Source organism: Medicago truncatula, chromosome 2 (assembly GCF_003473485.1).
Source record: "Medicago truncatula cultivar Jemalong A17 chromosome 2, MtrunA17r5.0-ANR, whole genome shotgun sequence".
NCBI classification, from domain to species: Eukaryota; Viridiplantae; Streptophyta; class Magnoliopsida; order Fabales; family Fabaceae; genus Medicago; species Medicago truncatula.
Window position 1 is genome coordinate 15,980,286 of NC_053043.1, and position 60,948 is coordinate 16,041,233.

The 60,948-nt window shown below is 30.3% G+C and overlaps 4 protein-coding genes across 5 annotated transcripts; 3 read left to right on the forward strand and 1 right to left on the reverse strand.

Annotated features, from left to right (window-relative positions):
- The first annotated feature begins 13,885 nt into the window (after positions 1 to 13,885).
- LOC11439650 (plasma membrane ATPase 4) lies at positions 13,886 to 21,777 on the forward strand. Its single transcript, XM_003594906.4, has 17 exons — positions 13,886 to 13,974; positions 14,073 to 14,163; positions 16,149 to 16,268; positions 16,427 to 16,663; positions 17,296 to 18,057; positions 18,148 to 18,273; positions 18,352 to 18,456; positions 18,542 to 18,686; positions 18,851 to 19,015; positions 19,226 to 19,464; positions 19,551 to 19,583; positions 19,679 to 19,760; positions 19,871 to 20,031; positions 20,145 to 20,318; positions 20,533 to 20,715; positions 20,981 to 21,165; positions 21,396 to 21,777. Exons 2-17 carry the CDS (start codon positions 14,101 to 14,103, stop codon positions 21,490 to 21,492), a joined length of 2,877 nt encoding a protein of 958 aa, XP_003594954.1. The 5' UTR covers positions 13,886 to 13,974; positions 14,073 to 14,100; the 3' UTR covers positions 21,493 to 21,777.
- Positions 21,778 to 32,810: 11,033 nt separating this feature from the next.
- Positions 32,811 to 33,826, forward strand: LOC11440582 (transcription factor bHLH146). Its single transcript, XM_003594908.4, has one exon. The coding sequence runs from the start codon at positions 33,113 to 33,115 to the stop codon at positions 33,650 to 33,652; it is 540 nt and encodes a 179-aa protein (XP_003594956.1). The 5' UTR covers positions 32,811 to 33,112; the 3' UTR covers positions 33,653 to 33,826.
- Positions 33,827 to 38,654: 4,828 nt separating this feature from the next.
- On the reverse strand, positions 38,655 to 40,678 carry LOC11437666 (nifU-like protein 3, chloroplastic). The gene is given in 5 exon segments (XM_003594909.4): positions 38,655 to 38,814; positions 38,817 to 38,856; positions 39,206 to 39,504; positions 39,959 to 40,079; positions 40,295 to 40,678. Coding segments are annotated over 5 exon segments (597 nt in total). The 5' UTR covers positions 40,412 to 40,678; the 3' UTR covers positions 38,655 to 38,794.
- Positions 40,679 to 57,243: 16,565 nt separating this feature from the next.
- On the forward strand, positions 57,244 to 60,733 carry LOC11445388 (uncharacterized). 2 transcript variants are annotated; one of them, XM_003594915.4, is made up of 3 exons: positions 57,244 to 57,766; positions 59,351 to 59,595; positions 59,993 to 60,733. In XM_003594915.4, the coding sequence occupies exons 2-3, from the start codon at positions 59,353 to 59,355 to the stop codon at positions 60,509 to 60,511; spliced, it is 762 nt and encodes a 253-aa protein (XP_003594963.1). In that variant the 5' UTR covers positions 57,244 to 57,766; positions 59,351 to 59,352; the 3' UTR covers positions 60,512 to 60,733. The 2 variants fall into 2 exon arrangements, with proteins under 2 accessions (XP_003594963.1, XP_039686410.1); XM_039830476.1 differs by lacking the exon at positions 57,244 to 57,766 and adding an exon at positions 58,046 to 59,282.
- The last annotated feature ends 215 nt before the right edge of the window (positions 60,734 to 60,948 follow it).

Sequence of the window (60,948 nt, forward strand, 5' to 3'; positions counted from 1 at the left end):
ATTTTAATTATTTTTAAATAACAGGTAATTCATATGAAAGTTTATACAATCTTTCTTTAAACTGCACAAGTAATCTAAATTTTAACTTGTTGACAGTAAATTATCAAAGAGAATTATAGAAATTAATTTCTTTTAACCTATTTTGTATTTAATTGTAAGAAACTCGTTGATAATTGATTGAAGATATCTTTTTCTTCTAGACGTAGGTTATTGTTGGGTCGAATTTGGTAACCATATCTTGATGAGTTTGTTTCTCTACTTTTTTTTTGGCTTAATGCATCCCCCGGTCCCTTAACTTATTTTATTTTTTCAGTTTGGTCTCTTAACTATAAAGTGTCTCAATTTGGTCCCTTGTGTATTCTTCTGTTACCTATTTCGGTCCTCTCTGTTAGTATTTAAATGTCTAATATTTTTTATTTGATTTCAACCGTTTGATTGCAAGTCCATCGTATACAACACCGAACCACCGACATCTAATCTTTTTTGTTTTTCTTCATCTTCTTCTCTCATCTTCTTCATCTTCATCAACATTCATAAAATAAAATTAATTTTTTTATTTTTTTATTTCTGAGTTTTAATGGTTGAAGATTGTTTAAGGTATATGTAGATGTTGAAGATGATGAAGAAATGAAAGGAAGAAGATGAAGAAATGGGAAAAAATTGGTTGTTGGCGGTTCACTATACAATACAATAGACATGTATGATCTAACTGTTCTCATTTATAAACAAAAGATCAAAGGGTTAAAATTAAAAATCTATTAAGATCTATGGTGGACCACCTATAATGTTGGTTCACCTTAGACATTTAGGGTTAAAAACTAACGAAGTGGACCAAAATAGGTAACAGCAGAAGAGTTATGAGACCAAATTGAAACATTTTATAGTTAAAGGAGCAAACTAAGAAAATAAAATAAGTTAAGGGACCGGGGGATGTATTAAGCCTTTTTTTTTTTTTTTTATCTTTGTTCTTGCTTTGCATAGTTACCAGTTCTATTCTTTTTGTTGCTCGATACTATTTTAGATTTGGTTTCTTTTGTCTCTTGCTCCACACATCTAAGTTTTTTGGTGTGATTTGAGTCTGAATTCACAACAATTGATGATAAATACCGCATGGATTAGTCTACACGTCTTAGGAAAACTTTACGTCAACAAGGCCAAAGAAGACCAAAACAACGTTCATAAGAAGTTCCAAAAGACAGTAATGAGTCGCTCGAACTCACCATTAACATCATACACAACAAGAACAATCAGATGCAAATTTGTCTCAACAGTAGGGGTGTACAAATGGCCGATTCCGTCAGATTATGGTTGAAAACTATCAATCCATTCAAAACCGCGGTTGATACATCCTCAACCATTCCCGTCTGTTTAGTGATTCGATCTCGTCGGGTTACAGTTATTTCAAGTGACGATTTACTCGGTTGGTTTGTTTCGGTTGTCAAGATGCGCGAAGCAGAGGAACAAACATATTTTACTGTTGTTGTTCTACTGTATGGAGAAGAAAGATGACTGTTTTGGTGTGTGAGAGAGTTAAAGAGAAGAAGGGAAAATAGTATGAGTAGTTGAGGTGAGTAAAGAAATAAAAGAAAGATGCGACACGCGAGTGGGTTAAATAATGATTCAACAAAAGACATGGATATTAAATTATTAATTACTCCCTCTGTCCCTTAATGTAGACATCTATTGTCTTTTTCACATTTCTTAAGAAAAGTTGTGAGTGTAATTAATGTGTCTGTTTTTTGTGTTAATATTATGAAATTGTCCTTTGTTTATATGTGTATTAAATTTGAATTTTCATATTTCAAGACAAAATAGTAGTATTAATTAGGGGTATGTTTAGGAAAAATAATAATAAATGCATCTAGTAATTTGAAAAGGAGTTTACATTTAGGGAGAAAAATAAAATCAAATGGGGCTTAGATATAGGGACGGAGGGACGGAGGGAGTAGTAGTTTGCTAAAAAAAATACTATTAATAATACTTCTCTGCCACTTGTGCTCGTAGAAACGGAGAAAGATGGGACACATGAGTGTCAAAAAATTGCTACAATGACCTATAAAAGCTATCTACTTTGGCAGGTTACATATATCTATCGGTCGCTATCGGACTCCATTTGATCAAAATCTTAAATCCGATTTCGACTCATTCATATACATCTCAAACCATGCTGCCTTACCTGTGTATCCATCCAACCCGTTTTACCCGCCCGTTGCGGTTTACAATGGACTAGGTAGTCCAGTTTCGACCAAACTTTGATTATTTGTCAAGCCCTACTCAACAAATATCAAAATTCAAGAGAAGTTGAATTACGTGAATTAGAGCATTTCAATAAATACTGGACAAATGATGATTTATCCGATGAGTAATAATTTCTAATTATGATTTTCAATATTATGACTACATTTTCATCAAACCCACATGTATTGTACCATTTCAACTATCCATGTATATAATTGTTCTACCTTGGTTTTTATATTTCATCATCCATCCGTTTATACCATTGTAGGTGTCGTTAACATTATTAAATTTTTCTATTGTATGATAGTCTTAACTTTAATGTTGTGTGGTCTCGTGTATTGCTGATGAATAATTTTTCACTTAAAAAATCAAAGGATACTCGCTTGTACAATTGGAGTCTGATGTAGTATTTTTGCATCAAACAATTGTAAGTATTTATATCGTCTCCTCAGGGACTAGTGCGATATCGCGGACCGTTCGACACCAAATACCATTCCAAGTTAAAAAGATAATTGGTTGTTTGTTTTAGTAACTCAATTGCAAACGATAAAATTGAGATTAATAGGGCGTGAAACTTGTTAGGATTAGAGTTCCTTGATCAAGCGTCACACTTAACCTAATGATCACACATGGATTCTAGCTTTTCTTTGATATTATCACGTATCCCTCGACAACACTATTCGTGTCCAAACAATATTGTGAAATCAATTGTATCATTCAATCGTCGATGTCTCAAACTATTGAATGATTCAAGAGTCGATCTTATCGTTCAATCGATGATTTCTCAATCTATAGAATGATAAGAAAGCTTTAGGTTTGGATACACAAAGTGATTATCAAAACATCGATTCCATGTCTAGAACCTATGTTTTGATAGATGGTTATTCTAAACCTAGATTCAAAAGTATTTCTCAATCACAATTAAATCAAAGATAAAGATTAAAGTGCAAGAATAACATCAATATCAAATCAAATGCTAGAACCATATATTTATAGATCAAAAGATTACATGTTAAGCTAAGATCAAGTACCTCTAATCCCAACAAAGGAGATTTAGCTACTCATTGTCATGGAAGCCTTGCAAGAATGAATTGAAGGAGAAAGATTCATTTACAACTTGTGATTTCTCAACAAAGAATGAAGAATCCACTCTCTATCACTCTCACTCTATGAAGAACAAGCTCTATCTCTCTCTCTAAGAATATTACAAGTGAAAAGTATGAAAAACTCAGAGAAAAACTAAGTATGTCAATGAAATGGTTGAGTGGGCTATTTATAGAATTCTGATTCTGCATCTACTCGCCTCGCGAGCTCCTTCATTCGCCAGGGCGAGTTGAGGTTCCTTCGCCATTGGGTTTGTGCCACGTCAGCTGTGAGAGGCTAAACCGCCCTAACTCGCCTCGCGAGTAAAATCATTCACCATGGCGAGTGGGCTCGCCTTCCACTCGCCATTGCGAGTTGGTGGCGTGTAATCTCTGTTGGCTATTGGAATTGCTCGCCTTCTACTGGCCATGGCGAGTTGGGGGCGAGTAACCTTCATTTTTCAGCCTTTTTGTACTTTTCTTCATTTTTGCTCTTTGCTTGATGTCTTGAGTTCAAATCCTGCACAAATGGGTGAAGTAAGATAAATAAAGCGTAAAAGGGCAATAATCACTTATCTCTCGGCTTTTCCCTTAATAACTTGCATAATAAGTAACAAAAGTGCCTAAAATATATCACTTAAAATACAACTTTCTAGCACTTATCAGAGTCATCTGATTCAAGCTATTGGATAATTGAAAATATTTGTTGAACACTACAAAATTTTAATAAATCGCTTCAATGAAGTACCAAAAGTTAATGGATACATAAAAACATACTCATTACATTAAATTAAATAAAAGAGTGAAGATCATCATTGAACATATCATAACATTGACACCCACAAACTAGGATAAACATATTAAATATAACATAACTAAATATAACTCCATATCAGCTACTCACTTTCACTCGATACATACAACAACATCGATTCAGTTTCTTCTCTTGATCTCCAACGAAATATTTCTTCAACATCAAGATCTTTACAAAGAGCCCTAGGATCTTAATTTGTTTTCTTGTTATCGTCATCATCAACAATAGACATGTAAGGAACAACATAAGCAATATCCATGACCCTCATTCAAACATATTCACTCTTTAAGAGTTCACCAAGAATACACAACATTCACAACATATTCACCAATCACCAACTACATAGATTCACATATGTTCGCATAGTCAAGTACATGTTGTTCACACTTCATCATCATCACCAAAATAACAATCAACATAAGAATACACATAGTCATGTATATACCTTCACATAAATTTATATAATAAAAAACATGATACTCAAATATACACATAGGCATGCAATGTTCTAGACACGATTCTATATGCAAGCGGTACCATTTTTAGACGTCGAAGTTATTTACCAATTGATCCCACCACTTTGGATACTAAATATCCTATTCACCACTTTAGATGCTAAAACATCCTATTTACCACTTTGTATACTAAATATCCATACATGATTCATACATCAAATATATACTCGATAACGCAGAACATCACTTATTTTATCATTACATGATTCACTCCCTCATATAATATAAACACAACAAAGCATCATCAAATCAATACATCCATACATCAATAATTCATCATCAAAACAATCATCTCCATATAATTAACATCACCACTTTATATACATGTATTCAATCACTATTTATACATATATACATACACATCATTACTTATCATCATCAATAATCATCATAAAAAATCATTATCACCATGATCATCTTGAAACATTTACTACATCAAAGAAGCAACATCTCTTCATTTAGCAAAAATAACATTTTAGACGATTAATCATTTACACATAGTAAATCAATGTATCATGCATATATCAACCACCAATTCAACTATTATTCATCAACTTATCATTATCACATAGACATTCATAAGTTATTATATCATGATTAATCATTTAGTCTATTTTTCCAAAGTCCGTTTATTTTTCCAAAGTTCGTCTATTTTCACATATTTCACAAACTAATTTACATGTTCACATACATCCATATCAATTCTATATGCTTTCTCTATGTTCATTATCACAATAGTTCAAACATAACAACATCATTTCATCAAAATCAAGTGCTCAACATCATGCGTAAATCAAGTACCCACTTCTTTGAGTTATACATTATCTTCACGTCATTGCATATCACAAATTCACGATTACATACCAGTTTATTCATTCTAAAGACTTCCTTAAACTCAATATTAATTTTGAGGATGTTTCATGGTTCATTGAAAAAGTTATGATAAAGTTTCATGAAAAATGTCACATGACCGATGTGTAGTAATTTGACCATAACTCAAGTTCTAAAAATGATAATTAAGTAAAACCAAGTCCACAGTAAATCTAACATCCATATCTACAACTTTCATGTTTACCATGAGACCTATTTCAAAACGGAAAATGGTGAACTATCCGATTTTTCCAGGTGGTTTGATAGAAATCGGAAGCCAATTTTTGTCGAGCCAAAAGTAGGAAAAACAGTCGATTTTGGCAATTTGGGGCCCGATTTCGAGCTAACCGACAACATCAAAATCAGTTTCAAAAATGTGTTTTTCACCATATAATCACTTTAAAATTACCTAACTCAATTACAACACACCCAAATCAATTTAAAACATTGTCCATCATCATAACACTTGTAATAAACACTTTCACCGCTTCAAATCATCAATTACACTTTCAAAATCATAATTCATACTCACTTCTCCAAAAAATCCAAGAATAACACATAATCACAACTTAACAATGAACTTATCATTGTAATCTCAAACAAACAGAACTTAATCTCATACCCAATATCATAGTAAGTAGGTAGAACATACATTTAGCATTATTCATCAACCACATCATGAATTTCTCATAATTAAGCTAAAATCACAGAAACACTTATTCTATATAACCAAACATGAGTTTTAGCACAACAACATTTCATAACTTTTATCATATTCAAAATTAGCTTAATGAATGGAGCACAAAAATTAACATGAATCAACATCAATTTCATGAAATCATAAAAATGAACATGACCCAAAACCACACAATTGCTCATAATCTCTAGATGGTGAAGATAAACTTCCCTCTTACCTGAAACTCCCAAAAGCTAGCCTCTAAGCTTCAATCGTCCCATCTACTTTGATCTTCAAGTTCTTGGGTCTCTTTCTCCATTCTTCTCTCTCAATTTTCTCTATATTCTCACTTTACCTCTTTCTAGTGAACTTACCAAATAAATCCCAAAACTAGGGTTATGACTATCCTCTAGCCTTATATACACATCCTATTGGGCTTAACTCACTTAGCATCTATTGAGCTCAATTATTCTTACTAACAAATAACTCTCCTCTTTCTAATTCAATCAATCATCTTTTTTTTTTTTTTTTTAACCTTATACCTCTATTCTAGTAATTCTACCAAGTTACTACTAACCTCAATAATAATCTTACACGCCCAAATTACTAAAATACCCATCATTCTAAAATTACCAAAATACCATTTATCTTAAAATGACCAAAATACCCTTATCTTCTCTCTCTCTCTCTCTCTCTCTCTATATATATATATATATATATATATATATATATATTAAAATATAATTAACCCAACAATCCAAACTCATCAACAACTAAATAAATAATCCTAACAAAAATCAGGGTATTATAGAGGGGTTGGAGAATTTAGAGTGTATTTGCAAATTGATACTATGAGAGAGAGGGGGGGGGGGGGGGGGGGGGGGGGGGGGGAGGGAGGGAAGAGTTGATTTAGCCACAAATGATGGACTTGAATCGAATAATATGCAATGATCAGATACTAGAGAGGTTAGATGATTTGATTCAAAAACTTCAAGGATAAATTTGAATCGAATCACACCGTAAGAAAATCAAAGATTCTCGAGACAAGTGATGATTCAATCCATAAATGTTTGACAACATTTTGAATCGAATAAAAAACTCTAAAACACGATTTTGAAAATTCTTGACTCCAAAGAAATTTCCAAACTCAATACAAACACTTGTCAACAAAGGACAATATTGTAGGTGACCTGAGATCTTGAATTGAATTAGGTGCTTTCACAATTAATCTATTTTAACAAAAGCAAAGAAACATAAAATATCATTTTAATAAAACATCATCAAAATCTAAACTAAATGATTGAAGGAGCAACGAGAGAGACCTATTTAAAACACAATGATTCTTATAATCTTGATGGTAAAATTCTACTTGAAGAATTAAAAGTCATTCAAAAGATTTTAAATATTGAATCAAAATCAAGTTTTATGGTATATATAAAAATTATTTGAACACATTTAATTGTTTTCATAATGCTTGCATAGCTTATAGAATAATCTTAATTATCCCTATTACAATGAAGTCTATTGAGAGAAGTTTTTTAAATTGAAATTGTTAAAATTTTATTTGATATCTACATATCACAAGACAAATTAAATATTATTGCATTTATTTCAATTGAAAAAGATTGATTTTTCAGCAAAAAAATATAAAAACAATATTCAGATAATCTATGAGCCATCATCATTATCTTAGTTTGCAAAATATGAGGGACTTCCCTATTTCATCCCATTCTGAAGTCTTTGCAAGAAGCATGCCTAGTCGTCATTCATCTTCTACAATTATACTATTTCCTTTTCTTATTCTAGGGTTTGAAAAACAAGCATGCTAATTTTTTTGGAGGAGCATGCGTAGTTATTCTTCCACAGTTTATTATTTTTCTAGAAAAAAGTATATATATTACCACTTGAAACTTGCATGCACCCAACTTTGTGAAAGAGACTTCAGTGACATTTGCATATGTCAATTCTTTCCAAAAAATAAAAAAGAGGTAAGAATATTAGAATTAAAAGTTGTGAAAATACACTGGTCGTTTATCTATATGTAGATAGCTTATTTTATAATTCTGTTATTGTATATATATGTCATGGTTTACTTACAATATAAATAATCTATTATTGATGGATGACTTCACAAATGGCAAATTTAGACTTTGTATGATGCATGAGTATGATTATTTTTGGGTGCTTTATATGATCACGATAATTAGAAGGCATGTCTTATCAATGAACAAACTGCTAAATTATTATATAATGCGTTGACTGAATTATTCAATTTTAATAATTCAAATATAGATAGACCTCAGAAAAATAATTCAAATATAGATAAATAAATAATTCTAAAGAGTTAATAAATATTAAGAAGTTCCAACGAAAGTCGAGTCCAATAGAAGTCAGAGTTCTACGATATGATAAACCAATGTTTCAAACCCAAGAGGGTAAGGTATCACAAATTTATTCTCTGTAATACCGCAAATATGATTACCTTCGATGGAAGAAACCTATAGAAAAAATATTAACAAATAATTTATGATAGATAAAGCCTCTCAAAAAACTCATGATGATAGATAAATATTTTATAAATGGAACTTATATTTCGAACGAGAGAAATATACTCCCTCCGTCCTAATTTATAAGCAAAAAACACTAATTCACATTTATTAAGAAAACTAATACTTAGTGATTTGAGGTATAATTTTTTGTGTTCTCCTTGAATGCAATTTGCATTTAATTTTACATTGGAAAAGATGATTTATTTGAAAAAACATAATAATAGCATAAAATTTGGTCTTTTTTACTTATATTTTGAGACAAAGAATATGAAATTTTTTTGCTTATATTTTAGGACGGAGGGAGTATGTGTCAATATAGGTTGTTCCGGTTGGGAAGGATTAAGTTCAATTTTCTTGAGGACTTGAATTTGAATCTTATTATTGATCTAAGAATACCAGCGCTAAGTAATAATATATAAATAAACCTATTGGTCTTCTATGAGCCACAAGACTTTTTCTTAATTTGGGTAAGCCCAAAACTTAACTCGTCTATACTTTGAGAAAATTATAATACTCTTTCCGTCTCAAAATATCTATATTTTCACGCATATTAAGAAAATATTATAATGAAAAAGAAAAAAAATATATATAACGAGTTTACCCAATTATCCATATTAAAAAGTTGTGTAACTATTACATTAACAAAACTGACAACCTTTGTTTCTAAAACATATTCATTTTACTCCAACCGTCCCGAATTAGCTGAACCATTTTTTCTTTTCACACATATTAAGACAAATATATAAATGAAGGAGAGAGAAAAATAGTTTTAAGTACTTTTGTTAAGTATTGGGGCATTCTCCACAATAAATGCAAAGTGAAATATATTGAATTAGAAGTTGTGAAAGTAATGTTAATTAGAGTTATAAAGGGAAAAAAGTAATTAATATTGTATTGAAAAGTGAAATGACTCAATTATAATTTTTTTACTAAATTATATGTCATTTTACAATATTAAACCTTATACACCTTCCGATCACTATTATAAGTAAAAATCAACAATTCAAATTCATTCATTAAATAATGTATGTTGTCTATAATAAATATCATATACATCATTAATTGAATGAATCTAAAATATAGATTTTTGCTTATAATAATGACCTGGAGGTGTATTGACGTAGAGAAACCAAAGTTGGGGTCCACACACCATCCATTATTGTTTAGGAAAACCTATAATTGTGTTGCTATAAGGTGTGCTTTATGACAAGTTTCTCTTGTGGGACCCATCTGAAAGTCAATCCCTCATTTTTATTTTAATATACTAAGAATATTTGTATTGATTATGTTGTGCTTTTGTTTAAGAATCTAAAAATGTGATACTAAATTAATTTTAAAATTGACAACATGTCACACAATATTAAACTGTAAAAATGTATTTATAGTTATTTAAAAGAAATATTTTTGTGTGTCAAATACTTATAGGTTAAGCTTTACGACATTTTTTTTTTTGACAAAAGCTTTAGAAGATGCTTTTTTTTAAGGAAGCTTTAGAAGATACTTGTCAACAAAGTAATTCAAACGAATATACTTTGCGACCATACTTAATTACTTATTACTGTTAATGATTCTTTTTTTTTTTTGGCCAAGAATTTCTTTTGATGTGATTTTTTGGTCAACAATTATTATTAATGATTCTGCGAATAAAATAACTACTTGACGAAAAAAATAAAAAAAATAACTAGTATTATTATTGTTAGTTACCATCCTCAAATCACCACCGTCACGTTGGCCCTTCAACCACAAACATTGAACCCACATATTTTAACCTTTAATGTCAACAATTCTAAATTACTGGATACATTTTAAAAGATAAAAAATGTAATCATATAATTGTTCATATTATTTATAATCATCATAGAAACGAATACACATTTAATTTAAAATCTAATTTTACATTTACTTAGAAGGTTAAATTATATATTAACTTAGTGAACTTTGAATCCATACAATTTTTTAAATTTTATTTAACCTTTTTTAAAGGTGGCTAGAATCGGGTATTCAAATTTCAACTCCTACATATGACAATTTATTATCTCTACTAATCGAGGAATGCTCAAGAGAACAATTATAATTTAACATTATTCAGTGTTTTAAGTGTCATGCTAACTAATGCTCGAGGGAAACTAATAAAAAATGTTAAAACTTTCATTGTAAACAATAATTTTTTGTCTTTTAAAAAATTAAATGTATCAATTTTCATCACTTTCTAATACAATATTTCTATATTAATTATCTTAACTAATGTCTCAGTAGCACTCTTCAAAAATTTCCATGCTTTAATCTTCTTATCTTCATTATTGAAGACTTTTTTTTTTCCCAAGTTATTGAAGACTCTTTAGTAAATATCTACCCCTACTCTCAATGAAGATTCAAACTCCCATTACTTTTTTTTAATTAATCTAATGACTAAAAATTATCTCTTAAAATGAATAAATGAGATATCTGGAGTCCGAGCTCGGTTGAACTAAGCTCACATGATCAAACTCTTGTTATTGTAACAGTTAAAAATCTAACGTCTTCTAGTAAATTACATACCCCCTCTTATCTCAATTATAAACAATTTTTCACTTTTTAAATTCATTAAATAAATGATGTATGTAATCTGCAATATAGACCAATTACATAATTTATTTAATGAATCTAAAATGTCAAAAGTTGATTATAATTGAGACCGAAAAGAGGATTCAACCATTTCTTATTCGTGATAAATTAACCTGATGAATGGAACAATATCAAATATTTTGAATGCCCTGAGTAACAACTTTTCCATAACCAACAAAAATTGTTCTTTTATGAAAGCAAAACAAAATTAAACTCATTATTTAAAAAAGTGCACATTATGCAGCAATCAAATGACGAAATAAAATTAAGGGGTCTCACTACTAAATTAATATTTTACATGTTAATCAGTGTCAGCAAGTCAATTAAGTAGTGGAGTTGAGAACAGAGGTAGGTAGGTTAACATGATCCATATTGGTCACCTCAACATGGCCAGTAGTACACAATGCCCAATGGATTAACGGGTTAACATGACTGACTATTCTTATAATTTAAAGTGTTTTTAGTAAATACAGAATTCGATCATTATTATAATAAAAAATTAACATTTTAAATTTATTTATCGGATGATGTACGTGATCTATAATAAAGATTATATACATAATTAATTGAACGAATCTAAAATATAGATTTTTACGTGTAATAGTGACCGAATGATGTAATTATAGATTTTTTTTTTTTGACACAAATTATGAATTAGAATTAACACTGCAAAAAAGCGCGTGTTTTTTGACGACTAAAAAATGTATGTTCCGGCGGTTTTAGCCGACACTGCATAATTCTGGCGTAATTTGATTGGCTTTTTTTAGAAATTCCGGCGGTTTTATAAAAACTTTATTTTCTATTAAATGTAATTTTCTCAATCATTACCAAGTTTCACCTTTTCTTTAATTTGATTGACTTTTTTTTAGAAATTTTCACTTATTTTATTAAATATTGTACTATAAACATGGATAACTTTTCCTAAAATAAAAAAAAAAAACATGAGTGAAGACCCTTTAAAAAATTGTAAGATCCAATTTGATCCTTACAAAAAACAAAAACAATTTATAGTATTTTTTGAGAAAAATAAACCGGAACAACTTAGTCCCTACCATCTTTATTTGATGTTTGGTTCATGGAGGAAAAATGGAGGAAATGTCAATTTAAAAATGTAAAAAAAGAAGATGATTGTAACTTAAATATTACTAGCCGGATAAAATTCACAATCAACTTGCAACTTAAATATTTTAAATTATGTGGCATGTACATGACACATGACTGTAACTTAATTATTCATATTTATCTAAGTATGTCGTCTAATAGACCTAAAAGACTTTTTTAATAGCGTATGGTCCGATCTTTTAAACTAAATAGACTTTTAAAAAAGTCTAGACTTTCTCTATTTAATAAAAAAGTCTAGTCTGACTTGACCTGACCTGTCGTAGACCCAATGATCCATGTAGGCCGCTTATTCCCATCCCTACTCGTAATGTATATGCATAATGATAAAGATAATTGTAATTTTTTATTCATCTTTTTACCAACAAAATAATATTTCTAATATATTAAATTCAAATTTGTTTATTTGATTGTTAGAGAATATATTTTATATTTTTGTTGATTTTTTTCTATATTTTTTAATTTCTCACTGATTCTAATAAAATGATTATTTTAATTTACTTCTATAATATATCTAATTTTTGCTTGATAACATTTATGTCATTTTATAAATATACATATTTTCCTTAAAAAAAAAATACATATTTCTTTCCTTTCATTTTCTCTATTCCTTAAAAAAAAAAATATATACATATTTCTTTCCTTTCATTTTCTCTAGTATCAATTTATTTTTCTTAGAGACTAAAATGAGTATTAATAAAAAACTTATTTGATTAATCATTTTAAAAAATAAAAATAAAAAATATATTTTATAATGAAAATCTGAAAACATTTAGTAACAAACAAAATTATTTTGTCATAAAAAAACAAAAGTATTATTTTAAGATTATATTATCACCTCTGAAAATAATTTTAAAAAATACCAAAATTAATTTTCACTACTAAAAGAGAAAAATATTTTTCAAATGTTTATCTTGAAGGAATATTTTTTTTGACTCCCTTTAAATAATTCAATAGAAAAGCCTTTAGTTCATAATTATTTTGAATATTTTATAATATTTAATATAAAATTTATATTACTTAATAGAAAAGACTTGGTCTCCATATAAAATTAAAAGCCTTTAATTTTTTCAAATTGAATTTCAATAAAAAAACCTTTAATTAATTACTATGAAACAAAAACAAATTCTAATTTGTTTTTTTAATCTAATAAACAATTTTTAACCAAAAACATAGTATTATTTTATGAATATTTTAAACTAAAGACATAATTAACATTAAACTATGGCCAGTAAAAACCGATAAGTTACTGGGAATTGAGAAAAGATACATGGAGAGTAGCCGGGAGAGAATAGTCTAAATTCATTTAATTTATTTTTTGGTCAAGTAAATTCATTGAATTTATTATTTCATATTATTTTATTTGAATGTTATTAAAATATATATATTCAAAAAGTCTTGTTTCATTTGATATTGCAAACACTTTTTTCACTTTGAAGAGAGTATATAAACAAGTGGCATAGAGGTGTGTGAGATCATAAACAACACAACATAACCCTCTTGAACCGTAATTTCTATCCTATCATCCATTTTCATTTCTTTAGTCCTTTTTTTCTGCAAACTGACTCTTTGTTTTTACATTTTCTCCACATTTATATATTGCAGTGCATTTTTCTTCTCTTTTTGGCACAACATGGCTGCTGGTGATAAGGGTTCAATCTCATTGGATCAGATCAAGAATGAGACTGTTGATTTGGTATATTTCCTCTAACCCTTTCATGTTTGAATGTTCATTTGTCACTTAGAAACATACATATCTTACATTAAGGTTTTCTTTCATATCCTTTAAATATGGCCAACATATATAGGTTCTTTGACTTGAATCAAAAAATGTTGTTTGATTTTGTTAATTTTATGCAAAGTTACTTATATCATGTTTGGTATCAAAGTTATAGCTATTTTCCTTACTTCAAAACCCAGAAAGAAGCTGGGTTTTCTCTTAACTCTATTATTAATTTATTTTTTGTTATTTTTTTAAAGCCACATGTGTGAAAATTGTTAGTTTTTTTTATAGAGGGTGAGCATCTGACTTGAATTTTGATCTCCTTTAGTTCCCATAATAACATTATTATTATTATTATTATTATTATTATTATTATTATTATTATTATTATTATTATTATTATTATCATTTCTTGAACCACATGAGAAGGGTCTCAAATTTTTTTCAATATATATATAATTTTTTTTTCTTCTATTTAATAGTTTCATTGGCTAGAAAATGAAAGACCCCAAGTTGTCAACATGGCAGTTATAAATTAGTATACGGGGAAGGTAACATGCATAGAGTGGGATGGAGAAGTCATATACACATATACATTTAGTTTTTTTTTTTTCTTAAAAGGAGAGAACAATGATCGTTTAATAATGATTACAAATGAAACATATTAATTAATTTGTTTTTTATTTTTCTTCCGTATATGTTTGGTATCACTCTGAATTAAATAAAATTGAGTATGTCATATAATTTTGTTAAAGCTACAAAAAGTATAGATTTTGAAAAATCACGATGAGATTTTGTCGTATTCTATGTGATACCAAACAAACATTAAATGAACTTCTTTCATATGGAGGATTCAAATTTGCATGTGAGTTAACAGTTCAAGAAATAGAGGTCAAGGTATCTCAAAATTGGCCCCCCTATATGGTGTATATTGTACATGTTTCTCAAGTAATCTCCACCATGTGTGCCTTGTTTGGTGAGAGGGAATATTAAGTACTTTTCCGTGGTACTTCGGCCTTTTTGGTCATTCATATTCATAAATACTTATGATGTTGTTCATGTGTGAATCTTGGCCCTTGAGATTAACCGTTTTCATTCACATTCAACGGTCCTGACACCAAAAAGGTTGACGGTGGACCCCACTTTTCAACTTCTTTTGTGAATTTGTTGTGGTTTCATCAAATACACTTTTTTTTGAGATTGGAGTTCGAATCCCAAACCTTGCATATTTTTATGTATTGTTTATATCAACTGAACTAAGTTTATGATGATTCAAATACACTCTTTTTTCAAAACTTCTTAAGGCCATAATTTATGTAATAATCAAATATTGTGTAGCAATATCTATATCTAGCTTCATATCTTTTTTATTTAAAATAATTTAGATGAGATAAATTCTTGGGGTTCATTAAAACTGAAAAATGTAATATAAGATAAGTATAATACTATGGTAATAAAACAAATAGACAAAAGAGTGCTTATCCAAAAAAAAAAAGACAAAGGAGTATTATTTTTTCTTTTTTCGAGGCCAATCACAGAGAGAATTTTGGTAGTCAAAATTAAAATTAGTCAAAAAAAAAAATTTGCAGTAAAAAAAAATTTTGATAGTCAAAATTAAAATTTCCATACTGCAGTAATTAATTTTTTTACTATTTTATTTTGTGTTTTTATTTGCATGATGTAAATAACTGTTATTTTGTGATCAAAATACAAAATATTTTTTGTCAATATCTCTTCATGTTTTATCATAACCATTTTCATATTATTGTACTTTTGTGTGTAACCATTTGATTATTAATCATGTCTGCATATTGAAATATGTATCTTGTTGATTCATAATAATCTGCATACTAACTTACTAAGGGTTGCTATATGCAAGAAAATTCTGTAAGATATGATATTATGTGACTCAATTTGATAAACAATATAGTTCACTAACATGATGACTATGTTTATAGGAACGAATTCCAATCGAGGAAGTGTTCGAGCAGTTGAAATGTACCAGAGAAGGTTTGTCCTCCACAGAAGGAGAAAACAGGATTCAAATATTTGGTCCAAACAAGCTAGAAGAGAAGAAGGTTCTTTCCTTTATCATCATATAATAATATTGATAGTAACGGTACTGTGATCATCATGTCGTGTCTATTGTGACATGTCAGTGTTTTTGTCGTGTCAGATGTCTGTGTCGGTATACATAGATTATGGTTGTAACGGTGTTATAATTTTAATGATGTAGGAGAGTAAGTTTCTCAAGTTTCTTGGGTTTATGTGGAATCCATTATCATGGGTGATGGAAGCTGCAGCTTTAATGGCAATTGCTCTTGCGAACGGAGAAGGACAGCCTCCAGATTGGCAAGATTTTGTGGGAATTATTTGCTTGTTGGTTATCAACTCTACTATCAGTTTCATTGAAGAAAATAATGCCGGTAACGCTGCTGCTGCTCTTATGGCAGGTCTTGCTCCTAAGACAAAGGTAATAATAAATCAAAATTTTTGTCTATGTTCTGCATCATGAAGTTCTCTATGAGGGTGTCAGATCAATGATAATAGTTTAATCTTTGTAATATCAAGATACAAAATTTAAATCTCTCAAATAGTTGTAAAATGATCACTTTAATTAGTAGAACACTAAAATGTTTATGACATGTATATAAGGTGTTTTCAGCTTGTTTACATAAGCTCTCCAGGATAGCTTATGAAAGTGGCTTATAGCTTATATGAAAACAAGTCGACTTTATTTTACATTTTGTTACAAAAATAACTTATACACAAACACTTGTATGATAAGCACTTAATTAAAATGTTTATCCAAGCAGGGTCTAATTTCTTTTTAACTCTAAAAGGATTGTTTACTTACAACAATATGAAATATAAGAGTAGGTTTGGTTTAAGAAAACACGTCGTTTTTAGTTTTTGTTACGAATCTATCACCTTGTTTTCATTGTTTTCTGTACAAATATTTGAAAATAGGAAACATAATGAAAACAAGGTGACCACTTTGTATTTAAAGATAACAACAGAAAATGAAAACAAAATCGTTTTCTCGAACCAAACAAGCCCTAACTCTCTACCTATTTTTAAGCTATTTTTTTCACTACATTTCAGGTTCTTAGAGATGGTAAATGGAGTGAGCAAGAGGCTGCAATTTTAGTCCCAGGAGACATCATTAGCATCAAACTCGGTGACATCATACCAGCTGATGCTCGTCTTCTAGAAGGCGATCCTTTAATGGTTGACCAAGCAGCATTAACTGGAGAATCACTTCCTGTAACAAGACATCCAGGACAAGAGGTTTTCTCTGGCTCAACTTGCAAACAAGGAGAAATCGAAGCCGTTGTTATAGCCACCGGTGTCCACACATTCTTTGGAAAAGCAGCACACTTAGTGGACAGTACAAACAATGTTGGACATTTCCAAACGGTTCTCAGAGCAATTGGAAACTTTTGTATTTGTTCCATTGCAGTTGGTATGTTGGCTGAGATCATAGTCATGTATCCGATCCAACACCGCAAATATCGTGAAGGAATCGACAACCTTTTAGTCCTTTTGATCGGAGGAATTCCTATTGCTATGCCAACTGTTTTGTCTGTGACAATGGCTATTGGTTCTCATAAACTTGCTCAACAAGGTGCTATTACAAAGAGAATGACTGCCATTGAAGAAATGGCTGGTATGGATGTTCTTTGCAGTGACAAGACAGGAACACTCACACTTAACAAATTGAGTGTTGATAGGAACTTGATTGAGGTGTTTGTAAAGGGTGTTGATAAGGAACATGTGATGCTTCTTGCTGCTAGGGCTGCAAGGACCGAAAATCAGGATGCTATTGATGCTGCTATTGTTGGAATGCTTGCTGACCCTAAAGAGGTATCAACTCCTTTTTAAAACTATGCTTAGTTGATTATTAATATTATGATGGCTTGAATTTGATTTTTGATATGTTGATGGCTTGCGCAGGCGAGGGCCGGGATAAGAGAGGTGCATTTCTTGCCATTCAATCCTGTTGATAAGAGAACTGCTTTGACTTATGTTGATAATAATGATGGAAGTTGGCATAGGGCTAGCAAAGGTGCTCCTGAACAGGTAATCTTTAATAATTTCTGAGATTCATAGTTACTTACTTAATTGATGCTAATAGTACTTTAATATATGTGAAAACAGATCATGAATCTGTGCAACCTCAGGGAAGATGAAAAGAAGAAGGTTCATGCTATCATTGAAAAGTTCGCAGAAAGAGGGCTACGTTCACTTGGTGTTGCTAGACAGGTTTGTTTTTTTTGGATTCATAATTGAAATTTGTATTGAAAATATTCATTTCGTTAACATAATCTTTTCTTGTACTTCTTTGCAGAAAGTTCCTGAGAAAACAAAAGAAAGTGCTGGTGCTCCATGGCAATTTGTTGGTTTGTTGTCAGTGTTTGATCCTCCTAGGCATGACAGTGCTGAAACCATTAGAAGAGCTCTTAATCTTGGTGTAAATGTTAAGATGATTACAGGTAACTAAACAAAGGACTACATTTCTGTTAAAATGACTTATTAACATTTCTGCATCGGCCACATTTGACTGGGATTTTCTGTAATATAAAGGATCGCAACTGTTACTGGCTTGCCGCGACTGCTATTTAAAAAACATTATCTTGACTTTTATTTTTCTTTCTAGGTGATCAACTTGCAATAGCTAAGGAGACTGGTAGGAGACTTGGTATGGGAACCAATATGTATCCATCTTCTACCTTGTTGGGTCAAGATAAAGATGCAAATGTTGCTGCACTTCCAGTTGAAGAGCTGATTGAGAAGGCAGACGGATTTGCCGGAGTTTTTCCAGGTTCATATTCTTTTAGCAACTAACTATTCTGAAAAAATTTCCTTTTTGCTTATCCTAATGCTCTTCGAAAAGGTGTAGTTCCTATGAAGCATTGACACATACACGAAAACCAGACAAGACACTTTCACTGACACATTTATTCTAAAGTGTCGGTGCAACATAGATACTTAATTATATCCTTAATATCTCCGATTGTTTAATACTATACAGAACATAAGTATGAAATTGTGAAGAAATTACAAGAGAGGAAGCACATTGTTGGAATGACTGGAGATGGTGTGAATGATGCTCCTGCATTGAAAAAAGCCGATATTGGAATTGCTGTTGCTGATGCTACTGATGCTGCAAGAGGTGCTTCTGATATAGTCTTAACAGAACCTGGTTTGAGTGTTATCATCAGTGCTGTCTTAACAAGTAGAGCTATCTTCCAAAGAATGAAGAACTATACGGTTCGTTACATTACATGTTCCTTTTTTCCACTCATCATGTTGAATTAATAGTATTATCATTTGACACCATTTTCTTTGTATTTCAGATTTATGCAGTGTCTATCACTATCCGTATAGTGGTAAGTAAATAGTGTTGATGTGATTATATGTGATAGTTTATAACAAGATATGATATGAATGCTAATGAGTATGAATTTTCTATTTCTGAATGCAGTTTGGCTTCATGTTTATTGCACTGATATGGAAGTTTGATTTCTCTCCATTCATGGTTTTGATTATTGCCATTTTAAATGATGGTATATTTCTTAACTTCTGTTTCTGTAAAATATACTTAGAAATCTCTTTATAGAAGCTATGATGTATGAAAATGATGTGATTTTAAATAATAACTTTCATATATCTTTAGGAACAATCATGACAATTTCAAAGGACAGAGTTAAGCCATCTCCAATGCCTGATAGCTGGAAACTGAGAGAAATATTTGCAACTGGTGTCATGCTTGGAGGTTACTTGGCAATGATGACTGTGATATTCTTCTGGGTGGTGAAAGACACTAAATTCTTCCCTGTAAGAAATTAAACACTTTACCTTGCATTGCATTGAATTTATCTCTCAAATACCTTGTTCATGTTTTGGCGCAATTATCTTGACGCACAAGTTTCCCTTGATTGTCATTGCAGGAAAGATTTGGAGTTAGACATATTCATGACAGTCCTGATGAACTGACAGCTGCTTTGTATCTACAAGTTAGTATTGTTAGTCAGGCTTTGATCTTTGTAACTCGTTCGCGCAGCTGGTCTTATGTGGAACGCCCCGGGATGCTGTTAATGGGTGCTTTCGTCATTGCTCAACTGGTAAAGATCCAAGCAACTTAAATGTGTCTATATACGGTGTTACTTGTTTCTTTCGGTGCATTTGGACAAACAACTTAATCACGCTAATTTCATAAACTCTTTCAAACAATTAGCTAAGCAGTTATGTCATATGAAAACAACTTATGATATGTTCATCGGTATAACTGCGTATATGCGAATTGGACTTGTTTTGAGGTTTTGTTTTTCTTTTCAGATTGCTACATTAATAGCAGTATATGCCAACTGGGGATTTGCAAGAATCCAAGGAATTGGTTGGGGATGGGCAGGAGTCATCTGGCTTTACAGTATCATTTTCTATATTCCTCTTGACATTATCAAGTTTGCAATTCGCTATGGCTTGAGCGGCAAAGCTTGGACAAATCTTCTTGAAAACAAGGTAATTCCCAAATTTCTAGCAGTTTACTTTTCATGTTTTCGGTTTTCATTTTCACTTCAACTAATTGACATAAACTAATATAGATCGAATATTTTCATCACAATTTTCTTTTGCATTTTTTCGTTGTTTCTGAAAATGTATTCTTCATATCTTGACTTCCATCTTTTCTCTATCACAATTGTTAACTACACAAGTCTTTTATCACCTTGTTAACGATTTTTATACATATGCTCGATGTTGATGAGGTTTTCTATGTGTGTTTTAGACTGCCTTTACCAATAAAAAGGACTACGGAAAAGAGGAGAGGGAAGCTCAATGGGCACATGCTCAAAGGACCCTTCATGGACTTTCAGCACCAGAAGAAACTTCTAGTCTCTTCAATGACAAGAACACTTATAGAGAATTGTCTGAGATTGCTGAGCAGGCTAAGCGACGCGCTGAAGTTGCTAGGTAAGCAATAACAACATACCTAGATTACGAGATTTTCACGATGATTATTACTTTCTATCGTCTCGTACATAAGCAACAAAAATAGTTAATATCGTTTAATTTTCATGACGTAATATAACATTGAATGCAAAGATATAGTATTTTAGGAATATTTGTACCAAATTTTTCATCATTTGTTGAATGAACTAATACTTGAAATTTAACTTTTTCTGAATTTTCACTCTTTACAGGCTTCGTGAACTTCATACCCTTAAAGGACATGTTGAATCTGTTGTGAAGCTGAAAGGACTGGACATAGAGACTATGCAACAACATTACACTGTGTAATATAAGCAACACAGACAAATGTTGTTGTAGATAGTTAAGGAAAGAAAAGATAAATTGCCATTAGGTAGGGAGAGAAATTCTGTGATATATCTCTCCCAGTGTTTTACTTTATTAATGCATTTCTAGTAAACTTTTGATGCTTGAGACAAAGAAGTTTTAGTTTCAATCAAATATTATATGCTTCTCTATGCTTTTGAGTCCACCAATTTCTCAATTTGTGGTTTTCATTTTTATTTTATGCAAACATTATTGGGAAACTTGTGTGAATAAGCATTATGAAAATTTTCAACATGGTAGCAACTCATTTTCATGTTATTTTTGTCTTTTGGGAACACTATGACAAGCAAATACTTTTTTTGGTCTAAATAAAAAAAAAATACACACCACTTTTTTTTTCTCGACCGATAAAGAATTGATTCATACCTCACATGGTCATGGATTCATCATCGCTTCCCGCGTAAGGATATAATTTGTAGGTAATCTATGAATGTTTATTCTGAGTTTTTATGCCTGTCCGATGAGCCTCCAGGACCAAACTCGCAAAAACTTTTTTTCTTAAAAAAAGAGCATAAGAAAGTAATCTTTAATCAAGTACCTCTTTTGAGCTTTGATGTTTGTCTTAGCTAGCCTCTGAGTCTCAACTTGCATACAATTATACTTTTTTTTTTTCTACAAATAAGAGTACAAGAAAGAAATATAATGAGTTTTGATGTTTGTCCTCTCAAGCAAGTTTAATCCCAACTCAAATAAACTTTTTTTATTCATGAATAAGAGATTTTTGGATTTTCTATTGCTATTGTTTAGAGATGTAAGTTTAGGAGGTTCCATTGCCACATTCTTGCAATATACTTGAAGCTCAAGGTGCTAGTTTTCATTCATAAAAATTGTATACATGCGTTACTACTTGAGATGTAATAGGTGATAGCCACACAATACAATGTGGTAAGATATTTTTGAGATAACTAAAACTTCCATTTTAAAAAGAACTAACTGTAAGCTCATTCAACAATACTTTTGATCAAGTAAGTCTCACATATTATGAATAAAATGAATGTTTGAAGCTCCAAACACTTTCTGACATGCATAATTGACATGCATAAACCCTTTCCCTATTTCCATTATTACAATAATTATAATTATTAATAAAGTTAAAAATCCATTAAAAAAATTTAATAAAATTCAAAAGAGATACTTCTAGATGTATTTGCAATTTTAATACAACAAGAGATTAATATGACAACAAAGTGAACATTTAGAGATTAAATGGTGGTTTGGTCGTCTCTAAATTATAATAATTGTTACTAAGTACTTAATTGATAATACTTTGTCTTCTAATTTTTAAGTGATAAATATCAAAATTTACAATTTGACAAGAAATAATGCAATTAAATTTTATATTGTTAATAAAAAATAAATAAATAAACATTGTTGATACTATGAAGATTGTAATGACTAGATTGTGTATAGAACAACTGCAAACAATTGTAGAGTATGTATTTAACTTTAAGTACAATACAATTTTCTGAATATACAATACATATACCACCGGTGCATCAGTTGCAATGATATTTACCTATTTATGTTTTCTTTTCATTTGTTTCTCTTTCATTTTTTGTTTCACGTATGGGTTGGATTAAAAGACTATGAATCTTTGATGATTCCTTAATTTCTTCCTTTGTGAAAGTTATTGATACTTTATAGTTGATTTTGATGTTATCAATCTTAATATACAACGATATTAAAATTGGGAACAAATCTTTGCAAAGTTTGAAAATTTTCCTAATTACATAATTAGACCAAGGGTCAAATGCACTCAAACAAACATTACTCGTTTTTAAATGTAGAAGGATTACCATTAAGAATGGTGTACACGTAAATTAATTAGGATTTATTTTAGTGGACCTTGACAAGTTATAGACAAACCTTTTATTATGGCACACAAAGTATGATAAGTGCTTTGTGTCGATGAATCTTCAAACAAAAATTTGTTGGTAAATTCCACTAGAAAGAATCACAGGATAGTGATAAAAATCTAAATTCAACTCTTCAAATTTTTGATATAACCTTAACGGATATTAATTCTGGCACAAAGGAAAATTAAGTGACCGGATGATGTGCATGCCACTCATGATGATCATAATGGAGGTTTTTTTTTAAGGGTGACCATAATGGAGGGTTATTGGTCGATTTAGGTGTTTTCTACTCCATCCGTCTCAAATTAGGTGTTTTCTCTGCTATTTTTATTTGTCTCAAATTATTTGTCCCTTTTATAATATCAATACAACATTTATTACTCTTTTCCACTAACATATCCATATTTTTTGTATTTCAAACATTTAACTACTCCACTAACTATATAATTAATAAAGGTATTATAATACCATTTTGTATTAAAGACGACAAAGACCAAAAGCAAAATGTCTAGAACTTACAAGGTTTGTTTTGCAATAAAAAAAAGGTAAGTTTTGGAAACAAAAAAGATAAGTTTTGCATTGGAAACAACATTTTTTACACTTTTAAGTATTTTGATTACACAAGTTTCAAGAAATTCTTATTATATTTGTTTCTTTAACTAGTGTCTCGGAGACACAAGTTAACATTTTCCAATAAAATAAAAGTGTTGATAAATAAATAATTAATATAGTTGGAAGTAACAGAATAGTCTTATAAAAAATGGAATTTTTTTTTCCTTAAAAGAGTCTTATAATTAGAGACAAATGTAGTAGTATATATTTATTTATCTGTAAAAAAGACTATAATGTATAATTATTAATTTAAAAACTAAAATTAAGTAGTTTAAAGACGATTATCAAAACCAAAATCAAAAAATGAAATTTGTACGGGACCAAAACCAAAAAACGTGCACTATCACCAATTGATTTCCCCCCTTTTGGTCTTCTTCTTTATCTCTCTCTCTTCTTCTTCTTCTTCTTCTTCTTCATCTTCATCACCATATTCATAAACTTGTCCAGAAAAAAATAAATATCGAGAAAAACTCAAAATAATTTTTTATTAATTAACTGTTATAACCACTAGAAAATTAAAAAGCTCAACTCAACAATACGTCTTCGTTCTCTAACATCAATGTATTCTTCAAACTCATTCTCTCTCTAGTCTCTATTTTGTAAACTTACCAAATGATTTCATAACCCTAATTTGTGACAACTACTAATCTTATATACTCTCACCGATTGAGCTTAGTTCACTTACTCCTATTGAGAATGATTTCATAACCCTAATTTGTGACAACTACTAGTCTTATATACTCTCACCGATTGAACTTAGTTCACTTACTCCTATTGAACTTAGTCATTATTCTTACTAATAAAGTAACACTACTCATTCCAATTTAATTAATTCTCCCCCTTTGGTATTTACCTCTATTCTATTAATTCTCCAAAGTTACTACTAACCTCATAAAATAATCTTCCACCTCTAAATTACGAAAATGTCCTTCACTCCAAAATTACCAAATACCCTTAATTTCTCCATTTCTAATAAAAACCAACTAATTCAATAATTCAAACACACCAAACAAACAAATAATTAATTAAACAATTAAAATAATCACAAATAATTAAAATAATACTAATCTAAAAATTGAAATGTTACAATTCTTACCGTGTGACTCATAATTCACTTTGCTAAATAAGTGTCATCTGCCACGTCATCAATTGTCACGTCGCTCTCCATGTCAGCAAAACGTTTAAAATTTATGGGGTTTGTTTTGTAACAAAAAAATGCTCTAAGAGCAAGCTTTTAAATTTAATTTTTGAACCAATATAACCAGCTTAAAAGATCTATTATAATCTGCTTAAAATTTCTTTTCTGCTTGGTGAAACTCACTTCATGTAAAAAAGCATACACAATGAAAATGAAAATTTGTATGAACAATTAATTTTTGGGGATTCATGATTAGCATCCTTATTAGTAGAAAGAGTAAACCCAAAGATACATATACCCCACTGCAAGAAAAAGAAGTATATGTAACCTGACTGGTAACATGGGTGTGGGACATCAGTTAGCATACACAAACAGTTAGGATCCGATGACCGAAGATAGCCAGGTGATTGTGGAGCCATGACAATTTGTCAAATCTTAGATATATTCAAGAAAGATGAGATTCTATTGCACATGTGAAGTCATTACCAAATCAAAAGTGAGGAAACCAATATTTGTTAATACCTTCATTATATTTAATTGTCACATTTGTTGGAAAAATTATGGCAAATTTTTATCTATTCATCAACAAAACAAGACGAAGTTCAATCATAAAATAAGTAAAGTGTAATCAAGAATTATTCAACACATATTTATCCATCAACAAGACGAAATTCAATCATAAAATAAGTAAAGTGTAATCAAGAATTATTCAACACATAAATCAAACTTAGATTTTTTTTAAATAATTTTTCTTTCGACGAAGCTTATTAATCGTTTTTTAGTCAAGTAGTCTAACAGCTAAATCATTTTTTGTCAAGTAGCCTAGCATAAGTGAGGTGTCCCGGGTTCTAACGCTGACCCTTATATATAATATGCATTATCTCTTATCAAATGAGTTAAGTTTACGGGGACGCAAAGCTTTTTAAATCATTTAAGCATAGTTGTTTGATTTAATCATTGTGTATTTGTAGCTATAGATTTTGTTCATATTTATGTTCATGACTGACTTGGAAATTGGAAATAAGCTACCAATCTCATTCAATGAAGTATATTCATGGAATCATATATTACTTTTAAAATGATTAAGAGTATTACATAAAAAGGATAGTGTTATATTTAAATCAACAAAAATTATTATTTGTTTTAATATTAATAAAATAACTCAAAACAACAACTAAAATAAAACACAAGTGAAAAAAGAATAAAAAATCTATTCAACATGAAATATTAATCTCAACGTGATTAGAAGATATCTCATTTACAGAAAAGAATAAAGGAGTAAAATAGTTAAAAAAAAAATGATGTTAACCCTCAGGTTTTCAGAAGAAATTGTTTTTGATAATTTAAAATTCAATCGTTAGATATATATAGCCTCGTCAATGGTCATAATTGTTTCATCAGAAAATCAAATTTGATGTTATTATTTTTTTTTTTTTTGTGATTCTCATTAATCACTTTATTGATTGATTTAGTTTAAAAATTTTCTCAGCCTAATAACAACAAAGTATGGTTTTGTTGTTTTCTCAAATATTTTTCTATCCACCCACAAAAAAGTAGTGTCCGTACAGACAGTTTTGTGATCTAGAAAGTTAGATGGCGTGGAGCAATATGTGCCTATAATATGGTGATTGGCTATTAAGAGATTGCTTGAATTTAATTGAGCTACAATTTGCTGTAACTGTTCCCACTAAATATGTCAACCTGATGAATTTGCACGTGATGTCACCTTTGAAACTTTACTCTAAATTTAAGCTAAAGTACAAAACTCAACTACGTGAGTAATGTCCCCATGTGTTGTCCTTCAAAATCCAACCATATCTTCTAGTTCTAATCAAATCTTAAAATCACAAAAATGTATTTGCTGAGGTAATTAGATTCATAGTGGAGTCATTAGATTTTGAGGGTATGTATATTCCATTTTTAGTTATTAGATTATATTTGAAGAGATACTCTATCTACATCATATAATTAACGACGAATCACATGAGATATGTCTGTTGGTCTTATATCCCTTCAATGTTTTTTTAGAATCTATCTCGTTTTTAATTATCCAATTTATTTATTTATTTATTTTATTTTTGTTGTGTGTTGACTTGATAAAGAGATGATAAATAGTCAGATTTTTATTTTTAGAATAAATAGTCAAATATACTACTAATAATTATATTTTCTCAAATTCATATGCTAGCACTAGATTAAAGAAAAAAACTAGAAATTCATTTGGGTTGAAATTTGATTTGGTACGGAAAATAAGTGAAGATGCATGAATAGTCAAAGAAAGTAAAGATGCAATCAAAGTCTTTTAAGACCCAATTTGAAATTTTTTATTCCAAGACTTTATATAGTCTTAATTGTGTCAGTCATCACTTTGAGGGTTTCAATTTTCTCCACCCTAATAATGTATGTATGATTTTATTACTATTTGTGTTCTCTATTATTATTGAGATGTCATAAGAAATTTTCTCCACACTCACATGTTAGCACATAAGTGACCGTTTCATGTTAAATCAAACAATCTAAATTCAACCTAAATTATAATATCAAACGAAAAATATATATTTTTTGAGTCGTCTATTCTTAATCTAACAGCCATCGATATCTCAATTACCTGAATGCAGGATTCCTCGACAACGAATTTAACGTGCCATTGTAGGCAATTCCATCAACCTACCTGATATTTTCAATAACCCAGATTTATTAGGTCAGTGTGACTCGTCGTCAATGTGATTTTCTATATTGTACTATATTTCAAACTTTCAGTTAATGTTAATTAATGCATGATTTCTTTTCCTACCAAGGCTAAGTTTAGTCTAGTTTATAAACTTTGACATAGCAATAGGTGTACTATAGCTAACAAAATTCACTGTGGATTATGTCATGCCCTAGATATAGAGATTTAATATATTCATGTATAATAATTTTTGGCATTTCTGATTCTGTATCAGGTAGAATAAAACCACTAATATTGATTATAAACTGTGAGAATGAGTAATGTCCTTTATACTAATAATCTGAATTCTTGGCACATGGATAGTACATAATTGTCCAAAAGGGTGGTTGGCATTTACAGTTTTGCATCAGATATTGGAAATTAACTACCAGTAGTACCAGCAGGTCCAGAATCCTCTTTGAAAGCAAAAGGACTCTCAGCTAACTTTCCTTTTGATCTTCTTGCTCTATATGTTGTGTGGTGGGGGGTGGGGAATTTTTTTATATATTTTTTTAAATCGAGTGTCAGATACGTGCAACTATAAAGATTAATATTTTGAGTAGGATAAACTACAATGGATGATAAAGTTCTGCATCTAAAATTATTTTAATTTAGTTCAAGTGTTAAGTTTTGAATCTTGTAATTTAGTTAAAGTGTTGGAATTTTCTTAAAATTGAATCTCATTTTAAAATAATGTCTTATGACCGATCCGAAACAATCCACTGTAGGATTGATTTGGGTTTGACATAAAAGCTATCGATTTTTTACTCAATCTAAAGACTTGAATCAATTCGTGAACACATTTAATTAATCGTTTTATAAATATAAATATTAAAAAAAAAAACTTTAATCATGACTATCTTAAATGTCACCACACTTGAATTGTTGACTCAGTGTGGTAAAAGCTTAACTTTGTAAAATGAATATTAATATCATTTTAATTTATAAAAGTTTTTCTTTCTCCATTTTTAAAATGATTGATAATGTAAAAATGTGTTTTTAGTGACAATTTCAATTTCAAAAATAATTTTTTTTAATAACTATTACTATTGTTATTATTTTAGTTTCCTTTTTAAAGTAAACAATTCATTAATCAGGTGGGGCTAAAATAGGAGGACTGATTGTATATTACCAAACATGAAGGTCAACAAATTTAATTAAATAAGTGATCAAGCTAGCTGATGATAGTCTTTTTGTTTATCACTTTTTCTCAATGAAGACAAGTTTTTGACTTTGGTTGCACACCTCCAAGGTTTATAGTTGTAAGGTCAATTTGATTTGGACTTTGTTTATCCTTTCAAAGACCTAACTTTCTTAATGTGTGCAATTCATGAGACTAGGTAGCTTTCACATGATATATCTTATCAATATATCCAATTTGTGCATAAGAAAGAGGATTAAAGTCTATGGATGATTTTTGACTTTTTTCTAGGTTGGTTTTTCTTTGTAAATTGAAGTTAATGGTACAATTTTGGGTTGAAAATTTTGTAGTCCTTATATACATTTTTATTTCCTTTTAGTCCTTAGGAGTATTTTTATTTGATATTAATCCCTAAAACATAAGAATGTTTGCTTGTGGTACTCTTGATTTTGATTTAGTCCTTATAATAAAATCGATTTTAGTATTTAGAGAAAAATTGATTTGCAATAAAATCGATTTCAGTATAAAGCAACATTCTTATATAAACTTTTATTTAACTTATTCTTAATCAAAGTGTGATTAATTACTTACACTTGAATTTCAATAGATTGAATGTCCGTGTAAATAATCACCATAGAAATGAACTCTTAATTGAAAATTGTTATAAATAAATGTTAATCAACATAAAAATGGTATCCTAATTGTTTGATTTTGTAATTATCATAATCTCTAATCTATTCCGCTTCAAGAACATATTTCATTTTGGATGAGTACAATTTAAAAACTTTTCTTTGATGTAACATAGATAGTTACAAAAAATGTGTTCCTCCTTATTGTGAGTTATATTCGCGGGATGGTAAATTCGGTATAAAACTTCACATCGTTTTTAAGAGGGAAACAATACGGTACTTATGTAACTCGTAGTTCGATCAAGACATATAAATAAAGTCTAATAAAATATTATTTTATACAAGAATTAAGCTAAAATTCTCTGAACGATTCGTACTTTAGTGTAGATTATTAATCACTTAAATCTAATCACTTGATTATACAAAAATTAAACTAGAATTATCTTAAATAATTCGTATTTTAGTGTAGTTTATTAACCATTTAAATTCAATAACTTGATTATATGATACCTATACCGGTGATGTATGTTTTTTTTAATAATACATGACAATTTTTTAAAATAACATTCATAATTCATGAAATCCATATATAGCCTTTTTTTTTTTTTTGTTGATTCATATATAGTCATTTAACACAATAGAAAAAAGGTCAATAGAAAACTTATAGACAAAAGACTCGTATTTCCTTAACAAAAAATCACATATCCATTGACAAAGATTGAGTCTAACAGACGAGTTTAGAGCCTCAAAACATGGGATTGACTCACACTTAAGGGGAAGTGTTGTTGTGTACAAGTGTGAGTTATATGTTCCACATCGGATAAAAGAGTAAAGGTTGAACACCTTATAAGTAAGAGGACCCATAAACCCATTGCCTTAAGGTTTTGGGTAAGAGTGTGGCGTCTCTCTTGCTTGTGCGGTTGTTTTAGCCTCGATGTGGACGTTCCTCCGAGCTCCACTCGTGACCTAACACTTTGAAGCCCAAATACTTTAAAATAGATGACGTTCCATATTTCTTGCGTATCTTGCACCGATACCTTCCTGATACGTATCAGGAGAGTATCCGAAGATTTTTTTTAATTTTTTTAAATGATTATCCAATACTTTTCAGATACATCTGGGATACGAGGGATATGCGGTGGAAAACCGATATATACGGGCTACCTGATGTTTCTATTATATTTGGTATATATGTAATTGACTAAGTAATGATGTTCTCTACTTAGGATATATCATATATGTAATTGATTAGTTGTCGCTTTCTTTATTATCAATATTACTTACATTTATATTTCTATTGTTGCCGCATCTTATTTTGTGTCTCTTTGTTTATTTGAGAACTATGTTATTGTTGATTGTTGTGTGAAGGCAATTTCATTGTTGTGCCTTATTGTTTTTCTATGTCTGTTTGGTCTAGATTTTGCGCCAATTTTTTTGCTTATGAGTTTTTGTCCATATTTTGTATTTTAAGTTTTAATATGTAGTTAAATTTAATTTTTTTATTGAAATATCTCAGTCGTATCGTATCTTAAATTTTAAAAAAATTATATATTGACGTATCATTGTCGTATCGTATCTATATCGTATCATGTATCTGGACTTCATAGATCGTTTGTCATTACAGTGTTAGTAATTTTTTGCTTGAAGACATAATTCGTACCTTTCGATTAAAAACATGATTTTTTTTACTCAATTTTTCATCTAATAAAGCACATTCTTTATTATTATTCAACTCATATTTGCATACATTAAATATATTCAAACATAAATTATTAATTATACTTAATTTTATTTTTATTAAAATCAATTCATTCAAAATCAATTTTTATCATCTTAAAAATCAAGTAATTTGTAACATTGGACAGTTGAAACATGCAACAAATGCAAAAAAAATGGATTTCCAAAAGAAAAGGGTTTAGAAAGGAAAAGTAGTAGTAGGAGTAGGATGAGCTGGTTGATTTGAAATGAGGGAGAAAAACTTGTAAGTAGGGGAGACCCTGAAAATGCAAAGAGAAAAGGGTAGCACTTAAATGGGTGGAGTCATGTGAGTACATTTATAGTGGGGTTTTAGTGTTTTTGTTTTCTAGTGGCACATGGGAAGAGAGGAGAGAGTTCGTTTCTATGGGTAGTTGTGAAAAAAAAGCAAGAAGCATGTGAGGCCATGTGCCCTTCAAAATAGACCTCTCCCACTATTTTGCTTCCACTCATATCTTTGCCTCCCTATAATCACTCTCAATTTGTACGTGTGCATGTAATTAATATTCTCTTCCTCTAATCATAATATCTATCACATTTATAATTTTTATTTAACTCAAATTATGTGTGGCATTTTGATATTAAAATTCTATTAGTAGCTTAATCTACCATATGCTATTTAAGGATGTTTGGATGAGATAATGTACCTCCATTCTAGCTTAATTAGATTCTCAAATTTAAATATGAGTTTGATATTGATCAAATATTAATTATTTTGTTGTTTCAAATCCTATACGACTTGAGTGATTAATTTTTATATTTACGTGTCTGGTATTTTTTATTTGGAAATAATCTAATAATACGCTAATAAGTGATTCTTATTTCACACACAAAAAAATATATTATTTGACAAACTTTTGAAGGAAGAACATTGTATTCAAAAAAATGTTCTTCAAATTGTAATAATACATTTAATATATGGTGTTAAAGGATTTACACTTCATGCAAACTATTGTCGACAACCACGAAGCTATTAGAATCTACTAGCGGCTTGACCCTCGAAAACAACCTGTATTAGTTTTAAGATTATTTTCGATGGCTTAACCCTAAAAAAATGTACCATAAATCAAATTTTTAAACTTTGAGAAAGGAGAAAAATACTATATAATATACATACACTTTTTTTTTTTTTGAATAGAGACACTAATATTTGTATACTATAAAAGTCTGTTTCTTTATAGGTGAAAAAAGAACTCAATGTGTTTTCAGCTAAAGCTCCAAATTTTATTGATTATGATATATCACATCTTTAAAACATGTGATTTAGATTAAATTTCAAATAATAATGTTATTGAATAATAAAATTAAATATCCTTATCATTCCAATTATTTTGCATGATGGGCCCCTCTCATTTCAAGAAAAAAAAAATTAATTTATTATTATTATTACAACTTGAAATTCTCAAGCCTATATCTTGAACTGATTTCAAGAGTAACCTCATCACAACCAACACACCCTAAAAGCTTGTTTTTGCCTTCATTCCCCTCATCATAGCTTACACAAGAAAGCACTATAACTCTAGTTCATTCCTTCACTTTCCACTTTACTTTTTTCTCTCTTTCTATTTATTCATTATTACAACTTCATATCAACAATTCTTCTTCATCTTCCTCATCAATTTTATTGCACTACATATTTACATATATATTTTTTATTTAGATTTAACAAAAGGGTGTTTTTTTAGGTGAAAAAATATTGTCCAATATTTTTTCTTTGCTTTTATGGAAGGTCAAAAAGCTAAACGCAAACGTGTTTATTCAGTTGAACCAAACAAAGTAGTGCAAGCAAAATTTACTAAAAACTACATTAATTATTTAGCACCAGCTTTGATGAAGATCAAGGAAAGAAGAACTTCTATAGAAGCCAAGAATGTTGAAAGTGTTGTCAAGTATGAAGTGGACATGGCAATGGTTTTTTCATCTCAAGGTTTTGCATGGAGTAATGCTCTAAAAACCAAGCTTCAAAAGGATGGTGATGAAGGTTCATCAAGGATTAATTATCAACAAAATGAAATGGTCCCACTTGATTTCTCTAAAAAAATTTGTTCAAAATCTGAGGCTAATAAGATTTTGGTTGAAGAAAATATTGATGGTGATGAAGATGAAATTGTGGATGACCAATTGAGGTGTCTAAGAAAATTGATACCAGGAGGAGAAGAGATTATATGTGATGAGGAAATGGTGAATGAATTAGAGAGCTATGTAAGTTGTTTGCAAATGCAGGTGAATATTCTTCAGTGCCTCACTCATCAGACAAGTTGAATTAATTATAATCTTGTATGTTTTGTTGTTTAATTATATGAGACAAGTGGAGAAAATCTTTAACCATAATCTATGTGTTACATATTTTTAATATTATAATATAATTGTCAAATCAACATTAGTGTATTTTGTACTATTGTTTTCAAATGTATGGATATATGTATATAGTTTTAATCCTGTTTATGGGGGAATAGGGAACAAGGGAAAATATTAAGGCTGGAAAACTTGAATCTAGAAGTAAAAACTAAATTTATCCAATTCAACAAAAATATTATAATTTTTTATTTTCTATTGTGTGTATGCCATTAATTCTTCACACCTTTTTTATTTCAATAAATTATTATGAGCAAATATATCATAAAATATTATACTAGCTATGGATTACTTACTAAAACGGTACTTATGGAAGACTCCTAAGTGAATCAATAAATGAATTTTTTTAGGGCAGTAAGTTAGTTGATATGTCTTTATAATTATCAGATTCAAGTAATAGTAGAGGTTTATTAAAAGAAAGATTACCAACTCACAAGTATTGGTAACATTCTAATTTTTTGTTTTTCTTTCCCATGCACATTATATTCATGCGTTTGTATGAGTTGAGTGATAAAGTTTGTGTGTTTGAAATAGGAAACTTAATCAATTAGAGATTAGCTCAATCTATTAATTAAACCCCATGTTTTATCGATTAGATCTTTGTTAGATGTGAGATCTTGTTTTGAGAAGTGGTGCAAAGACTTGAACAAGGAGGGTCGTCCCAAGGGGTGGCATTTGAGGCAGTTATCTTGAGCATCATCACTTTAGGTCTCAAGTTTATTGTTTTAATTTAATTAATTGTGTAAATTTTGTTTTATTAGTAATTATTTTAGGTTGGATAGTATAAACTTCATTCATTAATTTTGCTACTAATTAATTTATTAAAAAGTCAATCAATCTTGTGTGAATGTATCTAATATGAGAAATGCTTGCGACACTCTCTTCAACACTTACTCTTTTATTGGACGAAATCAATGTCCCACCACTTTGTGTGGGTTCAATTTTCAAAATGTAGACCCACAATTATTTAAACCAATAAGATAATGAGTATTAGAGATTGTGGTCAAAAGAGAGCGTCGTCAGCATTACTCATCTAATATTGTTTTAATAATGTTGTTTAATATTGTCAAAAACTAGGCTTGAAATGCCTCAAATTTAGTTGTTGTTAGTTTTTAACTGGCTTCATTTCAAATTTTGTTTTATACCTCAAGGTTTATTGAATCGACCTTGTGAACAAGAAGATAATGAAGAACATGATGATGGTTGCTCAAATAAATTTCAAAACATATGTGAACCCATTAAACTTTAGTATCCACTCGCCCCCACCATTTTTTTTTTGCAAATTGGATGCAATTGAAATAATCGTGAACCTTTTTCATGATACTTTGGAATCTTTAAAGTTAATTGCACACTCACTCTAAGTGTATCGATGAATGATATTTTACAATAAAATGTTCTCTCAATTACTTTCGTGGATTAGATAAAAGAAAAAAAATGCGTAGACATTATTTTACAGTGAGTTGGATCATGAAAATATGAATTTCATGTTCATTTTTGTCTTCACATTGTCTCTATTTATAGAGAAAAACATATCACTTGTCAAAGAGAAGAAACATCCTTTGGATGAGTTTCTACAATGTTTTTCGAACATGTATATCTATCCCATGGTTTTAAATCGCAATTATGGTCATTGCTCTTGTTGCGAGCATTGTTGTGTGAAGTGACACCTTTGTGCAACTACTATATTTATCCATCATAATAGAGTCCCATTTTTATTAATAAATAATGATTGGAATGTTCTTTATATACACACTTGGTAGATTGTTAAAGATAAGATTTTTGATCGATTAGGATTTGATGTTTAGATCATATTACGAAATTAAAGGAAGATAATTTCCATGCAAGTCTATTCAACACATACCATTAGAAATCAAGACAAATCAAGGTAAAATATTAAAGTTACAACAAAACACATTATCAGCATGTTTTGTGATTTAAGAATTCAAGGAAGTTCTATTCTCTATGAAACCAGATAAATGCCTTGGACAGGATGGATTCGATCCAAGATTCTTTCAAAACAATTGGTCGAGATATGGAGATGAAATTTGTAATCAATGGTGTGGTTGGCTTTTGACATGTATTTTCCCATCAACCGTCAACATGAAAAACATCGCCCTAATTCCAAAAGGTGAATTCCAAGTTTCTATGAAAGATTTGTGACCTATTGCTCTATGTAAAAGTTAGAGGAAAATATGGCGATGTTGTTTTGAAGCTTGATATTAGCAAGACATCGGACATAATTGACTTGAATTATCTCAAAGGGGTTATGATGGAAATGAGTTTTTCTCATCAATAGAACAATGGATTATGATGTGTGTTGAAACCGTAAATTATTCTATTTTGTTTAATGGTAGCACACCTGTACCTTTTATTCCTGGTAGAGGGTTAAGGCAAGGAGACCCCTCTCTCCCTACTTATTCATTATTTACGAGAAAGGTTTATCTGTTTTTATCTGAAAAGCAAAAGCTAATGGTGATATTAATGGTGTCAAAATTTGCACTAATGCATCAATCATATCGCACCTCCTCTTTGTGGATGATTGTTTTTTATTGTCTAGAGCTAATGCTAATGAAGCCATCAAAATGAAGAATATTTTGTCCATTTAATTACATAAAAGTCTTAAGTCAAGCTATGAATCTTAAAAAAAAAATTGAGATTTTTTGTACCAGAAATGTATCACAACATCGCATAAAAACATAGCAAACAAGCTTGGGTCCAGGTTGTTCTTGGTACCGGTAAATATCTAGGCTGACCTTCTTCGATCGGAAGAAGTAAGAAAGCAACTTTCAGTTTTATCAAAGATAAGATTTGGAAGAAAATTAATTCATGGAGTAGTAAGAGACTTTTCAAGGGAATGATATAAAGGTTCTTATTAAATTGGTGCTCCACTCTATTTCAACCTATCTTATGAGCTTGTTCACTCTTCATGTATCGTTGTGTGATGAAATAGAAAAGATGATAAACACGTTTTGGTGGGGTCATTCAGAAGCTCAAAACAATGGTATTTGTGGGCTCTAATGGGACAAATTATCCATGCACATAAAGAATGGAGGTATGAGCTTTAAAAATCTTTCTTTAGTATAGTTATGCTTGGGAAATAGGAGTGGAGAGGTATGATAAATCCCGACTCTCATTGCTAGACTATATAAAGGAAGATATTATTTCCCGTTGCAAATTTTCTTTTAATCTAAATTGGGGCATAAGCCCAGCTTTGTGTAGAAAAGTATATGTAAGATTAACACGTATATCTAATGGAGCGTGCTAAGACTATGATGCAAGATTAAAAGGTAGCCAGATTTGTAAGACGTTTGACCTGCGTCACCCAAAGGCATGTAGGTAACAACAAGTGGTCTTAACCTAATGTCGGCAAATTTAAATATGTAACATTGACGTGTCCTTCTCAAAATAAACCAATAAAGTTGTAATTGAAATTTGTATAAGGGATTAGAGAGGCAATTTTGTGTTGGTTTGAACCAATTTGCGATGTACATATTGGTGAGGCTCTGAGACTTTTAACTGCTTTAAAATGGGTTCATGAGCTGAGTTTAGAACCTATAGACTTTGAGCTTGATGTTAAAAAAGTGGTGGATAAGTGTCGTCCAACACTTTTTAGAGCGGTTTAATCGATTTTAAAAGTGTCAAACGACACTTAGTTGCCGCTGAAAAGTCCGACAGTTAAATGTCGTTGGACCAACGACAATTGAAAAAAAGAAAAATTTAAAAAGTGAAAAGAGTATTTTTCATTGGCTTATCCTTTTTCTTGGTCTACGGAAAGCATATTGAAGTTCTGCTAAAATTCAAATATCTTCTTTTCGTGATGAAGTATAAACAAACAAGAAGGAAGTGGGCTTAGATTATTATTATTTCTTAATTGTTTTTTGTGAACATTATTATTTTTTTCTTTTGACAATATAAAATTTAATTCATATAATAGTCAAAGTTGTTTGCCAAACAAAAGAGTTAAGGGAAAAAAAAATCAAATGAAAGTCTCGGGTTGTCATTCTGAATATTGGTTTATGCTACCCAAATATTATGGTGATTAGATCAAACTTGATTGCCTTTTGAAAATTGCACAAGAGGCTCATGATTTTGATGTACCGGCAAAATATTTATTAAAAAAAATATGAATAATTTTGATGTACCGGTTTCATAGTTTTTTCATCATTCACCTGAAGTTTAATGCAACAGTTTAGTGCTGACTCCAATTGATGTCGATTTGGTCATCTTGTTTTGATGTGCTAGTTTTTAAGGGTGTTTTACACATGGTTCTTATAGACCATTTTATTCAACATGGCCAACTTTTTATTTTATATCATTAGAAATTGAAGTTGGTATCCTAGGGTTTACAATACTCACACACCTTACGCACCAGCCGCTTGTGCTAGATTTCGGTGGTAACATTGTCGATCTGGATAGTGTTGGTCATAATTTAGTCCATCTGGATTCATATGAATGAAGTAATTTTGAAATCAGGAACGGTTGATGTTCTTAGGTTATGAAAAAACCATTTACTCGATTATCTCAAGTGGAGGAAACCTATGAAAAACTAAAGGAGAATACTGCATAATTAGATAGATAATGTCATTTTACAATGTCACTGACATTTAGATTGTAAAAATATCAATCTCACTTTCAATTTCTGATCATGATCTTTTATGAAATTTTACCAGGTTGATATTTTTGCCACACAACCAGTTTTTAACTCTAGCAACAAAAACAACATTAAATGATATACAAGCAATAGCATTCACATCTTAATTTATACAAGAAAACTAATAAAGGTTGTTGAATACTTCATGTACCCTATTAGAGTAAAACTCACTGAATTTCTTTTTTCAAGACAAGTTATATCTGTATTTATTTTTTATATTTCATCTTTTAACAAACGAATTCAAAACATAAAGAACTAATATGTTACATCATTCTATTAGCTGCACAGCAGCAATAGAAGGTATCTTGTCTCTCAGCTTCTGCGTTAACGCAACACGAACTGTCATAACTCCTGCTGCCGGTCCACTTAGCCGAACTTTAACGATGTAATCATTAATCTCAACAAGTTCTAATGTTCCTCCCCCAGTTCCAATAAGATATGGTCTAATTTCTGAAAGAACCTGAAAAAATGAACAATTTTATATGATTCGCAATCTTTACATTAAAGCAACAAGAAGTTGTCACTAGCAACATCAATTATGCAGCATATATAGATACATGTGAATGTTTTCTCAGAGATTATTTTTCTACAAACATATAAGGCACTATAAATATGAGAATATGTGTAAACTTAGATCATGTTTGGATAAACAACTTAGTTAAGCACTTACCTTATCAGGTCAAACTGTTTTCATACGACATTCTTGAAATTTTATGGGAAGAAGCTTTTATGTTTTATTACGAAGGAAGTGATATACAAATGAAATTATCGCAATGCAAGAAATGATGCATAAGGTTCGAATTACATACACTTTCAACATTATCTTCGGTTAGCTCAAGACCAGTCTCAGTATCTAGTATCTGTTCAACCTCCAAGATTTCTGGAATCTTATCGCGAAGGCGAGTTTCAATCCCCATCTTTAATGTCATGGTTGAGCTAGGACATGATCCACACGCTCCTTGTAGTTTGAGGATAACAACGAGACCATCTATCTCATGCAATGCCACATTCCCTCCATCAGCCATCAAACCAGGCCTTACTTCATCCAAAACTTTTTCTACATTCTCTTCTGTCAGTGGCAAGACACATCTTGGAGAAACAACAAATCCTGCAACAAAAAAAACATTGGAATGTGAATGCTACATTCAACTATTGTCTCACCTCCCTTCCAAGCTACTTTATTAGATGATTGCAAGCTATGTGGCACCGACACCTTGGATTGAAGATGTGTTTTGTGTCTAACATGTGTCAGAGTCTGACACCAACATGACACTGACACATGTTACATTTAATCGCTTGTATTTTTTAAACTATTACCAAAACCTATGTGTCAATATGAGTGTCGTGTCTATATCAGTGCTAGATTGCAATTTGGTAAAATCATGAATTCTTATTAAGGAACAAAATCACTCACACTTTCAATTCTCTTAAGTGCCAAACAATTGAAATGTATTATACTAAACTACTAGTACTAACTTTCATCCAATAAAATCAGAAAATTGATTAAAATTTAACAAATAATCAATACAAGTATGTTCAAATTGATGAAACTCTAGAAGAACCTGCTTTGTTTCTTGGAGCTCGACGAGAGATAAGCCCGAAAACTTGCTTAATATTAATTTGATGACCTCTGAGAAAACAACTCTCATTTGATGAAAATCTTCTATTACCTGCTATAAGATTCTTCAAGAAAGAAAAAAAACAAAATATGAGTCACATAAATATTCCAAAAAAAAACTCACACATACCCTATGAAACTCAAACATGGAGAAAATGACATAATTCAATGGAATTATACGTGTTGGTATCCAAACGATACATATCCGGCACTAAGACACGCTTAATTTGAGGAGTATTCAGACAAAAAAACAAGGAACATGGATGAAGAGAAGTGGTACCTTAAAGAGACAAAAATGTGTGGACAATAATCTATGAGATGGATAAAGCATCGTAACTATTGTTGTTCTTGTTTTGAGGCATTGAGTTGTTGGAGTTGAAAGTGCACCACCCAACATTTGAGTGTGAGTAATATGAACAGTTCCAGAAAGCTACCATAAGAATAATAATGAGCTATAATTGTGAAACTGATAATTTAGTTTTTGGAAGAAGTTTTGTGCCAAAGATGATGATAGAAAGTATTTTCTTTCTTGATTGGCTGACATTGATTTTGTATGATGATAAATAAAAAATAAAGTAAAATAAAATAACAGTTCCTAAGTTTGTGGATAAAACTGAAACACACAAGCTACATGGAAACTGTGTGAGAGTTGGATTTGTTATTGGACTTATTCCTTTTCCATCTTATGAAATGTCCATGAAATTTTTGGATTATATAATTGAAAATGAGTTTTCTCTGTTTTGGACATCAATTTAGATGATACAATTTGAACACCTCAAAAAATAGGATGCATTTTTTTTATTATTATTATAAAATGAGTAAATTACACTCTCCTCCCCTAAGAGAATCTTTAATTACACTTCCCTCCCCTTTTATGTTAAAATATACACTCCTCTCTTTTGAAGGGTAGAATGCATACTCTCCTTCCCTATAAGACACTTGTTTATGTACATATTTCTCTGAATCAGAATCACAGTGATGTTCAGTTGAACAAAAAGGAGGGTGATGAGAAGAAGAAAGCAAAATCGTCTATGACATGGTACGGAATCGAATGTGATGGTTCCGTAAAAAAAAGGATTCGAAGGTGTTGGTGTACAATCATTTTAGGTTGAGGAGGAGCGGAAGGACATGCTATTTTGGTCCTCAACCAAAAGCAGGTGCCCCAGGGACTGTCGAGACAACCCAATTGACTTGTGTGATGAGGAAGATGATTGAATGTAATGGTTTGTAATGTTTAATTGTTTTGAATCTCTTTTTATGTTTTTTATATGCCGCGCGCTATGGTACTTTGAATAAAGTCGCGTATTGAATAATTTTGATTAAAGTCGCGTATTGAATAATTTCGATTAAAAGTAACATTACATTACATAAAGTTCCTAAATATGTCATATCATTACATTACATTCGGGTAGAGATATGTGGTACAACAATTGTCTTACCTCTGAAATTGAATAAATTTAAACCTGCTAAACAACAGCTCTCAAGCATTCACCCGGAAGTTTTATTGTTCCTATCAAAACAACATGTATTAGGCAGAATCATCTATATATGTTATCACATCAAATTCCCTCGTATAAGAGGAATCATCACATATAGAATGAGGTCCATTCCGTGACACTCATCTTATATGAAGGAATTCAATATCATAACTTATTCTGCAAAATACATGTTGTTTTGAAAGGAACAATAAAACTTCCAGGTGAATGCTTGAGAACTGTTATTTAGCAAGTTTGAATTTATCCAATTTAAGAAGTATGACAATTGTTGTAGTTGGAAGGTGCATTCCCTACCTAATCACGATATTCTAGCGGAATCAAACTGTTGAGAATATCTTCAGTTGATCTCCGCAACGTGACAAACATATCGATCACCGGAACCATGCTGCGCTGCCAAAAAATCAAGAACATGCTTCTGACGTCGTTGTCATTCTTTAATTCTAGCCGACTGAACGTTATTCTCTCGTCGTCCAATGTTGAACGTTCATACCAAATGTATTCCACCCTCCGTGTGTCTCTAGGGTTGAGTTCTTTGTTGATTTCATCCAGTTGATTCTTGAGACCTTTTACCGTGACATTAATGTACCGAACCTTGAACATCCGAGGATTTCCACCGTTGAAGCGTACGCAAACACTGAATAAATCGGTCATTGTTTCAAACCTACACCATAAAGAAATAAACAATTAATAAAAAAACTCATTCAAACATTTCATCAAACACTTTGAGTGCAAATTATACATAAACCCTAAAATGTTTTACTAAAAAGGAACATAAAAATGCAAAAAAAAAAAAATATAACAAAATTAATCAACTTATATCTACTCTTAAAATAAATCATTTACTCTTATGTGTAAATCTACTCAAAAACTAAACTAAAATAAAAATAGAAAACACCAAAATTAAAAGTAACCCTAAAATTCAAAACTATAACATAAACATCATGCAAACATTTTAACTAAATTAATCAACTTACATCTACTCTTAAAATAAATCATTTACTCTTACTTGTAAATCTACTCAAAAACTAAAATAAAATAAAAATAGAAAACACCAAAATTAAAAAAAATTCTAAAATTCAAAACTATAACATAAACATCATGCAAACATTTTAACTAAATTAATCAACTAAGAATTTGAGAGTAATAATTTTGAGAGAGATTTGAAATTATTTTAGAGATTGAAAGTAATAATTGATGAGAGTTTCTGCCATATTTGTATCAGTATTGCCTCGATAGTTAACTGTTGATGGAATTCTCGGCACTTAACTGCCACCGGTTCTTTAATTCATTGGCAGTTAACTGCCGCCGGAGTTTTTCAGTCATTTACCAGTGTTTTTCAGTCTTTTAAGAAGTGTGAACAGCAAATTTCTAAGGAGATTTTTACATGACTATTGTAGGCCCGTTAAAACTTACTTTTGTCACACTTGGTTTTCTGCCTTATTATTTGAGGGTTTCTTTTTCCCACCCTCCATGTTTTTCCCTCGCCCTCCAAAATTTCAACAATGTGTTCGAGTTTTATAATCCGAAATGAGGTTTTTCCCTATTTTTAAAGTGTAAAAAAGCCGTTTTAGCCATGGTTCAACTTTTTCCACCATTTTGGATTTGAAAATCGAAAAAAAAAGTATTTCGAATTTTATAATTCGGAAATCGTCCCTATATATATGAACACTTTTTCTTCATGATTTTTTGGCACAAGAAGTTTAGATTCTAAATCTGAATGACTTGATTTTATGGATTTTATAATATGAACACTTCCTATATGCTTCGAACCACTCTTGTGCCAAAAAAATCATTGGAGAAAAAGGAAAATTTAACTTTCAAATAAAGAGTGTTCAAATTATAAAACATGAAGACCTATTTTTTCGGATTTTCGACTTCGAATTGGTGAAAAAAGCAGTTAGTCATGGTTAAATCGTGGCTAAAGCAACAATGCCTAAGACAACAGTGGCTAATTTTTTGCCTTTTGAAATTAGGGGAAAACCACATATTGGATTATAAAAACCAAAAATTCAAAGGTTTCGTTTTTTAAATTTTAGAGGGCGTGTGAGAAGCATGAGAGGGTGGGAAAAGAAATTCCATTATATTTCACATATCATCACTGTTCATTTCTATTTAAGTTTAAAGGAGAAATTTAAAAAAGGATACAGAAAAAACCACATGGTAAAAAGATAAAAACCCTTGTCATGTGATAAATGAAAATGATTCTTACTTCTTAAGTACTACCTCCGTTCCTTTTTAATTGTCACATTTTGATATTTTACACAAACCAAGACAATCAACAATTGATACTACTTTTGATGCAATAAGCTATACTTTTACTATAATAACCTTATTCATTTAATATCTCATTTCATATATTTCTCTCTCCGCAATAAATAACTAAGGATAATATTGGTAAAACAACATTTAATGTTGCATTGAACTTTGAAAATGACAGTTAAATAGGAACAAATTTATTTTCCAAAATTGACACTTAAAAAGGAACGGAGGGAGTACAATACAAACTAATGAATGAGAATAAAGTCGAATAAAAACTTGCAAATAGTACTGAAAATATTTGAATCGTATATACTATTATAGTCACAAATGTCATTTTGTTTTTGTGTGTGAACAAGTAGAGTTGTGGCGCACTTAGTTAGCCACTCAATACTCTTCATTTCCTATACCACTTAGGTTTGCCACAATAACCAACCAAGTGAAATGTGTGACATAAGATCAAATATTGCATTTTAATGTGAAGCACAATCTTAGTCATGTAACAAGACTTAGGAGTATATCTTTTTGACCAAGAAAAAAAGTAACCCTATCCTATCCGACCAAAAGAGAAGTTTCTCCCTCTCCTTTTTATCTATATAGTTTTCCAAATCAAATAATGTAACGCATCACAATATTTTTTTGGTATCTTAATGTCATTTTTAGTCTTTGATGTTGCATGGTCGAATAAAAGGAAAAGGCTTGACTTGAAAGCAATATTTTGAATTTTATTTTGTCTGTCTCCTTAGTTGCCTTTTTTTCTTTTCTCCTATCTTTTTCTTTTCATATAATTTGAATAATCCATTTAGAAAAGGTAACAATTTTTTTTACCTCATATACCTTTAGTTTATTATATATCTTCAAGTCTTATTTAGCCCGTAAAAAAACTCTTTTAGTCTAGACCACTGTCCAATGATATACATTTTTTTTTTTTTTTAAAAAAGAGATAGCTAGCAAAGAGCTAGACTATCAAAAGAAATATATATAGAGCAAGGAAAAGAAATACAAAAAAGGAGGGGGACCAAACCAAAAACCTCCTTAATAGGTAACAAACCTAAAGTTAGGCATGCCTAATCTATTTTTTATGTATGGTTCAGTAATGCATGTAGGAACATTCATCCAAACGGTCCAATGATATACATATTATGTTATTGATTTAAATAAAGTCAGGTAATTTTTTTTATATAAGCGAGAGAGGACATGCATCAAGAGGAAGCAATAACATCTCAATTAGGTTGGTATCCCGATGAACCTCCATCCTATACCGTAAATCTCAAAAAAAAATATTAAAAAAAGGGGGGGAAAAGTATATACAAGATGGAGGACTAGACTAAAACCCTCAAAACAAGAAAGAAAATTGATAAGATAAACAACAGATTAAGAGAATCTGTAAATAGGCAGACCACATCTGTCTCTATAGAAATCAAAGTGTAAAAGATGTGGCAAATCAGTCAATCAAACGGAGACCTAAATTGAAAGACTCATACTTGCCAACTTGTCAGCGCAACAATTCCCTTCTCAAAAAATATGTGAAGAAATAACCTCGCACATTTCAATAAAGTTAGATGAATCATATATGTGTTGTTAAACTTAAAAATTATTTGATGATTCGACAAAAGGTTTTCAATGGTGATTTCTTTTATTCAAAAAACTACGACCAAAATTTTGTGAGTGAATAAAAAATAATTGAAGACTAAACTTATATTTTTTAAAATTTTGTAAAATCTAGAAACATATTTAACCTTTAAAAAAAATACGCCTAAAAAAAACCTTTTAAAAGAAATTATTTAGTTTGCCACTTTAACCAACAAGAGTTGGGTATACTTCAAATTTTTTAGGACTCAATCAATCTAATTCCATAAAAGATATAACATGTATTTAACTTCTATTTCAAGATAGCATACTAAATTTATAAACATTCCTCAACCCTTTCCCAACTCATTGGATTGTAAGATCTATACATCAAACACATGGACAGATTGTTTGTATGAAATTTTATTTTCTGACCCCATAACTTAGCAGATTCCTCCAAAGAACAAAAGCAAAACAATGCAATCAAACTATCAGATTCTTGTCTGTTGTTCAATTGTTTCTAAATCTCCAATCTTAACTTAATGCTTTGCCCATGTGATTGATAAAAACAACACTAGCTTTTTTTGGATCTTGGATGTCCAATAATTAAGTTATAAGAGAATCATTAAGAAAAAAATATTTCATCCCCTTGACCATTTCTTTATAAATAATTGGCTCCTCTAAACTAATCATTTCACTTTAAAGAAAAATATATATATGATAAAATTATCTTTTGATTTATTAATGTGCATACAAATGTAATAATTTTTTATGACTATATGGTTGAAAGTTTTTATATTTAAAATCATATGCCAAATACTACTAACGCAAAAAAGCCAAAGTTGCAATTTCTAGCTTGTCATGGCTTTAGGGGATGCACTAACTTTTCCAATGGAATTTTCTAATAATAGAATCTAAATAAAATTATATTATCAAAGAGCCAATAACTTATGAAAATGTCAGAGCCAGTCTGTGAAAGAAAAGAGTGCTCTTGTATTGTAACATTGTAACAACTTTGTACCTGCTTTGATATTTAATAACACAAGAAGAATGGAAATGAAATAATAGATATTAAAAAGGATAATCCGATGCATTAAAGCTCTCGTAGTTGAGGAAGAAATTCTACCATTTGATGTATTGTATGCAGATTTATCTTATTTTTAACATAAAAAACTGTTTCCAAGACTTCAACTCTTGACATTCCAATCACATGACAACAATTTTACCAGTTGCATCAACGTTATCCAAAAAAATATACTTTTGACACAATAATTGAGAAGGGTTTAAAAAAAGATTAAGGAAGAAAGAAAAAAAAGAGTGATATCAATGTCAGCACTAGAATAACATGGGATGCTTAGGATATATTATTATAAATGAAGAGAGGGTATTGGATCCATAGAAGATAAGCTTTCATCTAAAAATGTTGAGATTCCTTTTGTCCTTTAAATATTATAATATCAATTTTAATGTTCTTATTTTAATCTTTGTTGGTGGGGAAGTCATACTCCGAATCTGATTCACTGAATGTGGGAGCTGAATTGGATTTAATAAACTTTTTCTTTACCTCTTTGATTTATTTTTAACTAAGAATTAATCATGCTTATTTTTCTGTGTTCCTTGATGACCAACCTGTGGGATTCCCTTCCCTCTAATCTCTTCTATAAATTATACTACCTCCGGTCCTATTTATAAGAGAAATTTAGGTCAACAAAAGTGAATGTATTTGGACTGAATTTTTAACTAGATACATCAACTTTTGTTGACCCAAAATTCTCTTATAAATAGGACCGGAGGGAGTAATTAACAATTGTATCAAAAATGAGTTTTTAGGTGGCTCTAAATTGTGAGATATGTGTCATGTATATCTCCTATAAGAAAAGATCAAGTCTAAGAAGTACAAAGGACACGTGGCTTGCATCACACAAAAATTTACTATTAAATTAAATAAAATACGATGAAATTTAATAAATCAATAATGAAAATAAGGTTATGCATTATGTAATATTAATTTGTTTGTGCATATTAAATAATGGTCTAAGATCCAGAAGTCCTAGCTCAACTGGCAAAATGCCGAAATTGTTAGGCCGGATGTCATGACCGGGGTTCGAACCCCGGTACCTCCACTTGTGTGTGTGAGTTTATAATGCCTTTGCCATTTCGTCTATCTACCAAAAAAAAATAATAATAATGGTCTAAGAAAAATATTAACTACTTTGCTCTTTTTTGTCAATAATGACAACTTTACTTTGACTCTTTTAGGTCTCTGACAACATTCACATGATTATTAATTATCTACTACAATTGCGATTACAAACAACTGTGATTACAAACAATTTTAATATAAATATTCATTTTTTTAATTTTTGTGATTTTGACAAAAAAAAAGGTCTTATATATAAAAATGGAGATAATAGTATTTTGAATTTTTCCAATACTAGATTTTACAACTATATTCATGCAAAAGTAGAGAATAAGGGTCGTAACTCACAAAGTAAAATCTTAGAGAGAAAAAAAAAAAAAGTGCAAATATACAGATCCGGATTTCTTGTTGTAACTGTCCCATGCAATTTCACGCAATACACAATCATGGCTATAGAAATACGATCTAACGGTTTAAATTTGCATAAACAGTTTCACACAATTTTGATCACAACCGTTAATTTTGATCGGGCGGCCCATAACCATACTGCGTTAACACAGTTACAGCGTGGTATCCAATTTCCAAATTTACATAACAAAATAAATACCTAGTCTTTAATAACAGCTTGTATTTTTAATAAAATTTTCTTTAATATAATCCTTAAACTTATTATCGAAACACTTTATTTTTTTAAGCAGCCAAATTTAGTGTCGGTGTCAAGATAAATGCATCATACAAAGAGCTCAATTATTTGTCAATAATAATGCCAATCTTTTTGATTGATAACCATAATTAATTAACATGGATACTATGATTTCAACGATGATAAAGCTAGCAATTTTAGTAGTTTGCAAAACAGGCTGGCGTCATTTCAATAACCATTATATGATGATATGATATAATATAAAGTAGGTACGATGCTCCCATTGGTGTTTGATTAATCTCAATCAACAACCAAAAGTAAACAACACTTTAATTAAGCATGCTTAATCAAAAAGCTCGATCTTAAGAGTCAATTGCTTCTTTAATCAATCTCCTAATGAACCCACATGAATAAAAATCTTAACTAATTAATCAATAACTGATCCCAAAACATGTCAAATCAGAAAGTGAACATTAGATCTCTTGCACTATGGTTGGAACATAGAAACAACATGATAAATTATAAGATTAGGGTTTAGTACTATATGAACAACTTTCATGGTTGGGTATGTGACAAATGTCACCATTGTATTATTTTGACCCCACATTGCACAACATTTTTATGGCCATACCTTATCAACAAGACATCCATGTGATAAGTGTGAGCTTCTTATGAAGTTGTGGATCATGACGTCTAATGTGATGAAAAGGACCAATCATATACAAAATTTCATTTTTAAATAGTGGGATACTCAACTCAAGTTCATGATCAAAATATTTATTTTTGTACTACGTGTATTTTGATTCAATTGGAGATTTTAGATTTATACTGTCACGGGTTTTTTTTCTTCTTCTTATTGGATTGTATACCCCATTTTATTAGGTAAAGTATAATATAAGAGGCTGAAATTTTTTGGGACAATATGTTTCCATATAATTGAGGATGGGAGTGGCTAATACGAGATTGACAGATCTTGTTTTGCAGTTTTTGTTTTATTCTACGTCCCCCTTCTGTGGCGAAAGACCTTACTAGGTCTAGGTCTTTAATTGTAAGTACATTATTTAAGAATGTTTAAAATAAGTTGCATTAATAATTGGAAGATTTCATAAAAAGGATTTGAGATTGAGAGTACCATCTTATTTTCGCACATAATTTGATTTTTTTTTAATCAATGGTCATGCTAACAAAGTTATTTCTAACATAAAATAGAAAAGAATGGAAAGTTGTGTAGTCGATTTTTCAAAAACCTACAAAATATCATTTTTAACATAAAATTTCTTTAAAGTAAAAATATATGATGACATGTAGGGTTGGGAATAGGTTAGGCCGGTCTACAGGGGTCTGCGGCCTGGCCTGCTATGGTCTGACCTGTTTAGTAGAGAGGCTTAGGCTTAGACTTTTAAAAAGTATGTTTAGTTAAATAGGGCAGGCTTAGACTTCTAGAAAAACCCGTTAAGCCTGATAGACCGACCTGTTAATACCTATTTATTAAAACATATTTTTTATATTAAACAATTGCATGCATTAAAAATATAAACATATTTTTCTCTACCTATAAGTTCCATAATAGGCTTTGTTGTAATAGGCTTTTAAGCAAGCTTTAATGTTATTAAAATTTGCTTTGCTTGCAATGAAATAAGCTTTTAAGACCTATTTAGCCTATTTAGTAGGTAAAATGAACTATTTAATGACTTTAATGTAAAATAGGTCTGGATGTAGGCTTTCAGGTCAGACCAGACTTTTAAATAAGTCAGGCCAAGAAAAACGATCTATGATAGGCCATAGGCCAGGCTCAGGCTTGTAATTTTTTTTCCGTAGGTCAGACTTAAGCCTATCAAGGTCTGATCTGGTCTATTCCCAACCCTAATGACATATTAAGATAAAGTTGAAAACTAACATGACATGGTAAGTCCTTCGTTAAAACCATGAATAACACTATTGACTTGTATCTGAATGAACTTCACATTAGAGTTCAATAATTCAGTGTATATTGAAATTTATTGGTCACTAGAAGAATTCTAACTCCAATATGTTAGATGATGATTGATGAAAGAAAAACAAACAATGAAAAAAAAGAGAAGAAAATATGATGGTGGTGTCAAGAAAGTGTGATGGTCGTGTGAGGGTCTACTTTCTACGGCTTGTTCCTTTCTTAGGCTACAACGCGTGCCTTCCCCAATCTAATCCAAGTTTAGATTTTATTGATCAAATCAAAGTTTCTTTTTCTCATAGTCTAAAAAAATTATTAACGAGAAAAAGGGAAAAATAAATAAATATGGGAGAAATAAACTAAATCCAAAAAAAAGAAAATGACTAGAAATAAAAAAGGAAAATAAAGACCACATACATCATTTATTAAATAAATGTAAAATATTAATTTTTATTTATAATAGTGATCAGAAGGTGTACAAAATTATTATGAGAATATCCCTACGTTTTTTCCTTCAAATTTTTGCTTTTGAACTCGGAGACAACTTAAGTAAAATCTCGTCGATCTATCCAATATTCTTCTAAAACATGCATATCATGAGCAACATTCATATTAAGGATCTGACCAAGAGTTTATGAGATCAAATAAAAGACTTTTGTGTATATATATCATTAATCAAATGAATGAAAGACACGATCAATAACTCTCATATGACAACATTCGTAAAACTGTGTACATGTACCAACCTCTTGGCTTCTACCATCCATGACCATGTGTGTCTACTAAAGAAGTCTCTTAGGGGACTCAAACAAACACCTCATGTTTCGTGCCAACATTTTACCAACTATGCCGCCACAAGCCTACAATGAGAAGCACAATGGACGCGTGCCAGGATTCGAACTCCGAACCTTGCATATGTTATTCATTGTTTTTACCAAGAGTTAAGCTCGCAGGGACCTGAAATGTTTAATATAAAAAAGAAACGATTAAGATGTTAACAAATATATTTCACCAACAATCTTTTTTGTACTAAAACATATCTTTGAAATATATCTCTCAGTCATTTCAATTTCAAATCCTACAAAAACAAGACAATAGATCTTAAATCCCACAAATGGGGACGTGAATCTTAATTATAGAAACGAAAAAGACAATATAATCCCACAAAAGATCTAACAAAAGTTATAAAATAATTAATACTATATTTTTTAGAGGGCTAGCTATGATTTTATTACCGTCATGCTGAGGGCAACTCGTGACAGCATAGAAACACTGTTGTTATTGAATCAAGCAGGATATTGAATTTTACAAATTTTTATTGTTCTTGATATTTTTTTTAGAAAATAACAACGTACTAACATAGGTAATAACATCATCCTCCAAGAAATGGGATAGTGATATCTTTCATCCTGAAGTAGGTATTTTTTTTATTTTTTTTTGTGTGCAACAAGGTATTATTTTATTGTATTTCTTATCTTTATATGTTGTTGACTGTCATGTCCCATTTGGCATTGGATGGTTCACATGGCCAACCTAGACACATCAACTTCTTAATGCAATATATTATAATAATTACTCCATAAAAAAAAATCTAAAAATACATCTAATTTTTTTTTTTTCTTTCTTCAATCATCTATGTTGAATATTTTTTTTTTAATCTAGCACACCTTGTGATATGGTTAGTTATTAATAATATAAGGGTTTTTCTATGTCTTTCAAAAAATATAAACGTATAAATTTATGTGTATGTCATGCCCATAGAGAGTTAGAATAAGACGCACAAGTCTCACACAATATAAGAATGACAACCACCGATTAAATTCATATAAACTTTAACTAATAATTGATGGCATGGTGTTTTGAATTTTCCCCTAAAAAAAGATAGTATTTTGAATTTACGTAAAAGAAATTAAATAGTTTTTTTTTTTTTTTTAAATGATACTATCATAATTAGAGTTGTCGTATGCTTTTGATCTTTTAGGTAAGGGAGGGAGATCGAGTTATATAGAGTAGTGTTATTTGAACAATCATATGAGATAACTTTTGTGACAACTTATTTTTTCTCTTGTGAGAAAGTGGTTGTACGAATATCATTTCTCAATTATATATGTGTGTGTTATGCAAAGATCAACTTTTCATCTTTCAACTTACAAAGTCAATGTTATCATCTGAAATAATTCATTCAGTCTAATTAAATACATGTAAAAATGTTTATATATATATATATATATGAGACAGGATCCGTTGACACCAGGTGTCAACGGTTATATTGACACCAAATCTCATCCATTGAATTAATTGATCTAATGGTATGTATTTATTCCCTAAATCACTAACATGAGGTGACCCGCACACTAATTATGCTCACCTCATCTTTAATGCTTTCAAGAATGAACATGTTCGTTTTTCCCAGTGATCTCAGGAATGGCAGCAATTCAATTTAATGGTTTTTCATTTACCAAAAGCATAAAATTTGTTATACTCCCAACAATCTCAAATTTCAACTTTAACCAAAACCAATTCATTTGGAGCGAAGGATACTACCTGGTGACATTTTAATTAATTGTGCAATCATGGTTAAAAACCTATAATTATAACAAATGGATTGAAGTATGTCTCAATCTCCTCATCCAATTATTTCTCCCAAGGGCGTTGAACCTTCATGATTGCTTTGATATAATTAAGCATCCTATAAACATCAGTATTTTCTTGCAAAATTTAAGGAGTTTTTCGGCTGATGCATTAGAAATTTGATGAAATTTAAAATTCAAGAATCATGAAATTTCTACCTCCAACAATGGTAAATGATAGAAACATCATGGATGATAGAAGGAAGAAACAGACAAAAAAAAATGAGGTTTTAGAGAAGAATGTGAATGAGATTGATGAGAGAGAATATAATAAATAGTCTTAAAAGTGAGATATAAAATATTGAATGTCCACATTAAGATTTTGATGAATCATTATTGACCATTAGATTAAGAGAAATGAACGCTTAAGATTTTGTGTCAACGAATCCGTTGACACCTGGTGTCAACGGATCCTCTCTACCTATCTATATATATATATATACCATTCAAAAGAAGAAGAAGAAAAAACAGAACAAAGGGAGTACATCCATTAGATACCCTCTAATCTAATGCATCATCATATCCAACAAGGATTGAACAAGTATAATAAAGGTTTCACCTCAAAAAAATATAATAAATGTTTTTTTTTTGCGCAATATAATAAAGGTTTGACCTAACATATATATATAAGATGATTTTTTTTTTTTTTTTTTAAGGATATAAGATGAACTTGTTCAACAACGGTATGCTCGTTTATCTTAATTTATTCTTCCTTATTTTATTTTATATAAAATAAAATAGGTATGAAATATCAAGCAATTTTGTTGATGATTAGCCTTTGTCAAGTAATATGACTGGTCACTTTAATGATCTTGTTACGAACACAAAACTTTTTTTTAAAAGGAAAATGTTAAAGAATGTTTATAGAGTAGTGTTTTAAAGATACAAATATAAAAATTTTATTCGTGTTGATATTGCCTTTAAATTTGTGATTCTGAGAAAATTTCAACCGTGACACGATTTGTGAAGCGTGTCACGATTTTCTTTGGCACGAAGCATGTTTTTTCTGGTGTACAATTGGTGACACGATTTCTGGATAAGGTTTTCGCACCTTGTGTCGTACATTTCGAATCGTGCCACGATTTTGACAGTTTCAGGATACTATTTAAGTGTTTCAGTTCAATTTTTGAAGTAGAGCTTGAAGAGAGAGAAATTTGGGTTTACAAATGAGGTAACCTTTGGGTTGAATGTCTTTGTAGTGAGGTTCTCTTGGGTTAGGAAACATTGTAAACACATTGGATAATGAGATTTCACCATTGGAATGATAAAAAAGATTTCTTTTGTGTTTTCTCATAGGATTCATTGAGAGTGTGGGTGACTTGAAAAATGGGTAGAAATTAGAATTTGTTCTTTGTGAGCTTGTAAGCTATTTCTTGTAACCCCTTTGTATCACTTTTATCTTAGTGGATTGGAGATTTTCTCTCTCCGTCAGAGTAGGTCATATTGGATCGAACTAGGTTACCATCTTGGTGTATTTGTTTTCTTTCTTGATTTCTTATCTTGTTCCTTTGGTTATGCTTGTGGTGATGTTTTACACATAGTTTTAGAACTGTTTCGTTGTTGTTGTTGTTGCTTGAGGATACTTTGCTCATTGATTACCACTCCCTTTGCTCCACCTCCACACATCTTTATTTTCATTGGTGTGATTTTGTCCGAACTCACAGCAATTCGGAAATAGTGTATTGAACTTTTAAAAAGTTTAAATATTATAGTTTCTGATTTATTTCATTTTATACTTCTTTAACAAGTGTTCTAAGAATATATAGACATGACTTTTTAAATGGATGCATAAAACATACTAAGAGCAAGTGCACTTTGTTGAGTGGTAATGATATTACTAATAATCATTCTCCTAATTACCCTCACTCTCATGCAAAATAAAGAGGTTGAATTATGGTCAATCTAATCTCTTCTTACCATTCAATTATAGTGTTCAGTTAAATAACTATGATTACATGTTGAACTAATTAACCAGTTAAATGATGTCATTCAAACCTTAAAATCGATTGTATGTATATCCGAGTTTGATATTTAACATAAATAATAATTATTCAGACTTTAGAATGTGCTTCCTTGTGTCTAGTTCGATTCTCATTAATATCAATTTGAATAAGTTAGTTTAAATTCTTAAAGAAAACTAGTCTAATGGAGAGTAAAAAAAAAGTTAGAATGCTTGAATCTTGGACATTTTCAGAAAAATCAACAAAGCCAAAGAAAGATATATAAAAAATGTACTGTAATACTAGAAGAGCACACATGTGCATTGTTTTGTGTGCAATTTGTAGAATCAAATGTAGCATACTAGTATTAGATCCTTTTACAAAACTATGAGTTATCTGAAAAGCTAGCCACCAAAGGAGATTTTGGATAGGAGAACTCAAAAACAAAAGTACAAACTGGCATGTCCACATATATCTATAATGAAAGGAAATGTTTTAAATAGAAAAATCTACACATTGCTTAATTATCATAAACATACAAGGATTGTGTGGACCTTATATTTATCTGGATCACAATTTTGGAATCTTTTAAGATTATTTTTGGATTTTTAAAATTTATTACTGAAAGTCCTTCTTCACCCTTCATCTGTTGGATGAAAATGATGCTACATTGTGGGGGCAAGTTTCTTTTCTTTCAATCCTGATTTTTATGTTTTTTTCAAATAACTACCGACAACTCTTGGGAAAAACTTGAAGTTTCAATACTTTTTCATACAACTTATATTTAATAAGGTTCCTTGAAATATTTTCATATTTTTTCAATCAACATTTATTAGGTTTTAAATTGCCATCGCAGTTAGGTTACGATACTTGATATAATAAAAAGTTGCCCGAGTACGAACACAATTGATGCAACCTAATTGCAACTATGATCGCATCATTCTTCTGCGATTCTTAATATTGCAGAGAATCGCAATCAAATACAATTTAGACAGAAAAATCATGGTTAAATTTGGATTGTAGAGATATTGAAAACCTAGATGTGACAGTAACACTAAAATAGTGAAGATGGGACACACCTGCAGTGGGAACATCCATATTGGATGCACAATAGATCATGCTTTCTTTCTCTAGTTCATACATAAACATTTATTCCATTATCATTATTTTCAATGTTCAATTTTCAATCATAGTATTATTTTATAGCACCTTAGTCCTCTAGGCTCTAGCATATAGAAATTCAAAATAGTAGGTTTTAAATTCACTTCTTTATTCAAAGTTGAAACAAAATTTGCTTTTCACGGATATATTTTTTTGGACTGACATGAAAATAATAACCAAAATAAAACTTAGCAGCATATAAGGAAAAGGGCCAATTTTATTTTTAAAAAATTGTTATTTATGTTGTCAATCCTTTCATTTGAAGTAAAGGCAAAGGAAAAGTTTTTCATTGAAAATTCTTGTCAATTAGTTTTTCTAGATTTGAGAAGAAGTTTAGGCATGATCCTTAATCATAGCTTTCAACAAGACTTTTATGTATATGAAAGTAATCATTATTTATGATGAAGTATCGATACCGATACATCGTTTATACTGCACTAATATAATCATATGGATCGGTATCAGACCCCGACCTATGTCGAACAATAGATCATTTTAAGAAGTGTTAATATACTATAGAGTCCATTATCAATTTCAAATCCCAAGCCAATGAAATTTACACTTTCCAAACTATATAGAATCCCAATAAAACACCTGAAATAATTAGTACAGTGGTGAAATCTCAATCTGAAACTCAAGAGATAACTGTAGATATTGTTCTGCATGTACGGAAAGAATAATCAAATCTCAATCGTTGGATATCAAAAAACAAAGAAAAAGAAAATGATGGTAGGTCCTACAAAGAAAGAAACTTTGATTGTTCATGCATATCTTGATCAAGTCCTATACAAAGACTTTGTCTGGAATATCTTGTTCACTGGCCTACATTGGCTCATGTTTAGGAGTGTCATTTGTTTTCATTATTATTATTATGCAACTTTGTGGCCCCTACTCTCCCATTCTTTTCCACACATTACAGTAAAGTCTAAATGTATATTTATAATATATTATACAAGAAATTAATACATGAGGTGGACCATTTTGATAGGTGGTTCAATGTGAATCGATACTTAAAAATCATTTGAAATTCGATCGATGACGGAGGTTATTTATCTAGAGCATAAGATTGCAACTTTCCTCGTCCTAAAAGTTGATATGTTAACTTAATCGGTTTTGATCAGATAAAAACACGAGAAAATGAACATGTATGTTTCAAAACTTAACTCGTATTCGTTTTTTCTTGTTTTATTCAAACTAAACCGATCAAATATGAACAGAGAAAAAAATACGATCAAATCACCATTTCAACCAAAAAGATGTAGAAATCTACCTTCGAAAGATGTCGTCAATTATATTTTAGTTTACCATGGATCATCTATTAAGGTAGTCCACCATAAATCACATTTCATTGTAGATGCAACTTTATTTTATTACTTCCTAAAGCATCTCAAGAATATGAATACACAATGGGATGTGATTGGACATATAACTAAAATATTTTTTTTAGTGTGATTGCATATCATTAAACTCATAAACTAAAGCATATGTTACAAATACAAAATATATTCATATTATAATAACATATCCCTCTCTCTCTCTCAACACAAAATCATTCATTCAGACTCTCATAAACATATACAGACACATTGCTACTCCAGCTTTTGCCTTGCCTCCTTCCTTCACAGCCTGTCAAACCTAAATTATTACCTCAACAACATGATTAATATTCCAGTTTTTATATAAAAAATTGTTCACCTGGTTGCTTTGTTGATGTTTCAAACCTAAAGAATATGAACTGCCAAGTGTCTTCATGCTGTCTATGACCTATCTCCAAATTCTTCAGTACTTGGATTCATCCGTCCTTTTATTTTTATTTTTTCCAACCATGATTCAAGGAAAACCATAAAGATATTAATCATCCACTTGTGTTATATTAGTATTGGTTTAATAGTATTAAACTTTATGGATAAAAATGTTGGCATGAGTGAAGAACATGTTCAATGAACTTCTTCAAACAAAGCTGCAATTTTGCTACTTCTTACAACAGGTGATCTTTTACATCAACTTTAAAGCATATATATCTTTTCCTAATCATAATTCATAACCCTTTTTTTCTTTTCTTGAGTACTCTTTTTTCTTCACTCAAATAACATGAAGGTGTTGAAGTTCTTAGATTTAATGCTTCTTGAGTACTTCATTAACTGAGAAAGTTGATGCATAATTTTTTTTCAAGAATAGCATAAAAAGAAATTTTTTTCTTACATGGACATGTCTTTAACATTTAAATTTAAACTATGAAGCACGGACACTCATCAGATTGGGCGTGTCCCGGTGTCGGATATGTGTCGTGTCTGGTGTCCGTGTTTGTATCCGTGCTTCATAGAGCTTAAGTGTATATATATGTGAAGGGTGTAATCTTTTAATTTATTTTTTTGAATCTTCATTTGAGCTTCAATATGTATGTATAAAGTTTTGCTGTTATTGCTCTTGGAAAAGAAAAATAAACAACTTTTTTCTTTTCACTTGAGACATGCTTTATGAGAAACAAACACAATACTTTTCTGTGCACAGTTTCTAGTAATAGTGGATGAAGACCACAGTAATGGTCCTAGTTTTGTGACAGACACACATAAATGCCTGCATATAATGTTCATTCATCATCAAAGTTTCTGGAAATGTTTTGTTTACACTTTTGAACTTTTTTTAAGAAAATTCTCTCTGACTAGTTCTTCTTCTATTTTTGGTTTAGTAAAGTTTCCTCTGTTTTGACAAATTTACTCAAACAAGAAACTAGTACTGTTTCTATTTTATTTTTTGAAAAGGCTAAAATGTTAGTACAGTTGCTATATATGGCTTGAATCTATGCATACAAAAAGGCAGCAACAAAATCTTGCAAGATAATATTTTCAGATCATGGTTTGAATTTCTATTGTTGGTGTCAAAATATTCTTAGAATAAGGTTTCCATTAATATTTAGTGTTTGGATATTTAGATCCACTTTTCAAATTATTTCTTCACAAAATTAAATAATATTAATTCTCTTAAGCACAAACAGAAAGGGGATTTATTTTTGCAATTGTTGTTTCCTATTAGACTTGTTAGTCTCTAAAATCAGTTATAAACAATTTACAATTGTGTTATGTAGCACTGACACTTCAGATGGAAGACGTATATAGTGACTGACACGTATTGGTGTCGGACACCAACATATGTACTTATATTCCATCCTTTTATTTTCTCAAATTATTACCGGTGCCGACATATCAATATGAGTATCGTGTCTGATATTCATGGCTTTGAATGACTAACTTAATAACAATTGTAAACTGTTTCTTAACTGATTTAACTAACTAACTAACAAATCTAATAATGTCTGTTACATTACATTTACTAGGTCTAAAATTTAAAGTCTTATGATCTCCTACACTTCAATCTGATTGAAGTCGTGTCTGGTGTTTGAGACTGACATGACATCGACATATGTTGCTACATTCAATTGTCGAAGTGTCAATGTCTAGTTCAGTGTCTGTGCTTCATAGTTTATGATCGTTAGAAACAAGCTTGTAAGTTTTTTATTTTTTTGGAAACTCATTATTTGGTCCAAACTTATAAGTATCGATTTACATTTCAGGAATGGGAACAAAAATTGAATATTCCATAAATCCTCTAGCATACTCAAAAGATTGCAACAACTTCACTGTGGTTGGTGTTGATGCCTGGGAGCATTATCAGAACAAAGGATTGAAAGTGAGTAACAAACATTGCAGTATTGGAGTTAATAACTTGCAAAATCCAATGGATAGAATACTTGACAGAAACAACATGGAATCCATTAGAAAGACAATGCAGATACAAGAGGACATCTTCAAAAACCAGGTATCATATCAATGTAGTAAGTATGCTTTATCATGCAAAATTCAAGTTTCCATTCAATTTGTACCATAAGGTTGCATAGCATGATATGTAACATTACTTGTGTCAATTTTATTAGAACCTATTGTCATTTACCAACTATGAAGCACGAACACTCTTCGAATTAGGCGTGTCCCTGTGTCGGACACAATACGCCTACACGACACTGTCACATATAATTACACTGAATTATGTAATTTTCTCAAAATTTTAGCTGTATCGGCGTGTCAGTGTCTGGTGTCAGTGCCCGTATCCGTGCTTCATAGTTTACCAAGTATGTTTTTGTTTGATGCATGATATGCAATTAATTGAAGTTGTGATTAGTTTGAAAAATTATTAATTAGTATTTGAACATTTGTAGGTAAAGGAACTACATAGAGTATACAATGTGCAAAAAATGCTAATGGATGAACACAAAAATGAAGGCAATCAAAATAAATTTTGGACCCCTATGAATGGTATAAACCAACCTTATTTTGTTCAACAACAAAAACCAACACAAATTTCATTTAGCCATGTCCAAATTTTGAAAGAGGAATTATACATAAAGGAAAGAAGTGGAAGTTGTTCAGGAGAAATAATCAAGAAAAGACAAAAAGATTTTGATCTTGAAAAGCCAGCAACAAGTGATTGCGATGAAGATATGGAAGTGGATTTGACTTTATGTATAGGAAGCAATGAAACTAAGAATAAGAAGAAAAAATCTTATATGCTTCCAAATGGAATGAAAACTAAGGAGTTAAATTCTTATCTCTCTTTTCAATCAGATAGAATTGGAGATTATAGTGACCCCACTACACCAATGAGCAGCTCTAGTGTTACATTTGATCAAGATAAAAAGGGGCCACATTGGCTTTCTCAAGGTTTAAAGCTTAAATAGAAGAGACTTTAATTTATTTAACTTGTTTAATTGTATTAATATTATTCCTATTTACTAAACATATGGACCACTCAATTTATTATATATGGTTCATGTGATGTGATAATATTCCTAGATGAGTTTTTTTACTTTATTCCAATAAAATGGATAACTTATATATGAGTGTGTCACTTTCTGTATATAGATAAGAGTTAGTATCAAGTGATTCTTAAATTACTTTTATGTCCAACATGTTATTTTCAGACCTAGTATAACTTGATACTTTATGTGAATTTTAAGTATGTAAGGAAAGTCCACTCTCAAAAGACTATATATCAAATTAAAAAGCTTAATATTCCTTCTTGGCCCAACTTCTCAATTTGACTATGTTGTTATCTTGAACCTTGTTATGCCAAAAATAAATAAATAATGTACCACCACAAAGTAAGATAAGAGAA

Coding starts and splice junctions, on each gene's coding strand:
- LOC11440582 (XM_003594908.4), top strand. CDS start 33,113: ATGGAAGGTCAAAAAGCTAAACGCAAACGTGTTTATTCAGTTGAACCA.
- LOC11445388 (XM_003594915.4), top strand. CDS start 59,353: ATGGGAACAAAAATTGAATATTCCATAAATCCTCTAGCATACTCAAAA. Junction 59,596..59,992: donor AGGACATCTTCAAAAACCAG/GTATCATATCAA, acceptor GAACATTTGTAG/GTAAAGGAACTACATAGAGT.
- LOC11439650 (XM_003594906.4), top strand. CDS start 14,101: ATGGCTGCTGGTGATAAGGGTTCAATCTCATTGGATCAGATCAAGAAT. Junction 18,058..18,147: donor TGCTTGCTGACCCTAAAGAG/GTATCAACTCCT, acceptor TGGCTTGCGCAG/GCGAGGGCCGGGATAAGAGA. Junction 19,584..19,678: donor CTATCACTATCCGTATAGTG/GTAAGTAAATAG, acceptor TTCTGAATGCAG/TTTGGCTTCATGTTTATTGC.